The sequence below is a fragment of the Patella vulgata genome, chromosome 7 (genome assembly GCF_932274485.2).
Source record: "Patella vulgata chromosome 7, xgPatVulg1.2, whole genome shotgun sequence".
Taxonomy (NCBI): Eukaryota; Metazoa; Mollusca; class Gastropoda; family Patellidae; genus Patella; species Patella vulgata.
Window position 1 is genome coordinate 47336626 of NC_065885.2, and position 70580 is coordinate 47407205.

Consider the following 70580-nt stretch of genomic DNA (forward strand, 5'->3'; position numbering starts at 1 on the left):
TGCATGTTGTAGAGCATTTCCGACAGTCTATTTTTCAAAATTTTCTTGGCGAGGTACCCAATGGACTCGCTACTTTGGCGATCACAAGGGGAATTCGTCGGATAAACTAGTGATCAGTCGACGAACAGTATCTGGGCAGATCTATTTATCTCGACGATCGGTGCCTGACAGAATACTGTAAGACAGCATTTCTGGCAGTCTATTTTTCAAAATTTTCTGGGGGAGGACTCCCTACTTTGACGCTCGTGGGTGGGCTTCGTCGTGATTCGCAAGTCCGTTCGTTTGACACTTTACCTCATCGATCAGTGCCTGAAATACTGCCAGGCTGCATTTCCAGCAACCTGTTTTTCAAAATTTTCTGGGGGAGCCCCTTACCCCAAGTTGAAGCTCGTGCCTTTGCCCCCTTAACCTTCGACTTTGCCCCAGCTTTGCCCCTCCAATCACCGACGGCTGGCACCGCCACTGAGAAGAGCCCCAATCTTCCAATGACTCCTGAATAATTGAATCCAGGCAATTTGAAAAGTTGAATCCATCTGACTGTTTTAAACTTCTCTGTTTCTTTAAGGTATGTCAGTGTATCAGGGGTGATTCACAGGCAATAATAAAGACACACATTTTACCATTAAATGGTCACTAAACATTTCTTTGTTTGAACTGACATTACATCACAAAAGAAATTAATACACTCACAATGTAGTATGTACCAGATATAAATGGAGACAATTCAATCTATTTCCACTAAAAACCACTGTATATTCAACCACTTATATCAATGTGTGTCAGATCTATATTATTGTTGTGCAATTCCCACTAACCTTTGTACACTATTTGAAATTGTCTCGGCAGTTCTTGTGAAATCAATTGAAATGTGACAGCAAAAGGAAGTTAGGTTGTGGGGTAAATAAAAAGCTAAAATCTAAAGCCTTTAATTCGTGACAATTAACATACATTTTGTACACATTTTTACAGAACACATTTCCTCACAATTTAACGTCGTTTTTTAGTTTTTGTACGCCTTTTCTTATCAGCACTTGTCAATGTCTTTGATTGTAAACGTCCAATATTTGTCCTTTTTTTATTATTAACATGTTCTTCTACTAAACTGTGTAATAAACCTTGTTCGGCTAACATTGATAAAAACAGAGTTATAAACTCATCATAGTTATGTGTTCTTCTACAGTCATCAATCTGTAATTACAAAATATAAATACAGTAATATAATAATTCATTGGCAACTCAACATCAAAACTAATCTGATAAAAATTAATTGTCATCAAGGTTCAACAAAATGAAACAAGGACCATAACTCTAGAAGTAATTAAAGGAAATTGTTGAAATTCAATAGGCTTCTTTGTTTTAGTCATCTTAATAATGCATATAATTTCATAGATATCGCATGATAACTTTTGTTAATTGAGCTTTCACAAGGTTCAACAAAGTGAAACAAAGGCCATAACTCTAGAAGTAATTAACAGAAATTGTTGAAATTCAATAGGATTCTTTGATTTAGTGATTTTAATAATGCATACAGATCGGGTGATAACTTTTGTCGATAGAGCGTTCCCAAGGATAAAAAAAGTGAAACAAGAACCATAACTCTAGAAGTTGTAAACAGCAATTGTTGAAATTCAATAGGCTTCTTCATTTTACTAATTTAAATAATGCATGTAAATTTAATACAGATCAGATGATAACTTTTGTAATTAGTGCATTCTTCATCTCACTGATATAAACAATATATATAAATTTTAAACTGATCAAATAATAAATGTAGTCTGTACTCTGTAGAGTGTTCACATAAAATTGTGGACAACAGATGGATGGACGGACATAGGCAACAGCAATATACGACAACATTTCCATGTGGGCGTATAAAAACATTCCTCCCAGTCAATATGCCTACAGAGTAGAAGTAAAAAATGTATATAGACAATAGGACTGCAAGTTGCCTTCAACCATATCCAATGAGGATGTGTATTAATTATTACCTTGTATTTTTTTCTCTTTTCATTTTCTTCCTTGAGATTTGTTTCACAGGTATTAATCTCCTTTTCCACATTTTTCAACAATGACACTAAATCCTATTGAAACGATATATAAATGTTGGATTACGTGATTATATGATAGAATATGCAAATCTGTACAGTATTGACCTTATTTGTATCCTAATTATATCAGTAGAGGATGTTTAATATATTCACCACAATGACATATAGATGAAGACATCCTTCAATTGTTAATATATGAAGAACAGTGTAAAAGTAATCTCAAATAATTCCTATATCCATGTGGAGACAAGTACTCTGTTTAAATAAAATATACATTCAAGATATGTTGCCTGGCAACTAAACATGCACCCACAGCAGCTAAGACCTCAGAGCAGTAGACAAGGCTTGTTGCATATCTATTCTTTTGTAGTTAAACAAGCAGTTACCATGCAAGAGATGGACAGAGAACAAGCTTAAAAAAAAATGATAGGTTGCCAGGCAACGAAACATACACCCACAACAACTAAGTCGTCCGGGCAGTCAACAAGGGTTGTCACATATTTTTTCTTTGTCAGTAATCAAAACATTTACAACACTATATTTTGTCTCATGACCTTAAAGGAGCTAAATCGCTAATATTTGGGACCTAGAAATTGACACAAATGGATCGCAACAAATATAACAATGTAATATGAATGCATAAACGGATTTACATTTATTTGTTTCCGTTTCAAATCAGTTATGTTTGGCGAAATATGCCAAAAGTCTCAATCAAATGGCAATCTCTAGCGTCTGGTTATTCCAGTCTACACCGACAGTATTTATTGCGCATGCTCTCTAGATATAATACACTATTTGCGTACATGGAGCAGCTATTTTTTCGGACAACTGTGACAACTTTCATCAAATTAAACAATCATTTAGGTGCATAGAACTTATTGACTTAAGCTGCTTTTGATAATATAATGTTGATTTTTCAACCCTGTATATACTTCTGTTAAGGCACAAACTGGCTATGATCTAATTAAACATCTAATTAATCCCATATGTCATTTACAAACAACATATGATCTGTGTTCAAGCTCTTCATGACTTCAAAGGAATACACACTGGTCAGTAAGCATACGATGACGTGATAAAGAGACAATTGCATGTATGTTCATGAGTATTACCTATTGTCGGAGTGTATATCAGCAGGAGTTTATAGACGTCTAGAGAGAGGAGAGACGCAGATACGAGACAACCAGAGACGAGCTGGGAGGAGAAGAGAGGCTTGGACGAGTGCATGGTCTCACCTGAGTTCAGCTGCTGCCTTGGCAGAGGGGCGAAATGGTGGATTTAATATAGTTATGTACCGTCCTGATGTGTTCCTGTGGTAGTCTAGTTCCTGTATTGTTTTGTATGTAGATGTCTTATATTCTGTTCTGATGTAAATAAACCCCATATGTACTAAACTGATCTCTGTTATCACTAAGGTAGTGTTACAGTATCAGTTATAGATGCCGTAACAGTGAACCTGAAGATTAATCGTCACAACAGCGAGATTTTCATACAAATCGGATGATAACATTTGTCGTTCGAGCGTTCACAGAGTTGAATAAAGTAAAACAAGAGCCATAACTCTAGATGTAATTGACGGACATTTCTGAAATTCAATAGACTTCTTCATTTGACTAATCTAAATAATGCATATAAATTTCATATAGATTGGATGTTAACTTTTGTTTTTTGAGTGTTCACAAGGTCCAACAAAGGGAAACAAGGGCCATTACTCTAGAAGTCATTAACAGAAATTGTTGAAATTCAATCGGCTTCTTTATTTCACTAATTTAAATGACGCATATAAATTTCACGGAGACCGGATGATAACCTTCGTAATTCGAGCATTCACAAGGTTCAACGGGGTTAAACAAGGGCCATAACTGTAAAAGTTATAAACAAAAATTACTGAAATTCAATAGGCTTCTTCGTTTTATTATTCTAAATGAAGCATATAAATTTCACACAGATCATATGATAACTTTTGTTGTTAAAGCGTCAGACGTGTCAACCCCCCGGTATGAAAAAAACAGGAGACCAGTAATGAAAAAACAGGAGAATCAAGGAGATTTTTTTCATCAAATACCTTCATTTTCATTCATCACTCGTGGGTTGGATGGCCGAATGGTTAGCATGTGCACGCTGCACTGTATCATACGGTCTATCAATGAGTCAACTGGCAGGATTTTGATTCCCCGGTTGTACATGACAAGGAGTAGGGTTGCATGTCCAACCTCGTGGGTTTTCTCCAGGTCCTCCGCTTTCCTCCCACTGCTAAAGACCCCTACACGCAAGAGAATTATTGAAAAAAAATTTAACCATGTGTTAGTCCCAAAATGACCTATTTTGTGTCGAGTGGACGTTAAACCCCATTTCTCTCTCTCTCTCATGCATCACTCTTTAGCACTATATACTGTGCACTCATTTTTGCTGCATACAACAAATGGAAATTCTTTTTCGGCTTCCGGTCAATATTTTTAATGACAGAAAAAATTTTGGGGAAAGCTTTTGTGAAAATATACATAAAATGCTACCCCAAACACTTTACTACGGCACTCCAGATAAGTGCTTTTCAGTCATAAAATCTGAGTGACGTCATAAGCGGTATAGAATCGCTTGTAGCATGGACCTTAAAATATTATATGGTTCATGCTCGTACCAATTTTAAAACTGCTAAAACTTATAAAAATTGTTAAACCAGCAGCTGCCAGGCAGTATACCCCCACATTTTCGAGAGATGGATAGAGAACAAGCTAACAAGAAAGTGATTTTTCCTACAATCAAGGGCCATAATTTAGGAAATTACAATTCGATATGGGCAAATATCGAAAGGAACTGAGATCTTTGTGTTATAAACTTACATTTCAAGTTTCAACAAAATCGGATAAAAATTGTGACCTCTATAGGGTCCACAACCTTGATATACAATATTTTTACGCTATTTGAGAACGAACGGCAGCCACTTTGTCTGTCAATTTTGGGCCGATTTTCACGAAATTCGAACTTAGTCGTCCTTAGGGTGTAACGGTGATATAATAATAAGTTTTTTTAAATCGGATAAAAATTATGACCTCTATAGGGTCCACAAGCTAAAAACTCGATTTTTCATACAATCAGGGGCCATAATTCAGGAAGTTACGGTCCGATATGCGTGAATATCGAAAGGATCTGAGATCTTTGGGTTATAAACTTACATTTTAAGTTTCACCAAAATCGGATAAAAATTGTGAACTCTATAGGGTCCACAACCTTGATATACCATATTCTTACACTATTTGAGAACGAACGGCGGCCATTTTGTCTGCCAATTTTGGGCCGATTTTCACGAAATTCGAACTCAGTCATCCTTAGGGTGGAACGGTGATATAATAATATGTTTTTTTTAAAACGGATAAAAATTATGACCTCTCTAGGGTCCACAAGCTAAAAACGCGATTTTTTGTACAATCAGGGGCCATAATTCAGAAAGTTACGGTCCGATATGCGCAAATATCGAAAGGAACCGAGATCTTTAGGTTATAAACTTACATTTCAAGTTTCAACAAAATCGGATAAAAATTGTGACCTCTATTGGGTCCACAACCTTGATATACCATATTTTTTACGCTATTTACGCTATTTTGTCTGTCAGTTTTGGGCTGAATTTCACGAAATTCGAACTCAGCCATCCTTAGGGTGTAACGGTAATATAATAATACGATTTTTTAAATCGGATAAAAATTATGACCTATATAGGGTCCACAAGCTAAAAAAGCGATTCTCCGTACAGTAAGGGGCCATAATTCAGGAAGTTACGGTCCGATATGCGTGAATATCGAAAGGAACTGAGATCTTTGGGTTATTAACTTACATTTTAAGTTTCAACAAAATCGGATAGAAATTGTGACCTCTATAGGGTCCACAAGCTAAAAACGTGATTTTTCGTACAATCAGGGGCCATAATCCATGAAGTTTCGATCCGATACATGCCAATATCGAAAGCAGCCAAGATCTTTTGGGGATAAACCTATATTTCAAGTTTCGTCAAAATCGGATAAGAATTGTGACCTGTAGAGAGTCCACAAACAATTGTGGACGGACGGACAGGGGCGACGGCATAATACGTCCACATGAAAATGTGGGCGTATAAAAATTTGAATGATAATATATAAAATATTTATATCAGATAAAGAGCAGGCTACATTTAGTCGAAAGTAGCAAATTTCAGTCTATGGCTGTGATCGAGTGAATGGAAATCCCCAGAAACGTGACGTCAGAGCGGTATTTTCCCACTAGTCTCTCCAGTACATAAATGGTAATTGCGCTCAGATTTCGGTAACTTTTGAGTCAGATTATATGCATATATTGTGATCGATATCAAAGTATTATAATACTGTCGCTAACTTAGTAATATAATGCAATGATAAAATAATCCAAAATCGCAGACTGAAAGTCAGCTAAATTTCAGGCTTCCGATTTCACGCTAGTTGCTAAAGTCACGTGGCATGAAATATTTTCTCTTCGCGGGAGAATTGTCAAAATTGCATAGATGTTTACTAGCCACTGGGAAAAATGACAGTAACAGGAAGAACCTTGTACTAACAGGTCTCTATTTTATCAGCTACACTCGTGTACTCTGCTACCATTATACTTTATTTACTTCAAACAATAATAATCACAAACACACATTGGGCTGTCAACCATACCACAATTAGAAGATTCTAGTCAAATTCAGCCAATCATGAGGTCGATTTATGAAACGGAAGTAAGGGAGTTATCTCCCTTTGTGAAAGAAAAGTAGCATTGGTACATGACCATTTTCCGTGAAATATTTTCTCCTGTGCGAGAAATCGGGAGAAGGGTTGTGAATCTGTGAGTCACACGGAAAAAACCAGGTTAGTTAGATGAGACGTCTGTAAAGCGTTTACAAGGTGCAACAAAGAGAAACAAGGGTCATAACTCTAGAAGTAATTAACAGAATTTGCTGAAATTCAATAGGCTTCTTCGTTGCACAAATCTAAATGATGCACATAAATTTCATACATATCAGATGATAACTTTTGTTGATAAAGCGTTCACAGGGTTCAACAAAGTGAAACAAGGGGCCATAACATTAGACATAATTAACATAATTTGCTGAAATTCAACAGGCTTCTTTGTTTCACTAATTTAAATAATGTTGTTAGAGCGTTCACAGGGTTTGACAAAGTTAAACAAGGGCCATAACTCTAGATGTAATTAACGGAAATTCCTGAAATTCAATAGGGTTATTGTTTCAATAATTTAAAGGGTGCATATAAATTTCATTCAGATTGGATGATAATTTGTGTTGTTATCGTGTACCAAAGCATCAACCAATCAAATTGCTTATCTCTGCTTAGTCTAGACTGACCTAATAAACATCTACACCAAGTTATTGTGTCCCAAAGAGTGTGACAGACAGACAGACAGATGGACGGACAGACAAACAGACAGGCGGGGGACAAAAAATAATTAATAGGCCTTAAATGGAAATAAACAAAATGGCCAATAATAATTTTCTTTTAGAGGAGAATTTTATTGATAGCAGAATTCCGTTTACTGTCGCTTCTTGATACGGCATGCAAAGTAAGGAATGCATATTGAATATTATTATTTAAAATTCTCTTATCATTATAGGTCGAAAAAATGAGACGATTCTCGAGTGGGTAAAACAGTCTGCGATTGTTTAATTCCCAAAGCCAAAGTGCACAAAAGCGACTCATATTTTGATACCGTTACGGTACCTGAAAATAATAATAGACCTATCGTACACGCAAAACCTTATTTTAATTCACGTGTTAAAAGAACATGCTACAAGTGTGGCAGCTTCTTTGATGATTACCCAATCAACAACCTTAATCTCCTGACCACTAGCTGGCACTAAGGTGCTAATTAATTGATGAGATTATGACTGAAGTTAATCTCACCAAAGTTATAATATACAAAACATAGACTACTAATGTATAGATTGTTCTTCAGTATAATACTATCATGTGAATATGCCGCATGTGTTGTGGATGTTTTTCGTTAATGAAAAGAGTGCATTTACTACGATTGGATTGTCGTCTTCAGTACCCTTGAAATCCTAAATGAAAAAAATATTAAACGACAAAATAGCAAATTAATGGCAGAAATTGTTGGATCAAATTTTTACTACAATTTTCGTCTTCAGCAGCCTGAAAATCCCTAGAAAGATATATTCAACGACAAAACAGCAAATAAATGGCCTGGTTGCTATGGGATTTTGTTTTGGAACATACCAAATTTTTCTCAAAACTTACTTTTGGGAGTTGGGTAGCTTCAAATGGACACAGCTCAGTCAATTTTTGCCCGATTCAAACCAACTATACATCAAATTGAAAGTAATGAGTTGGAGAATGTGAAAATGACAATAACTCAATTTTCAAAATTCCTCATTGCGACTCATTATGCTATGACGTATGGTGTATCTAAAAGGTTTGCTACCACTGCTCTAGAGCATCCACAAGAGTTTTCAAATTATTCAAGGGAGATAACTCTGGAAGTAATTGTACACAATCAATAGGATTTTTCCTCTGAATTAAAGGACACAAACGTTACAAGATTCATCCAAGTATATTTCATACCCAAATACTCCTATCTTGTAGAGACTTGTACACTGATAACTATCCACAAATAATGAATGAATAGGAGAAGTTTAAGTAAAATCAGAAACATGACGCAGACTATCAATATTTCAACACCACAGGAGAAAATTTACATTCCTTACATTAAATATGAATTTAAAGCATTCAAAGATGGGTATCACCTTCCTTAAATTAGAAGGTAATCTGTAAAACCAAATAAATTGATTGATTTGAAACTAAATATGAATGGAAGTATGGATATATAACATAGACATGATTTAAATATACATTATGCAAGAGATCTAAATTATTAATTAGACATTAATTAACTTATCCAGACCATAATCAAATCTCGATGCCATCGCTAGCCTGCGATATTTAGAGGATTGGAATACATTTTTTAAAAAACAAGCCAACAGTGAGGCTGATGTTCCCCGCTGAAATCCCAAAATAAATAGATGACACATATTAATTAATCGCACATTTATTTTTTTCAACAGTATCCAGCAATCAAACTATACACTAAGTTTCATCACGCTCTATCGGATAGAATCAAGATTATCTTGTACCAAAGCATCGACCAATGAAAATGATTAGCTCTGTTTAGCTTCAGCTCGAAATGTTAATCACTGAAATCAGTCAAGACATTCACCTAATGAACATTCTACCTCAATTAAAAGCAGAGTTGTTATGTTCCAAAGTCTTGACCAATCAAATTGCTTATCTCTCCTTAGTCTAAACAGAAAATTCTCATCATCGAACTTAGTCAAGGTAATAATATAATGAATCTATATTCGGAGTTTCATCGCTCTCACATCATTACAACAAAGTTTTCGTGCCCCAAAGCATCAACAAATCAAATTGCTGATCTCTGCTTACCCTAAGCAGAAAATTCTCATCTTCGAACTCCATCAAGGCATTGACCTAATAAACACTTACACCAAGTTTGAACATTCTACCTCAATTAGAAGGAGAGTTATTGTGTTCCAAAGTCTCGGCCAATCAAATTGCTAATCACTCTGCTTACCCTGAGCAGAAAATGCTCATTATCGAACTTAGTCAAGGTAATGATGTAAAGCAACTATACACCAAGTTTCATCACTCTCACTTAATTAGAACTAAAGTTATCGTGTCCCAAAACATCAACCAATCAAATGGATTATCTCTGCTTTCCCTAAGTAGAAAATGCTCATCCTCTAACTCCATCAAGGCATTGACCTAATAAACACCTACCCCAAGTTTTAATATTCTAGGTCAATTAGAAAGAGAGTTATTGTGTCCCAAAAAGTGTGACGGACAGACAGACCTTGTTTTTTATCCTACTGACTTTAGTAATGATGATCATGGCTAGCCTGAAATTCAAAAGTTAATATCTTGGTTCAGAGTGGAGCAATTTGACTAAAATTTTCAGCATATTCTATTTACGTTATCTATTATTTTAACTAATATAGCGAGAACTGTCAATTCTTTATCTAATCTCCCAAAAACAATATACAACCAAATTTCCATATAGGTGACAAGGCATGTAACAAATTACCTTTGGTTTGAATCCATTATGATTACTACTTTTATGTTTGTTTTTAAGAGATGCCATTTTCCCATCTCCAACATCCATCTTTTCTTCTGTTTGAGACTGATCAATAGTACAAGCATCTGAATGAAAATACAGTATCATGTAGCTTAGATGGACAGAGAACAATCTAAAAAAAGCGATTTTGTACAATAAGGGGCCATAATGCAGGATATTACAGTCCGACATGCTTCAATATCACCAGCGACTGCCAGGCAAGATACGCCCAAATTTTGCAAGGGATGGATAGAGAACAAGCTGAAACAAAAGCCATATTTTTACACTATTTTGTCTGGCAGTTTTGGTCCGATTTATTCGAACATTTTTATAAATGAGATAAAAATTGTGACCTCGGGAGGGACCACAAGATAAAAAGGTGATTTTTCATACAACCAGAGGCCATAAAACGTTTTTTTAAATCGGATAAAAATTATGAACTCTATTGGGTCCACAAGCTAAAAACGTGATTTTTCGTACAATCAGGGGCCAAGTTTCAACAAAATCGAATAAAAATTGTGACCTCGGGAGGGACCACAAGATAAAAAGGTGATTTTTCATACAACCAGAGGCCATAAAACGTTTTTTTAAATCGGATAAAAATTATGAACTCTATTGGGTCCACAAGCTAAAAACGTGATTTTTCGTACAATCAGGGGCCAAGTTTCAACAAAATCGAATAAAAATTGTGACCTCTATAGGGTCCACAAGCTAAAAACGTGATTTTTCGTACACTAAATGGCCATAATACATGAAGTTTCGATCCGATACATGCCAATATCGAAAGCAGCCAAGATCTTTTGGGGATAAACCTATATTTCAAGTTTCATCAAAATCGGATAAGAATTGTGACCTGTAGAGAGTCCACAAACAATTGTGGACGGACGGACGGACGGATGTCCGGACAGACAGGGGCGACGGCATAATACGTCCACATGAAAATCATTCAACAGAGAAATTTGTTTCCATGAAAACACTAAAATTATTAAATCCGAGAAATTTCTAATTAGTAAAAGGCACAACTACTATCATAGGTTAAAGTTTGTACAAAATTTCATGAAGATATCCTGAATGGTTTCTGAGATATGCTCTGGAAACAGAATTGTACACCAAAAACTAAGACAAATTTGTTTCCATGGAAAAATAAAAGATAGGTTGCCAGGCAATGAAACATACGCCCACAGCAGCTAAATCGTCCGGGCAGTCAACAAGAGTTATCAAATGATTTTACTGGTTACGGTAATGAAACATTAATAATACACTTAAATCTGATTAAGAGTAACAACTCATTAAGTAATTATCAGAAAATCATTAGAATTTGTTTTGTTTTTATAAAGTTCTGCCCCATGCTAACGTTTAGTATCAGAACATTTAATATCATGGATATAGCTGTTCAAGTTATCAAAATTCATTGAAAATCAATATATTTGTTCTTCTCTTAAACTCTGTGTATCAATCTGAAGTCAATCAGATGATAACTTGAGCCTCTGGAGCGTCACAAGATTTTTCAAAGTAATCAAGGGCCACAACTTTGGCAGTAATTATTGGAAATCGTTGAAAATAAATAGGATTCTTCGCCTCATGACCTCAAACACTGCATATAAATTTAAAGTCAATCGGATATTAGCTTTAGCCTCTAGAGAGAGAGAGAAATAGGGTTTACCATCCACTCGACACAAACTAGGTCATTTCGGGACTAACATATGGTTTAATTTTATTTCAATAATTCGCTTGTGCACAGGGGTCTTTAGCAGTGGGAGGAAACTGGAGGACCCTGAGAAAACCCACGAGGTCGGACAGGCGACCCTACTCCTTGTCACGTACAACCAGGGATTCTAAACCACGCCAGTTGACTCAATGACAGGTCGTATGATACAGCGTGCACGTGCTAACCATTCGGCCATCCAACCCTACTTTTAGTCTCTAGAGCATCCACAAGATTTTTTGAAGTGATCAAGGGCCATAACTCTGACAGTAATTATCCGAAATTGCTGAAAATCAATAGCCTTTCTCGTCTTATGACCTTAAACAATGTGTATAAATTTAAAGTCAATCGGATATTAGCTTTAGCCTCAAGAGCACCCACAAAATTTTTTGAAGTGATCAAGGGCCATAACTCTGACAGTAATTATCCAAAATCGCTGAAAATCAATAGCCTTCCTCGTCTTATGACCTTAAACACTGTGTATCAATTTAAAGTCAATCGGATATTAACTTTAGCTTCTAGAGCGTCCACAATTGCTTCAAAAAGTTTCAAAAAGATATCTTGAACAGTTTACGAGATATGATCCGGAAACGGAGTCGGGATGGATGGAGCCCATTTCAATATCCCTCCCTAACATCATTCTGCGTGGGATAAAAATAATTCTGTTAAAAAAACTTTAACCTCTATCTTGTTCATGAGGTTTTTGGTAAAGTAGGTATAACTCCGGAACCAAAGTTCAGATGTAAAACTCATCCAAGATGTTTTGATCCTTAACATATATTTTAAGTTTCATCTAATTTGGACAAAAATAATGGGCTCAAGAGGGTCCATAAATTCTGTCCAGATTTTGCAAAAGTCAAGGGCCATAACCCAAAATCAAACCCATTATAGATCTTTGGGATATAAACATATATTCTAATTTTCATCTAATCGAATATGTATTACATATTTTTGAACAATATTTAAAAATCAATAACAATTGTGACCTCTAGTGGGTCCAGAAGCTATGTATGCAATTTTCATACAATCAGGGGCAATAATCCAGGAAGTTATGGTCCGATAAATGCCCAAGTTCAGACATCTAGAGGAAAGGGGGCAATGCATAATACAGCCACATGAAAATGTGGGCATATAAAAAAACTGTTTATACTGATTCAGTATTACCTGAACTACTTGTTACTTCATTTAAGAACTGGGGACTGCTTTGACAAGATGGAATATGGAAACTTCCAGGAGAACTGAAACCACTGCCTGCTTCTGATGCTGTGTCAGTACTTTCACTACTTGGCCCTGACCCACAAGCAAATTTTGTTTCTATAGTTAATGGTTTGGTAACATCTGTTAAAGAAACAGTTCTTGGTATTGTGTTGGTAATGTTTCCATCGTTTTCATCTGAAACTGATATTTGAATTTTAACATTCTTTTCTTTAACACTTGATTCTGTCGTATCTGTAGATTTTCTGGCAGACACATCTGTCTCCATGGAAACATGTTCTGATACCGACCTAATGGAGATTGCGTCTGTTTGGTCCATCTTGTGATCATCAAGGGTAGATTCAACTTCTGTTTTAATCAGTGGTGTATTTACATTATCATTTAAAAGAGTTTTTTCATTTGATTGAGAAATGTCTATATCTTTTTGTTTGCTATATTCATTTGGTGATCCATTATCTTTGTGGATGGCTGTATTTGATGAACTTGTTACTTTCACCATCTAAGGAAATCAAAAGGAATTTCATTTATATATACTCCAGTGAAATATTTAATCCCCATCATCGGTATCCCCAGTGGTATCGTTACGTTCTACTCCACTCACCCCTGTGTCCATTTATGGAATTTCCACAAATTCAAATTATCTGCCCTTGATGATTTCATTGGCACGTAGGTTGATTCTACGAACCAATCACAAACAGTTTACATACCAGTCTTAGTGTCATTGTTTACGTTCACCACAATACAGCAGCTTGAACACTCAAGAAATTTAATATCAAAGAAGTGACATGCATAAAAAAAAATGTCCTCAAATATTTTGACAGTTTGCAACAACAATTTGAAGATATTAGTTGTAATATAATGCATGCAAGTTACTTCCCTTCACTTTGATTGTTCAATAACAATAACACAATTATCAAAGACGGATAATTTGACTGTGTCTCCCCCATGAATGGACCCAGGGTTTAGTGGCGTAGAAAAAAAACGATACCACTGGGAATACCGAGGATGCTTAATCCCAGCAGTTGCAAGAAAGTGCTCTCACAAGACACAACAAGTAGTTGCCACGCAAGATACGCCCATATTTTGCAAGAGATGGATAGAGAACAAGCTAAACAAAAAAGGGCGATTTTTTTATATAATCATGGACTATAATCCAGAAAGTTATGCTTTGTAATGCATGAATATTGAAAGGGACTGAGATCTTTGGGATATAAAGATATATTTAAAGTTTCATCAAAATCACAACATCGCCGATGCTGCGGCGATGCCCCAGGGGCAAAAATATTTCACAGAAGCTACAGGGAAGCATCCCCGGAGTTTCCATGTGGATCTGGAAAGCTCTGGGGATGCCTCCCCGGCCTGTTTTTCTGACAATACAAGTACTGAAGTTTTCGCAGTTCTCCCTAAGCCTCTCTGTGGTTCCACATGACTCATGATGCCCCAGGAGCTTCCCTGGGACCAGGGCTCATGCTGTCAGTCGCCAAAGTCGCAATTTGCGATAAAAATATGAAACAGACAATTTAACTTTGATAACGTTTTGGGGTATTGTCGATTCTTTTGGGGAAATGGCGGAAAGATTTTTTACAATTGTTATATCCTTGCTTCACCGTTACATATAAAAGTGTCAATCACTTCTTTTCGTTTCGTCTAAAGAAATAAATAACTGTAACTATTCAAAATGGCCGTCAATTCTTTTCCAAGAGACTTAAATATTTTGATAGCTGAACCGTGGATTCAAACGCATGTAAAATATACAAGCATGCCTAGTTGGATATCATTTTTTCACATAATATTATCAAGTGAGAAAACGGACACCATTTGCTTCAAATACATTACTGGCGCCAAAATGCTCTAAAGTGATCGATGAGAATAATTGTAAGCATCTCTTACAAATAATATTGAAATTTATATCATTCTATCAGGGATTCGGATTCAAATACCTTCATGGTACCTGAAAATAACATTGGCAATCCCTGGAGATTTGATGTGAATATACTGAAAATATATTGTGCAATATTGTGTGCAATTAGACTAAAGTTACCAAAAATAAAATCTGATCTTAGTAAATCATCCCAAAACTGAGCTACAGTAAAAGTCAGTACTTAAAAGTACTAAATTCTCCCGGCGTCCAACCTGGGCAGAAATGAAAAATCGCCGGGTTAGTCAATCAATCCACTTTGCACACACTCTAAATTCCGCTTTAAATTTCAACCGCTATTTTTTTAAACCATCGCGAACATCAACATAACAGATCCACCGCAAAATTTACAAAGTCAGACTTTTCACGCACGTACAGTCAATACATCCATATTTGGTGTGATGTAGGTTTATTTATAGTGCGATTGCACCACCGTGGTATCGTTGTCAATTATCAGCTATTATGGCATGCAAGACACAGATTTTACTGGCTTATTATGAAAATATAACTAATTTCAACCATTGGCAGTCTTAGTTTTTCAACAATGAAATAAACAGAATTATGCCTGTACTGATACATTACTTCATTAATACGCTTGACATTTTAAAGACTTGCTTTGATCGACTATTTCAAACTCATTCAAATTACGAAAATTTCAAAATTTGCACCCATAGATGCTGGTCTTACCGTGGGCGTAAGTTTTATCCATTACATAGCTATTCCCATTCTGACAAATAAGTTAAACAATTGTTTTAAATCGTTAAATCACACCTCAAGTAATATATCTTCGGGTTTAAATCACAAATGAATTAAAAGCCTTCGTCTCCTGTTTTTAAGTACACATTCGAATAATACCTTGATGACCTTTTCATTTCAGCATCAAAGTGTCTGAGTTAATGCATACTTTCAATCAAGTTTCAAAATTACGTGAATTTACACGTGCCATCAAAAGGAATCAATAATTGACTAAAATAGAATCCCCTTTAACATGTTGTAGTCTTGTAGACAATACTTTTATTGTAAATTGTCAGTAAGTGATCATTACCCAAACTTAAAGAACAATTACAATTGGTACGTGACCAATCTAGATCTTAACACAAAATAGGTGCCGTTGTCATGGCTAAATTAAGAACGGCCATGATGAAGAGCACATCCCCTCTCCCCTCTACAACACATTATGCATCACCAGTTTGTTACAAGATATTCTATTAATATTTTTACGGTAAAACTCACACTTGAAAAATTGTGAATATAAGTGATTATTCAATTTTTGAATCGGTATAGACTTAAGTTTGGCGCATGCTTAATCATCATATTCTGCCAATAAAATCATGCTTTAAACCGGTGGTGAGAATTTCTTTAATTTGGCACAAAAATCATCCCTTATAACGCCCCTTTAACGAATGCATGCTTTGTTAGGCAATTTTCTATGTACACTTTGATGTGTAGTTTTTCGAGACTAATTGTCGCCTCAGTTACTACATTGTAATAATCTAACTTCCGGATAAGATTCAATTCATAAGATCAGGGTCCGTATTCAAAGGTTTTCTAAAAGTTAAGTAAAAATACTTAATTTTTCACGTAAAGATACATTATGGAAGATTAGATAAAGAGCTGGCAGTTCTTACTATAATAGTTAAAACTACATCTGTTGACATCTGTGGTCCATGCTAAAAATATACATATCAATATCGGGTTTTCACAGACCTTCAAATGGCATTATATGCAAATTTCTATGTATATACCAGTAGAACAAAAACAAGCCTGTCTTCGTTGATAGATCTCAATACCACAAGATGATATTGTATCCACCGCCATGTTTAATGGGATGTATATTGCCGTCGCCCCTGTCTGTGTATGTGTGTGTGTGTGTTTAACTGATCATCTTAAAACTTTACATACTTATTTCTTATACCCTAAGGATGATCAATATTGTTTTTGGTGCATGCCCGACCCCCAGGGCAGAGCCAAGCCCATTTCTGGTATTTGTTTGTCGTCTACAGGCCAAATTTCTTAACATATCATCTTGAAACTTTGTATACTTATTCCTTATACCCCAAGGAACATCCCTATTGTTTGTGGTGCATGCCCAACCCCCAGGGGCAGAGCCACACCCATTTTTTTTATGGGTGTCTGTGTGTCGCCTACAGTCCGAAATTCTTAATCAATTGTCTTGAAAACTTTTCATACTTATTCCTTATGCCCTAAGGATATCTATTCCGTATACCCTAAGGATGACCACTATTCTTTTTTAGTGAATTCCCAACCCCCAGAGACAAAGCCACACCCATTTTTTCTTTGTGTGTCTGTGTTGCCCCCAGGGGCAGAGCCACACCCAATTTTTGTACTTATCGTATACAGGCCGCAATTCTGAATGGATCAGCTTGGAACTTGGTATATGTATTCCTTACAGGCTAAGGGCAAGTTGCTATAATTAACAGGTTCTGTTCAAATTCAGCATATCAATCATTTTAATAACATTGTGGTACCTATTTATACTGTTCCAAATCCAACCCCAGGGGCCGAGCCACGCCCAATTTTAGTATTTATAATCTACAGGCTGTAAATCTGAATGGATCATCTTGGAACTTTGCATATTTATTCCTTATACCGTAAAGATAGCAACTATTTTATTTTGGTGCATGCCCCAACCCCTTGTGACAGTGTCACACTCACTTTTTTGTTAATATTTAGTCTCTAAATTTGTTAAAACAAACCCAAGCCTAGATTTCTTTGTCTCTTGTCATATTACTGTCATGGCAACTATTTCATATTTCATTCACTTCATTTTGAAAAGTACCATATCAATGAAAGCAGCAGCGTTAGCAATGCTCTAGTTGGGAGATAAGATAGAGGTTCTAATGGAGACAAATTAATTAGATTCCTTGACTATAGTTTGAATTATTATTGTTTTTAGATGGATTGAAATTATCTTTAACATAACAGATAAAATAGCTTTGCCTAGTTTCTCATATGAAAATGTAGAAATATGATACTTCTTCCAATCTTTTTCACAACATGTCTAATTTTCACATTTCCCTTCGATCTTCACATTCAGTCACTTGTGTTAGTTTATGTAGTTTTTGTCGGGCAGTGCCGGTTGGATTGTCACAAACTTCATACTCAACCATCATTCAGGTGTACCAGTGATATATATAAACGTTTTTTAAGATTAAGTAAAAATTGTGACCTGTCCACAAGCTAAATTCGCGATTTTTTGGTAGAATCAGTGGCCATAATCCAGGAAGTTACAGATCGATATGCGCAAATATTTAAAGGATCCAAGATCTTTGTGATATAACATAAATTTAAGGTTTCATCAAAATTGTGACCTCTGGAGGTTCCACAACGTTCATATAACATACTTTTACACTATTTGCGTATGAGGAGCGGCCATTTTGTCGGTCAAATTTTCGCGAAATTCGAACTCACTCATCCTTATGGTGTAACAGGGATATATTTGAATGTTTTTTTAAATTAGATAAAAATTGTGACCTCTAGGAGGTCCACAATCTAAAAACGTGATTTTTCATACAATCAGGGGCCACAATTCAGGAAGTTACAGTCTGATATGCGTGAATATTGAAAGGAACCGAGATCTTTAGGTTATGAACATACATTTCAAGTTTCATGTAAATCGGATAAAAATTGTGACCTCAAGAGTGTCAACAAACTAAAAACATGATTCTTTATACAATCAGGGGTCATAATCCATGAGTTTTGATCCAATACGTGCCAATATCGAAAGAAACCAAGATCTTTTGGAGATAAACCTACATTTCAAGTTTCATCAAAATCGGATAAGAATTGTCACATGTAGAGTGTCCACAAACAAGTTGTGGATGGACGGGGGCAATGACAATATAATATGTCCACATGAAAATGTGAGCGTATAAAAAATGTTGAAGTTCAATATGCTTATTCGTTTTACTAATCTCAATAATGCATATATATATATAATATAGATCGGATGATAACTTTTGTCATAAGAGAGTTCACTAGGTTCAAAAAAGTGAAACAAGGGCCTAACTCTAGAAGTTCTTAACGAAAAGTGCTGAATTTTCGGCCTAGCCTCGATCATCATTACTAAAGTCGATACAATAAAAAACATAGTCTTAACTATTCATTTCATGATTAAATCATGAATGAAAGTTAAGCAGCAAATCAGATCCCAATCCAGTAAATTTTGCAGGCTAGCTTGATTATGGTCTGGATAAGTTAATTAATGTCTAATTAATAATTTAGATGACATTTTAGGCCTAAAGAAAGACCTGCAATAGGCAGATTTAGCTCTTGCATAATGTATGTTTAAATAATGCATGTAAATTTAATACAGATCGGATGATAACTTTAGTCGACAGAGTGTTCACAGGGTTCTAAAAAGTGACACAAGGAATTAACTCTAGAAGAAATTATTGGAGATTGTTGAAAATAAATAGGCTTCTTTGTCTCACTAATGTAAACAACATATGGAAATTTCAAAACGATCAGATAATAAATGTAGTTTGTAAAGTGTTCATAAGTAATTGTGGATGACGCAGAGGGCAGACAGAGGCGACTGAAATATATGACCACATTTAAATGTGGTTAAAAGTCATGGGTATCACAAAATCAACTTTTATATCATCTAATGTGTAGTTGTGTTCTCTGAGGAAGAAAGTTGGATGTCTTAAATAGGACTTATTTAACTCAAATACAATATAATGGTTACACCTTTTGAAAATATATTTGCAAAGAACTATAACATAAGAATATAGTCCCAGAGTGTGATTTCATTAACCCATTGGCTGTTGTAGATTTGGCGGGATCCCGAGGCATACTGGTCCCTTGTGATTTATGATGCATGAAAATATTTGATGAGAATTGTTTTAAATGAAGAGTGTAATGTAGTATTATCTTAAAGCTCATCGTATTTAATTTATTTACTTTTTATTAATAAAGCACTATACAACATGATCCAGCCCTAGAAGTTTTACTAAATTACGAAATAATAAAGCTTGTGTTTAATTAAATTTACTCTTTATTACTATGGAACGTGATCCATCCCTAGAATATTTAATAAATTATGAAATTATAAAGTTTGTGTTTAATTATATTTACTCTTGATTGATATGACACATGACTTACCGGTCTTTTGTGATTTATAATACATAGTTGGGTACGAGACCTAAAGTGACCAATTTTCGGGGAAGTTTTGAAGGTGGTTTCTATATGACAAAAACCTGCTGAAACGATTAAGCTTGGGTGCCTCTCTCTAAAATGCTGGCGGAATCCACTAGAGGGCCAAATTCAAAATGGCTGCCAGATTTGGCAGGAAAATATAAAATTATTTAATATAGGCTTCTGAGGTGTCTATTCGTATGTTCTAAGGTTGTCTGAATCGAAATATTGTAATCAAAAATCCATCCAGCCACTAGTTGTGCCAATATGGCCGAACATTCCAAGATGGCCACCATTTTTTACCTGGAAAATAGTTTTGTCAATTATACTCCAAGTTGTATGTTTTCGGTGTCGAGGTATTCAATTATGATGATTTTGTGTCGATATATGACAACCAGTAATAAGAGTGCAACAAATTAAGGTACTCACCGATATTTACAATCTGATATACTCTGTAATCAGTTGATTTTAATTTAATCAACGCTTGATAATGGATCCACGTAATATTTAATCATGCACGATAATCGACATCATCTACTTATCCACTTAAAGTTAAAGTGTTACTCAGTAGAATCACAGTCACCCGATTCCAAAGATAGACCTAGTTCTAATTGTTCAGATTCAGATTGTTCCTCTTAAGTTGAAGTTTCATCAGAATCTTCATCACTTGCGCTATCGCTGCCATGAACAAGTAAATCACTGACACACACTGTCCAGATTGGAGCAGTTTCCAATCATTACCAATGGGAGAGTGTGTGATCTTAGACTTTGAGTAATTAGGAATTAAATATGCCCGAAAAGTAGCTATGGTGAGTTTAAGTTTGTAATAGAGGTGGTAGCCGGCGAAAGTTTTTTCGTATTATGCTTCACCATTTCTTGGATCTCGCTTCTGTCAGTGATATGCTTTGAAGGTGGTTTCTGTATAAAACAAACACTTGTAACCTGAAGCGATTAAGCATAGGTGTCTCTGTCCAAAATGCTTGCGGAATCTGATAGAGTGCTAAATTCAAAATAGAGGCCAAATTTAGTGCTAAAAATATAAAATATCTAATATAGGCTTATGAGGTGACTATCCCTATGTTTTAAGGGTCTCGGAATCGAAATATATCACAAATTCATCCGGTCACTAGTTTGGCCAATATGGCCGAAAAATACAAGATGGCCGCCATTTCTTGCTGGGATATTTTTTTCAACTGTGCTCAAGTTTCGTGTCAAATTGTATGTTTTCAGTGTCGAGGAATTCAATTTTAACTCATTTTCGTTGATTGGAGTGATAGTTACAAATTAAGAGCTACAGTGAGGGTGTTCCCATCAAATGACCGGCAGCTAAAGAACCGGTTTCATAGCTGATCCTAGATGATTAAACTTGCACCATATTGTTTCTATTTGCTTGGAATTCCCCGGGCGTCATTGCATTGACTGGGCTCCAAGCTGAAAGGCCCTGATATAGTCACCAGGCCTCTTTCTTGTTCCAGGGTTGTAGATAATGGCACAAGAATGAGGCTTGGTGAATATATCAGGGCCCTTTAGCGTGAGGCACTGTTGATGCAATGACGCCTGGGGAATTCCAAGCCAATAGAAACAATATGGTGCAAGTTTAATCAGGCTAAGAAGCAATTATGAAACCGTATTCTTTAGCTCTGGGTCACTCGACGGGAACAACCTCATTGTGGCTCTTAATTTGTAACTATCACTCCAATCAAAGAAAATGAGTCAAAATTGAATTCCTCGACACTGAAAACATACAATTTGACATCAAACTTGAGCATAGTTGAAAAGAAAATCCATGCAAGAAATGGCGGCCATCGTGGATTTTTCGGCCATATTGGCCAAACTTGTGACCAGATGAATTTTTGATATATTTCGATTCAAAGACCCTTAAAACATAGGAATAGCCACCTCAGAAGCCTATATTAAATATTTTATATTTTTAGCTCCAAATTTGGCCTCTATTTTAAATATGGCACTTTAGCAGATTCCGCAAGCATTTTAGACAGAGGCACTCAAGCTTAATAGCTTCAGAAGGTTTTTTTAATTCAGAAACCACCTTCAAAGCAGATCACTGACAGAAGCGAGAGCCAGGAAATGGTCAAGCATAAAACGAAAAAACCCTACGCCGGCTACCACCTGATAAGGAGTCTTGCAAAACTTAAACTCACCAGAGCTACTTTTCGGGCATATTTAACGCTTAATTACTCAAAGCCTAAGATCACACACTCTCCCATTGGTAATGATTGGAAACTGCTCGATTCTGGACAGCGCGTGTCAATTAGATATGAGAATAAAGCAGCATTACCAGGATGTTTAAGCGACTTACTTGTTCATGGCAGTGATAATGCAAGTGATGACGATTCCGACCTAACTTCAACTTCGGAGGAATAATCTGAATCAGAACTGGATCGATCTTTTAAATCGGGTGACTGTGATTCTGACGAGTAACACTTTGACTTTAAGTGGATAATTTGACGTTGATTATCATGCGTGATTAAATATTACATGGATCCATTATCAAGCGTTGATTAAATTAAAATCAATTGACTACGTATATCAGGTTGTAAATATCGGTGAGTACCTTCATTTCTTACACTCTTTTTGCTGGTTGTCATATATCGACACAAATTCATCGAAATTGAATAAATCGACCCCGAAAACATACAACTTTGGTATCGTATACATGAAGTTGACAAAACTATTTTCCAGATCAAAAATGGCGGCCATCTTGGATTGTTCGGACATATTGGCAAAACCAGTGGCCTGATGGATTTTTGATTATGATATTTCGTTTCAGAGACCCTTAAAACATACAAATAGAAACCTTTTATATTTTCCCCGAGAAATCTGACCGCCATTTTGAATTTGGCCCTCTAGCGGATTCCACCAGCATTTTAGAGAGAGGCATCCAAGCTTAATCGTTTCAACAGGATTTGTCATATAGAAACCACCTTTAAAACAACTTCCCCGAAAATTGGTCACAGATTTTAGGTCTCGCACCCAACTAACATGAAAATGTTTGATGCGAATTGTTTGTTTAAATGGAGAGTGTAATGTAGTATTAATTTTAAGCTCATCGTCTTTAATTTATCTATTTTAATTAATAAAGCACTATGCAACGTGATCCAGTCCTACAATTTTTACTAAATTATGAAATAAAAAAGTTTGTGTTAAATTATATTTACTCTTTATTACCATGAAAAAAGATGTTTTCTTAGGGAGGCAGGCTATGTTTTTATAGATAATAGCTTGCCTAACATTCATAACACATTGTATTAATTAACTTAATTGGTCAACCTTATAGAGTGAAATGGCTTCCGGCAGATTTGTCAAAATGCGAGAAATGAAGTAATGTGTAAATGCCCATCGTATATAATTTAAAATTTGGTTTTGATAGCAGCCAATGATTAATGGATCTACTTGCCACAATGTGTAAGTTATAGACGAAGATCAAATGATACTTTTAAGAAATTGTAAGTTGTTCATTGTTCGCATACATGTATAGCCCCACCGATATATAATGCTGGTGTACGTTTTCACAAGATTACTTAACAAATCATTGGGTTATTATTCAAACCAGCCTGTACATTATACATGTACACATTTTCACGGCAACATTTACTATATTACAAGGCTTCAAATTTATTGTAGACAATATTAGTTCGACCCCCGCTTCCTCGTCCAAGGTTAACATACCTTGTATTCAACTTCAATAAAGTACATTTTTCTTCAACATGCTAGAATCGGGACGATATCTCCACACAAGCAAATCGCCAAGATCCCCCCCCCCCACGAAACTAGAGTTTTTGCCCCGTGTTCGGCGATTCTAGTCCCAAACTCCAGCACTGTACTGTACGTGTATACAATGATATAGGCCTACATACCTTTGGATCCAATAACTATCAAAGCAGCATAAACATCAAAAAGATATATATGAGAAATTTATCATAATGCTCTTCAATTAGTAATGAAATTGGGAAGTAAACTATTTTATAAGCAAGTACAGGATGAAGGTCAACCCACCACTGCACATAAATAATTTTGACATTACTCTTTTGGTAATGGCTGAAGTCAAAGAAGGGCTGAATTAGGGTGTTAGTTTTCCACAGTTAAAGTAATTATTTTAATACATAAGGTGAGCGAATTGAATAAAGTGAAGGGTTAATACTCCAAATAAAGGTGTTTTAAAATGCTATTTTGATCTTTAATTGGGTTGATAGATAGTATTTATAATATCAACTCATTTTTATGAAAATCTCAATTTCGATCAAAATCAATATTTTCACTTGTTTTGTCTGTAGAATTTGCGCATTCCAACTCATTTTGCCACACAGGTCACATATATTAAAAATTTCATTCAAATAAAGCCAAGTTATCATTGGCTTATTTCTCACATCAATCAGAATGCCTATTATATACCAACTCTTCCAGATCCTAGTGTAAAATGAAATTTTTGAACTATAAAAAACGAAACAAAATAGTATCGGTGTTTTAATCAGATTGCGCTTCTTCATTTTTAAATTAAAACATTAAATGGCCGAAACATTCTAATCTACTTAAAATCTCAAGCATCCGATGGCATCAAGAGTTGATTTTTGTCTTGTCATGTTAATAAATGTCTAATTATTATCAAAATTAATCAGTCAGCTTTAAACTGGACACATGTACAAATTAGATGATTTTGGGTGATTTTAAACAATTTTTACGAATTTTTAAACAAAGATTTGATATTAAACGAATGTGAAAGAAATAAGTGCTAGATACATAAGATTAAACGATACCTGGGTTACAGTGTGAAGTAACGACATAAAAATTATGCCAAATCGATAACAAACCATGACCAAAAATGAGTGTAAAATTAAAAATTGGTCAATGCCTCTCTCTCGCTCATCTCTCACTCTCTAAATATATACCTGTTGAAGGGCCTCTAGAACAATCTGGCGATTAGTTTTCAAAGTTTTTAATTTGTTTTCATATAACTGTCTTTTATCTGGAACCACTGCCATAAGATTATACCTTATATCATTGTTTGGTTCCCTGAAACATAATTATTCCATACATTATGTGCACTCCTTTTTGTGGTCTTTATTTTCTGTTCACAAGCCATATCTTCATTCCATTGTAACTTCTTAGCATTATCAATTTAAAACAAAACATAGTAAAACCCACCTTCCCATTAACCATGCCTAGTCTAGCTTAGAACTTGGATGAATGGTCAGAAGGGCTATTGAACGAAAACATGTCCTGGTTTAAAACAAATCTATCATCAAATCTATCAGTGAAATGAAATTCGATCGCGTGTCTGTTATCGCTCGTTGCTTCAATCAGTTATATAGTAGGATAACTCGTGTTTGTCATGCTTGTCGTCACTTCCTGTTTCTTCACGTGCTTGTTACACATATCCCGTAGCAATGATCTCTGTGTTAAAGTTATATTTGGGATGTATTTAACCAGTTCTATCACATATTTTATAATGACTGACACCAATATTGTCCTTTAAATGAGTTCTCCACTCACACTCCAATTACTGATTGTTGTGTATGCAAAAGGGGACCTAAAGGTATTTAAGTAATGATTTTTGGCCATGTTATAAATTGCAAATGTTGATATATGTAAAGGTTGCTGCATCTGTTAAAATGATCAGCATTTATAAGACCTATATGATTTTAAAACAAATCATGCAATTTCAATTTTTTGTCACATATGAGACATACATGTACTATACATATGTAACTCAATATAACTTAGCCTTGACCATAGCGAACTGTTATAAAGCAAAATGTACAACTTACCCTCCTTTAGCCATACCAAGTCTGTCCGTTATAACACGTAGAAATTTTTCGGTCCACTCCTCTTCTTTCTCCCAAGGACCTAGCCAAATAAATTATCCAAATGTGTGAAATTCTTTAAATATAAAAAGATAGCTAGCCAGTAAATGAAACATACACCCACAACAAGGGGAGTCACATATTTTTTCTTTTGTTGATAATGAAAACATTTAACACATAAAAGTCTGAATACCGTCTGATTACCAGTAACAACCAATTAAGTAATTATCAGAAATAATTAGAATTTGTTTTGCTTCTAGTTCTGCCATATGCTAACGTTTAGTATACAAAGCATTTAATATCATGAATTTAGCTGTTTAAGTAATCAGAAATCGTTGAAAATCAATAGATTTTGTCATCTTGTGACCTTAAAAACTGTGTGTAAATTTCAAGTCAATCGGATATAAACTTTTGCTTCTAGGGCATCCACAAGATATTCCAAAGATAATCTTGGTCTTGAGACCATCCACAACATTTTTAAAAGTCATTAAGAGCTGTAACTCAAGCAATAGTTATCAGAAATTGTTAACCAGCGGCTGCCAGGCAGGATACGCCCACATTTTGCAAGAGATGGATAGAGAACAAGCTAAAAACAATCAGGATTTTTTGTACAATCAGGGGCAATAATCCACAAAGTTATGGTCTGAAATGCGCAAATATCAAAAGGGACTGAGATCTTCGGGATATAAATATATGTTTTAAGTTTCATCAGAATCAGATAAAAAATGTGACCTCTAGAGGGTCCACAACCTTCATATTGCATACTTTTACACAATTTGTGTACAAAGAGCGGCCATTTTGTCGAGCAGTTTCATTTCGATTTTCCTGAAATTCGAATTCAACCTTCATTATGGTGGAATGGTGAAATATTTAAACAGTTTTGAAAATCGGAAAAAAACTTGTGACCTCTAGAGAATCCGCAAGCTAAAAATGCGATTTTTCGTACAATCAGGAGCCATAATCCAGGCAGTTACGTTCAGATATACGCTATTATCAAAAGGAACCAAGATCTTGGTGAGTAATGGTGATATATTCACATGTTTTTTTTAAATCGGATAAAAACTGTGACCTCTACAACAAGCTAAAGTAAAAACATGATATTTCATACAATCAGGGGCCATAATTCAGGAAGCTACCATCCGATATCCCCGAATATCGAAAAGAACCAAGATCTTTGGGTTATAAACATGAATTTCAAGTTTCATTAAAATTAGATCAAAATTGTGACCTCTAGAGAGTCCACAACTTTGATATACCAGATGTTTACACTAATTGTGTATGAGGGGCGGCCATTTTGTCCGGCAGTTTTGGTCCGATTTTCACGAAATTCGAACTCAACCAAAATTACGGTGTAACAGTGATATGTTTGAACAATTTTTTTAAATCGGATAATAATTGTGACATTTAGAGGGACCTCAAGCTAAAACGTGATTTTTCGTACAATCGGGGGGGGGGGGGGGGGAGACATAATTCAGGAAGTTACTATTCGATATGAGCGAATATCGAAATGAACCAAGATCTACAGGTTATAGTTTTCATCAAAATCAGAAGAAAATTGTGACCTCTAGAGGGTCCACAACATTGATATACCATATTTTTACACTATTTGAATACGAGGGCCAGCTACTTTGTTAGTTTTAGTCCGATTTTTACGAAATTCAAACTCAACCATCCTTAGGGTATAACGGTGATATATTCAAACGTATTTTTAAATCAGATAAAAATTTTGACCGCTATAGGGTCCACAAGCTAAAAACGTGACTTTTCAACAATCAAGGCCCATAATTCAGGAAATTAGGGTCCGATATGCGCGAATATCGAAAGGAACCGAGATCTTTGGGTTATAAACTTACATTTCAAGTTTCATCAAAATCAGAAGAAAATTGTGATCTCTAGAGGGTCCACAACCTTGATATACCATATTTTTATGCTATTTGAGAACGATGCGCTGCAATTTTGTCAACCATCCTTAGGGTGTAACTGTGATATACTAAAACGTTTTTTTTAAATCGGATAAAAATTATGACCTCTATAGGTCCACAAGCTAAAACGCGATTTTTCATACAATCAGGGGCCATAATCCATGAAGTTACGATCCCATACATGCCAATATCGAAAGGAACCGAGATCTTAGGGAGATAAACCAATATTTCAAGTTTTGTTGAAATCTGATAAAAATTGTGACCTGTAGAATGTCCACAACGCAGAAAATTCTCATCTTCAAACTCCATCAAGGCATTCACCTAATAAACACCTACGCCAAGTGTGAACATTCTAACTCAATTAGAATGAGAGTTATTGTGTTCTCGACCAATCAAATTGCTTATCTCTGCTTACCGTAAGAAGAAAATGCTCATCTTCGAACTCCATCAAGGCATTGACCTACTTAACACCTACACCAAGTTTGAACATTTTAGCTTAATTAGAGTTATTGTGTCCCAAAAAGTGTGACCATTTGAACAGTCCCCGGCTTTCTTCGAAAGGCGGGGGACAATAAAACACAAATATAGTCTCTCTCTGAAGTTGGCAGCAGTGTTCAAAGTAAGCGGGAATTGTTGTCTTCTTTGCTTCATAGCGTTGAAAATAAAAATATATAGTTGAAGTCTTCGACAATGTAATATTTCTCTATGCAACTGGTATTCAATCCTAAAAAGTTTGGATTCAATTTAGCATTCCAGTGTGTAGCAATATTAGCTGCAATTTTCGTTTTATCATCTATAATACTGAAAGCAAGTCCAAGATGGTGGCGGACATGCTTGATGCTGGCTGGAGTTTTCATATTCTTCATAGAATTATTAGCCGTAAGTTACGTTGGGATAACGTTGGAATAATGTGAATGTGTGAATTTTCACCTAACCTATTACGTAAATTCCTGGAGATCCTTTTGTTAAAACAATTCATTTTTATTGGACAATTAGCGAATATAACACTCCTTTTGATTTGGATGGTCCAATCAGCATTAATTTCCATGCTAATAAGAGAGAGAAAGAAATGGGGTTTAAAGTCCATTTGACATAAACTAGGTCATTTCAGGACTAACACATGGTTCAATTCTATTTCAATAATAAGCTTGTGCGTAGTGGTCTTTAGCAGTGGGAGGAAACCGGTCGACCCAGAGAAAACACACGAGGTTGGACATGCTAATAAGAGGGTGCAAACTGATTCACTACCGGGTACAAGGGGTTACAAGAAATATAATGCCTGGGTTGTGATTTACGACGTATTGTGTAATTTATTTGTCAGTGTGGGAATTACCATTTTTAAATTCGATCAGGAGATGGAGGGTGGAAGCAGACGTCAATAAAGTTATAAAATAAACAAATAATTAGACATCTACATTAATTCCTTTGTGATTTACAGAAGATAAATTACCTGAGATGTGATTTATCGATTTTCAATGTATTGTGTAACTTATTTGTCAATATGGAATTTACTATTTTTAATAGATAATAATACTATGACAATGGTAAGACGAGCATCTATGTGTACACATTTTTTATAATGTTTTTACCTTTTTTATGCCTGCTTCATATTAATATCAACCTGTCCAACAACAACACAGTGCGTAATTAAACATATCGAATAAATGCCTTCCGGGAAATAGATAAACGCCGTAGATAAATAAACGTGATGTTGATTGATATCCCGCATCTCGGGAAAATACATTGTCAACTACATGATAGTAGCAAGTACACAATTTTATACAAACGATAATTTGAAAGTAAACCATATGTATAGTTTCTCACATTAGAAATGCACAAGTAAACGGTACACTGGATCCAGTGAAAGTACTCAGTCAGTTGCAAATGCGTTGAATTGTCATTTTAGCTGCCATTTTAAACAAGATGGCGGATATTGTCGATTTGGCTCCAAATACTAGTTTTTTTTTCATATTATTCAGCATTTCAGAAAACCTATAAAATTACATTAATGGGCACATAAATTGTCTATTATGGTGACCATTTGGTTTGCCATTTTGAAAAACATGGTGGCGTTGTTCATACTTAGCGCCCCTGAAACCCTATAAAATGGCATTAATGGGCACATAAATTGTCTATTTTGTTTGCCATTTTGTTTGCCATTTTGAAAAACAAAATAGCGTATATTGTCAGATCGACCTGACACAACCATTTTTGAGATAAGGAATGTGAAAATAACTCAATAGAAATAGTGGATTATGTTCAAACAAAGTTAATGAAAACATGCAAGCAATAACTGTAACTAAGCAAGGAAAAGAAAAACTATTTTCTATATCTCTTACCATGATCAATAGGGTACGGTTTTAATCCATCTAATTCAAATAGACTGCCATTGATAGGAACATAACTCACAAAATGAAAAGCTTCTCCTGTTTTTACTGTCGACAGTCCAGGTTGTTTCTCTGGTAAATGACGTGGTTCCGGTCTGTAAATAGATTATCAGCTAATTAATAATGAATTTTTTTACATGTTTTCTTAACTTCAGTGTGAAAAACGTTTTTGTTTTCGAAAGTTTTTATCATTACGTGTATCAAACCTTCTGTCAAAAGACGTATATTTTTTTCGATGTGATTTTTTTCTTTATGATTTTTTTCTTTATGATTTTTGTCAAAGTATGCAGCCAAAACTGCACTTTTTCTAGGCCTGATTGGAACTATATATAAAATATAAATTTGGTAATTTTTGATAAACGGAAATAGTTTTACAGAAAGGGAAAAAAAATTGCCCATATCTTGGTTATTTCTGAATGGAGCTTAGTCACTTATCCTCTTTGGATTCTTCAGACAAATCCCATAGAGGCTATGATTGACGTTGTTTTTTTTTAAATTCGGAAATTTCTGTTTTTCCCGAACATTAATATATCTCTCCATTATGAAAATAAGACTAAAAAGAACGTATGGCTGTATTGGCATCAAATCATATACCCACAGCAGCTAAGTCATCCGGGCAGTCAACAAGGGTTGTCACATATGTTTTCTTTTGTCGGTAATGAAACATTTACAATAAAATCTGATTAAGCGCAATAACATATGAAAGGGGTATTAGGTAAGATTAGATAAAAAGATGGTAGTTCTCTCTATAATAGTTAAAAAATAGATAATGAAAACAGAATATGCTGGAAATTTAAGTCAAATTGCTTCACTCTGATCCAAGATATTAGTGATTTAATATTAGGCTTGCCTTGATTATCATTTCTACCATTGGTATGATAATAAACAAAGTCTCGATTGTCCATTTTTACGTCAAATCATCCATCACAAATGCTTTTGTGATACCATTGGTAGGATAATAAACAAAGTCTCGATTGTCCATTTTTACGTCAAATCATCCATCACAAATGGTTTTGTAATACCCATGACTTTGTTTTTAACCACTCCTACTACTGGTGTCACTGTATCAATTTTATCATGACTTGGATCCCATCTAAGTTTATGTTATTCATATGGTTTTGCATTCCACTCTCTTTATATTTATTTGGATTCACATGAAAAATGTGGGCGTTTAAAAATACTGATGTCTACTGATAGGCCACTGATCTGCCAATGGGGTTGTCTGCTCGCGTATCGATTTTCAGGTGGAGCCACTGAATTATGGGTTACTCCAAGACGTCATTGAGTTACTCTTTCATAGCAGACGGCAAAATCATGGCGGAAAATAATTACGGTCGATTTAATGTTGGGAAATTAAAAGAGGAGTTAGCTAAACGAGGTGCAAGGACAACGGGCAGAAAAGAGGCACTTTTTGAGAGGTAAGTGTCATCGAGTAAACATTAGTCTATAGGCTTAATTAAGTCCTGTTCCCATTCCAGCGACTGCCTTATGTTCGTGCGCTTCACAAACCCGCCCCTCTCTCAAGTTTATAAATGAGCGGTTCAGACGTGAAAGTAAGTATTTCTTAAAAATCAAATTGAAATTTTTCATCATTCTATCAGGGATTCATATTTTGATACCGTATATTACTGGAAAATAACAATAGACTTTCAGTCGTGTGGAAAAGTTAACAGAACATGCATACAGCTGTGGCGCCTTCTTTTGAAACTAAACTTGATTACCCAATCAACAATCTCACTGGCACTAAGGTGCTAATTAATTGGTGAGATTAACTGTAGTTATTCTTACTAAAATACAAAACATAGATTACTAATATATGGACCATTCTCATTTGTTCTAGCATATATTACGAAAAGAATGCATTTCGTGAAATACATATTCTAGTTGGCGGGAAAAATATATAAACATTTTTTTATATTAAAAAAATGTTGGATCAAATTTTTACTATGATTTTGCTTGTTTACAAATATTGTAAATGTACCGTCAGGAAGATGAAAAAGAGAAGTCCATGTATATGATAACTTATATATCAACTTACCTTGCATGGCTGTTGTGAGCTCTGGCCAAAGCTGGCATATTTCCTATAGCTAATCCTTTATTCTTAAAAAAAAATGCCAAAAAAACCCCATTAAAAATTAGCTTACAATTAAACCAAAAGTTAATTATAGTGGCTGGTTTATTGTTTTATCAATGAGTCGGTCACATTCAACTCATTAATACTTGAATTTTACATGATAATATACAAATGTGAAGTAAGGGCTCTATTCACTAGCAATTTAACATCTTTCAAACATGTCAGATTAATCTACATTCTGATCAGTTGAGAATACTTTCCAGCATAAATCCCAATATAAATTATCATTAATGAATTCATTATCCACAAGAGCTCCACAAGATATTGGATTCGAAGAAAATTATAGAAATTTGACTTTGAATTTTTAATACCAGCGGCTGACAGGCAGGATACACCCACATTTTGCAAGAGATGGATAGAGAACAAGCTAAACAAAAAGCGATTTTTCGAACAATCAAGGGCCATAATTCACAAAGTTACAATCCGATATGCGCAAATATTGACAGGAACCAAGATCTTTGGGTTATAAAGATATATTTCAAGTTTTATCAAAATCGGATCAAAATTGTGACTTCTAGAGGATCCACAACCTTGATATACCCTATATTTACACTATTTGCATACAAGGGGTGGCCATTTTGTCCGGCAGTTTTGGTCCGATTTTCACAAAATTCAAACTCAACCAAGAATTTGGTGTAACGGTGATATATTCGAACGTTTTTTTTAAATCAGACAATAATTGTGACCTCTAGAGGAACCACAAGCTAAAAACGTGATTTTCAGTACAATCAGGGGCCATAATCCACAACCTTGATATACCATATTTTTACACAATTCGTGTACAAGCGGCGGCCATTTTGTCCGGCAGTTTTGGTCCGATTTTCACGAAATTCGAACACAACCTTCATTACGGTGTAACAGTGATATAATCAAATCGGATAATAATTGTGACCTTCAGAGGGACCACAAGCTAAAAAAGGCAATTTTCCGTAAAATCAGAGGCCATAATTCAGGAAGTTATGATCCGATATGCGCAAATATCGAAAGGAACCAAGATCTTTGGGTTATAAACATGCATTTCAGGTTTCATCAAAATTGGATTAACATTGTGACCTCTACCATATTTTGTCCGTCAGTTTTGGTCAGACTTTCATGAAATTCGAACTCAACCTTCATTACGGTGTAACGGTGATATAATCAAATCGGATAATAATTGTGACCTTCAGAGGGACCACAAGCTAAAAAAAAGGCGATTTGCCGTAAAATCAGGGGCCATAATTCAGGAAGTTATGATCCGATATTCCGATATACGCAAATATCAAAAGGAACCAAGATCTTTGGGTTATAAACATGCATTTCAAGTTTCATCAAAATCGGATTAGAATTGTCACCTCTACCAGGTTCACAACCTTGATATACCATTTTTTTTTACACTATTCGCGTACAAGTGGCGGTCATTTTGTCCGACAGTTTTGGTCCAATTTTCACAAAATTCGAACTCAACCTTCATTACGGTGTAACAGTGATATTATCAAACAGTTTTTAAAATCGGATAATAATTGTGACCTCCAAAGGGACCACAAGCTCAAAAAAGTGATTTTTCATACAATCAGGGGCCATAATTCCGATATGCACAAATATCGAAAGGAACCAAGATCATTGTGTTATAAACATTTCAAATTTCATCAAAATCCGTTCAAAATTGTGACCTCTATAGGGTCCACAAGCTAAAAACATGATTTTTCGTACAATCAGGTGCCATAATCCATGAAGTTTTGATCCGATACACGCCAATATCGAAAGCAACGGAGATCTTTTGGAGATAAACCTATATTTCAAGTTTCATCAAAATCGGATAAGAATTGTGACCTGTAGAGTGTCCACAAAAAATTGTGGACCAACGGACAGGGGCAACGACAATATACGTCCACATGAATACAGTATGTGGGTGTATAAAAAAAGATTAGTCTTGATCACGTTCACAAGTGGTGCATTTGATTACTGGCGCCGCGCTTACTCGCGTTACCGATGACGTCATTTAATCGCCTTACCAGCACCAGGCCAAAATATACCATAATCCAATTATTCAAAATGGCAGCAAATAAATTTTTTGATCGAAGTTATATTTGCAGATTAAGTTTAGGGGACAGAAGAATTATTGTTGACACTTTGCTCCGATTAAAAATACCTTATTTCCATTCCACAGTAGTGTTGTGTTTATTTTAGTGATTCTACATATTGGTACAACAATTCCAGGAGTTAGAAAAGGACACTCGGCATCCTTTAGTTGCCCAAGGGCTATAACTCTAGATGTAATTAACGAAAATTGCTGAAATTCAATAGGTGTCTGCGTTTCACTAATTTAAATGATGCATATAAATTTTATACAGATTGGATGCTAACGTTTGTCATTAGAGTATTCACAAGGTGCAACAAAGTGAAACAAGGGTCATAACTCCAGAAGAAATAAACGGAAATTATTGAAATTTAATAGGCTTCTTCATCTCACTAATTTTCAAAAACATATATCAATTTCAAAACAATCAGATGATAAATTTAGTCTGCAGAATGTTCACCGACTGCAATGTATGACCACATTTCCATGTGGCCGTATAAAAAGTAGGAAAAGAATTTTAGTTCATATTTTTTTCTAATTACGAACAATGTACAAGATTATTCTAAGAAGAAAAGGTACTAAATATAAATAGGTGTAGGTACGAAGAAAACAAAGACCATCGGTTTTATGGGTTAACAGTCCAGTTGACGAACCCAATGAACAATAATTGCAAATTTGTTAAAGAAACCTATCAGGAACTTAAATTATAGAGAATTTGGGATGAATGGTATACTGGGGTGACAACAATCAACATCCATACTGACAAATAAAAAGGACAAGGGCAATAATTCTGGCAGTAAAATTTAGGCTATAAGCTTCTTAGTCTAACAATGGCTATAAATTTCAAGTAGATATTTACTTTTAAATCGGACATATATATATACAAAAACATCAAAGACAATAACTCTGGAAGTCATTATCAGAAATCGGTTAGATTTTTAAGTTTTAGACAAAATTTATTTAAACTATATTACCTCCGGACTCATTTTATCTGAGAACTGTTTTAAAAGATTTAAATTTTCACCAAGTGAAACTTTATTACTGTTCAGCAGAACACTAAGCAGTGCATGAGTAGCACAAGAGTTGGGTATAATCTGAAAAAAAAATAAACAATATATGATTGTGGACAACATGATAAATGTGAACAAGTTTGAGTATAATGCAAGACAAAAACAAGATACATCACTATTAGAGAACAAATAAATCCTGTCTTAGTGTATTTACACACACAGGGTACGAGAAAAAAAAGAAAAGATATTCCATACAATCAGGGGCCATAATCCAGGAAGTTAGGGTGAGATATGCACAAGTAGCAAAAGAAACTCAGAGCTTTGGGATATAAACATTATATTTTAAGTTTCCATAAAGCCAGATAAAAATTGTGATCTCTAGAGAGGCCACAACCTTGGTATTACATACATTTACACTATTTGTGAATGGGGTGTGGCCAATTCGTCAAGCAGTTTCGGTCATATATTTAAACATGTTTTTAAATCTGAAAATATTTTGACCTCTAGATGGACCACAAGCCAGCCAACAGTTGCCAGGCGGGATACACCCACATTTTTCACGAGGGGCCATAATCTAGAAAGTTATGGTTTGAAATGTGCAAATATCGAAAGGGACTGAGATCTTTGGGATATAAAGATACATTTCAAGTTTCATCAAAATTGGATAAAAATTGTGACCCTAGAGGTTCCACAACCTTCGTATTACATACTTTTACACAATATGTGTACAAAGAGTGTCCATTTTGTTGGGCAGTTTCATTTCGATTTTCCCGAAATACGAATTCAACCTTCATTATGGCAGAATGGTGATGTATTTAAAGGGTTTTTAAAATCAGAAAAAAATTGTGACCTCAAGAGAATCTGCAAGCTAAAAATGCGATTTTTTTAACAATCAGGGGCCATAATCCAGGAAGTTAAGTTTGGGTATCCACGATTATCAAAAGGAACCAATATCTTAGTGTGTAATGGTGATATATTCCAACAATTTTTTAAATAGGATAAAAATTGTGACTTCTATGGAGTCCACAAGCTAAAAACATGATTTTCGGTACAATCAGGGGCCATAATTCAGGAAGTTATGGTCCGATATGCGCAAATATCGAAAGTAACCGAGATCTGTGGGTTATAATCAGATGAGAATTGTGACCTCCAGAGGGTCCACAACCCTGATACACAATATTTTGACACTATTTGCGAACGAGGGGCGTCCATTTTGTCAGTTTCGGTCCGATTTTTACGAAATTCGAACTCAACCATCCTTAGGGTGTAATAGTGATATATTGTAACGCTTTTTTAAATCGGATAAAATTGTGACCTCTATGTGGTCCACAAGCTAAAAACGCGATTTTCGTACAATCAGGGGCCATAATTCAGGAAGTTATGGTCCGATATGCCCAAATATCTAAAGGAACCGAGATCTGTGGGTTATAAACATGCATTTCAAGTTTCATCAAAATCAGATGAAAATTGTGACCTCCAGAGGGCCCACAACCCCGATACACAATATATCATATGTACCTATATATATGATATGATTGTACACACTAGAGGTCACAATTTTTAGCCCATTTTGATGAAACTGAACATGTGTGTTTATAACCCAAAGATCTCGATTCTTTGCATTATCGGGGCATATCGGACCTTCACTTAACTGTTCAAATATATCACCGTTACACCATAATGACAGTTGAGTTCGAATTTCGTGAATTGGTTTGTGCCTTTGATCCCGAGTCCTGTAACTTATATCAGAGTATATATTAAATTTCAAATCAAAATTTGGACAGCTAGTACCCTGCATATTAACCACAGTACTAAGAATATTATCAATATTTAAATCATTTTCGTGAGCACCTTTCCATCACAACTTTGACGCTTATTATCCCCTATATCAAGAACATCACAATTTTTAGGGCTATTATCTTCCATATCAAGTACATTACCAATTGTAATCAGTATCCAAATGCTTACCACATATTCTCATTATTAATATTTGTTTTCGACTGTGTTATAAACATATCGTCTCCATGTCAAATATTTTGGACTGTCTGTGTATACTTGCATTGTATGATTGGGGTGTTTTGTCATATGCATTCATGAGCATATGCATGTTGTTTTAAGAATATATCCATTATTTTGTGGCTTGTTCTTTTAGAAAACTATCCATTATTTGTTATTCTATGGTGCAATGTTTTAAGTTTGATAATAGTCTCAGACTGTCCATTATGTAAATGCCCCTCAGTTGTTCATGCTATTTACATAATGAAAGAGTGCCTGTTTTGCAGGCTAAATAAGTTAAAGTGGTTTGATTTTAATTGATATCTGAAGTTAAAATCTGGAGCTCTGTCCGTCCACAATTGCTTACAGGAAACAATGATTATCAAAGAACCGTAAGTGCAGCTAATGTTTTATCATTTTGCAGAGCCTTGTAATAACCACATGTTCAGGGCTCACACTGGCTTTCGATTTTTTTCCGCCAAAATGGGTGATAATTTTTATATAAAATAAAATGTTCATATTTTTTTACGCCAACTGGAATAGTTTATCTGCCATAAATGTGTGATAAAACAGACAACACCTAACAATTTTATGTTTTAGTTAGGCTTATTATAAAACAATTACCGATATATACAATACAATATACAACTTTAAAAATCTGTCTTTACATAATAGATTAGCAAAGTTTGGAGTTAATAAGATCAGATTTTGTTTTTGGTGACTTTAGTCTATTTGAACACTGTACTGCACAATATATTTTCAGTATTTACACGTCAAATCTCATCCAAGGATTGCCAATTTTCTATAAATTTATGTGTTGCGTGCACAATGGGCCTATTGTTATTTTCAGGTACCGTAAATTTATCAGAATCTGAATCCCTGATAGAATGGTAAAAATTTCAATTATATTTGTTAAGAGATGCTTACAATATACCCATTGTTCACTTTTAGAGCATTTTGGCGACGGTAATATGATACAAAGGACGAACTGTTTTCTCGCTCAAGAATCGTCATTATTCAACTCGTTCTTACATCTTCGACCAGTGGTGATACTATATTTTGAAAGGCATGCTTGTATTTTTCACATGACGTATATGAAGCATTGTAAGCGAATTCAGCAATCAAAATATTTAATTCTCTTCGCAAGGAACTGTCAGCCATTTTGATTATATGTATTATCATTTTTTTAAAATTGAAGCGAAACGTCAAATAATCACCGCTTGGATTAATCATTAGCAGTAAATTGTGACTTGACATAGGCTTTTATATATATATATATATATATATATATATATATCGCAAATTGCGACTTTGGCGACCGACGGTGTGAGCCCTGCATGTGTTTCATTACAGAAAATAAGTTAAAGGTGTTTATGCCACTTTTGCGCTTGGTAGAGGACAGAGAAGTTTATAAGAATAGAAGCATTTTGAAAATAATAATGATTTGGGGTTCATGTAGAAAAGTCTCTTCGATCGAAATACAATTATTTTTTTCTAAAATAAAACAAGTGCCTTGGATTTTTGAGTGGATTGATAACGGTTACAATTAATTAATATTCTCTTACCACAAGATACCCGTGTTGCGATCATTTCATTTTTACAGTAAGTACAAGCTTATGTTTGACTTGAAAGTGCTTTCGCATCCCGTTGCAAGTTCTAGTTATATCCTTGTCCTATTTGTAAGACCGATAACCAAAAATGATTTATAGTTTGCAATTTTAAAGTGTATCTTGTGTCATAATTCGAGAGCAATTCTTAACCATACAAAACATTTTGAACACAGCATGAATATCTAAACTGTGTATTCCGTCTTCATTAGCCCAGTCGGAGCAGAACAGTAGGATGTTAAACCCTGTTTCTAAACTGTGTAATATTGTGTCATATGATAGCGACTGCTACACCAAGTTATTTATCGTGGCATTATTGTGCCAATTTTCAATAAAAAATGACCCGATAATCGTGTTCCATCAAACCACCGCGATGTCCGTATTGTATGACAAATGGTCAATTGTCAATCAGCCATCACCATGGTTTCTGTTGATGGCCTTCCAGGACTCAGGTCATCGTCAAGGCTCTTTCTGCCAAGCTTAAATTCCGAAGCCAATTATTTACTCTGGAAAAGGAAAGGGCATCATCCCCTAAAGTGAAGACCATGTCGGCATGTATCTGTGTTGAGGCTAGTCCTTTCAGTTGCAGGTAATTGATAATTGCCCTATAGCCAGTTTTGTCCGTTTCTAGTGATTTCAATGGGTAGGTTTACAAGACGGTCTGGTATGAAGACAATAATAACGCTACAGTTGCAGTTCTTATGTCTATGATTCATTCGATGATTGTACACATACTTGTCAATGGCAAAAGTTTGTTTCAAGCCAACTGATCTATCCTTTTCAGGCTTACAACTTTTCAGCCAGCCATCGTACATTTTTCAAACCTCGTCCTCACCTTTGCCATCTTTTGGAGATATCTACATATATATAACTAACAATTTTAGCCATTTAAAATTGCGAGTTACTTATATTGATGAAATTTATTTAATACATATCTGATAAGAAATATTAACTCAAAATCTTACATTTTTAAAGACTGAAAGTTTCAAAATATAAATAATTGCATTAAGATATTGAAGATTTTTATCCTTTATTGTAATTACCTGTTGAGCAAAAAATATACTATTAACAGTGTCTTCTTCTCTAACGAAACATTCAACTTCAGTGCTTGTTTTTCTTCTACATCTTCGTTCTTCTATCCACCGAAACAGAAAAATGAACCCATAAACTGGTCTAAAAATACACAAAATAATAGACACAAAAAATATAATTTATAGAACTATACCTTCAAGGTTTGGAAATATTAACCTGGTTTTAAGCAAGGGGTTGCCATGCAAGGTACGCCCACATTTTGCAAGAGATAGACAGAGAACAAGCTAAAAAAAAAGGATACAATAACGGGCTATAATCCAGAATGTTACGGTCCGACATGCATCAATATAAAAAGGAACCAATATTTGGGATATAAACATACATTTTAAGTTTCATCAAAATGCGATAAAAATTGTGACTCGATTTTTCGTACAATCAGGGGCCATAATCCATGAAGTTATGGTCCGATAGATGCTGATATCAAAACTGACCAAGTTCTTTGGGAAATAAACCTATATTTCAAAAACTGTGATCTCTAGAGTGTCCACAAGTTTAAAACGTGATTTTTCGTACGGTCCGATACATGTCAATATCTAAAGGAACAGAGATCATTGGAATATATTTTAGGTTTCATAAAAATCGGATAAAATTGTGACCTCTAGGGGATCCACAAACTTGGTATTACATACTTTCACTGAAGATCGGGTACCGTTTACTTGTGTGTTTTTAACCCGAGAAACTATACATATGGTTTATTTTTAAATTATCATTTGATAGTAGTTAAACATTGTTTATAAAATCCAACCAGCGGTTGCCATGCCAGATACAACCACATTTTGCAAGAGATGGATAGAGAATAAGCTATACAAAAATAAAGCAATCTTTTGAACAATCCAGGAAGTTATAGTCTGAAATGTGCAATATTGAAAGGAACTGAGATCTTTGGAAAATATTTTAAGTTTCATCAAAATAGATCCACAACCATCGTATTACATACTTTTACACTACAGTAGAATCTGTATGAGCAGCCACTCCTATTCAGCGACATCTCCTTGTAAGCGGTCACAATAAATTCCCCCCCATAAAAAATCTGTTGTTTCATCTCTTTATTCAACGGTCACTCTTCTAAGGCGGCCAGCGGTCACTATTTTACTAATAAATTCAACAAAACATCGCCCATTCAACGGCCATTGTTGAATGATACCATCTTGTCGTTCTTTGTAACCCCCTCTCTAATTCCGTGAGTAGTAGTTAATTAATTGGACCCCAACTGATCATCAGGTAAAAAGAAATATAAAAAACAATCAAACCGGGATTATCTGTTAATTAATCTTTTGTTTTATTAAACGACTAGTCTGATCATTGTTTTCACGCGTAACGACACATTATTTGACACTGATTAAATAAAATTAAAGTACCGAGTTTTGTCACCATTATCTAGTATCTCTTTTCATTGCCACTTTGTTGTTAAACAGACGTTTTAGCGCCTCCTATAATATTACATACAGAGTTACACCCCCTGTAAATAGGTGATAAAATCAGCGATTGTTTTTGTGCTTTTTTGATAAAATAAAATTAATTTATCGATTTTCTTCACAAAAATGGATAAATATTATCGAATGCATCACAATGGTAGACAGTAGTATCAAAGGTTGGTACAAAATGACAAGTTTACAGAAGTTATGTCCGAGATAGTTTTGAGTAAAGAATTTTCGTTCGGCGCAAGATTCAGCGACAGTCAAATTTACCGATGCAAGTATTGATGTTCGCTTCCAATGCATCCAAGCGTAATATTTAATTTATGTCAGCACAAAAAGCAAAATTCCCTTGGGTGGCTGCTTAATGCAGATTCTACTGTATTTGAGTTCAAGGAACGTCCATTTTGTTCGGCAGTTTCGTTTCCATTTTCCTGAAATTCGAACTCATCCTTCAGTAAGGTGTTCTGGTGATATATTTAAACAATTTTTAAAATTGGATAAACATTGTGATCTCTAGAGGGTCCACAAGCTAAAATATGAGATTTTTCGTCCAATCAGGGGCCATAATCCAGAGAGAGAGAGAAATGGGGTTTAATGTCCACTCGACACAACTAGGTCATTTCGGGACTAACATATGGTTTAATTTTATTTCAATAATTTGCTTGCGCATAGGGGTCTTTAGCAGTGGGAGGAAATCGGAGGACCCGGAGAAAACCCACGAGGTTGGACAGGCGACCCTACACCTTGTCACATACAACCTGGGATTCGAAACCACGCCAGTCGACTCAATGACAGACTTTATGATACAGCGCGCGCACGCTAACCATTCAGCCATCCACCCCCCCCCCCATAATCCAGGAAGTTATGGTATATGTGCGAATATCTAGATCTTTGGGATATAAACATACATTTTAATTTTCATCAAAATCGGATAAAAATTGTGACCTCTAGAGGGTTCACAAGCTAAAATTGCGATTTTTTAATACAATCAGGGGCCATAATCCAGGACGTTACTGTCCGATCTTTGGGACATAAACACATGTTTTAAGTTTCATCATGATTGGATCAAAATTGTGACCTCTAGAGGGTTTTCAACCTTGATATTACATACTTCAACATTATTGGCAAACAGGAAGCGGCCATTTTGTCTGGAAGTTTCGGCCCCATTTTCACGAAATTCGAACTCAACCATTATTATGGTGTAATGGTGATGTACTCTAAGGTTCTATAAATCAGATAAAATTTGTGACCTTTAGAGGAACCACAGGCTAAAAATGCAATTTTTCGTACAATCAGGGGCCATAAGTCATAAAGTTATGATCCAATACATGCCAATATCGAAAGGAACCGAGATCTTTGGGATATAAACCTATATTTCAAGCTTCCTCAAAATCGGATTATAATTGTGACCTATAGAGTGTCCACATACAAATTGTAGACGGACAGACAGGGTCGACGACAGTATACATGTGGGTGTATAAAGATTGTGTACTTGCTACCCTACCCCTTGTCACGTACAACCAGGGAATTGAAACCATGCCAGTTGAGTCAATGACAGACCTTATGATACAACGTGCGCACACACTAACCATTTGGCCATCCCCCCCCCCCCCCCACACACACACACACAATACGATAGAATGAAAGTGTACCGCCACTAAAATGACAATATTTTTCAATATTCAGGTACCCCTGATCCTGAAGTGGAAAATAAGAGTGATAGAATATTGAATCTGTCTGATCAAAAGACACAGATTTGTTTCGAAGTTACAATGTAGTAGAACCATACCCATCAATTTTCTTCTGTAAATCATAGATCTCTTCTACTTGAACACCATTTACACCTGGGTACAATTAAAAAGCTCAAATATCATTTTTAAATACATTATAAAATATGTAACAAATGGAATATTAATAATGAATACATAATTTATCAAATAACCGCCTATTGTCCATACTTTCCAAAGAATTCAACTTAGGGATAAGTGAATTCAACTTTTCATCTAAATTGTAGAATAACTATGTGTTTGACTTGTACATGTACAACAGGGTTTGTGTTTCTAGACAAGTTAAACAACTATATTTACATGTACGTTACTATATGTGGACTATCATATATACATGTATGTTCATGTAACTTGTACTTACCAAAATCTTCTAATAACAATGTGAATAAACCTGAAATTAAAAAGTAGGTTATTCATATATATTTTTACACTATTTGCGTAGGAGGGGCGGCCATTTTGTCTGGCAGTTTTGGTCCAATTTTCTCGAAATTTGAACTCAAGCGTTATTGCGGTGTTACGGTGAATATTCAAACGTTTTTTTTTAAATCGGACAATAATTGTGACCTCTAGAGGGACAATAATTCAGGAAGTTACGATCCAATATAAGCCAATATCGAAAGGAACCAAGATCTTTTGGTTTCATCAAAATCAGATGAAAATTGTGTCCACAAGCTAAAAACGTGCTTTTTCGTACAATCAGGGGGCATAATCCATGAAGTTATGGTACGATACATGCCAATATCTTTCTGAGATAGACCTACATGTACATGTATATTTCAAGTTTCGTTAAAATCAGATAAAAATTGTGACCTGTAGAGTGTCCACAAATGAAATGGAGTTTAACATCATACCGCTCTGCTCCGAACTGGACTAATGAAGACGGGCATACACCATACAGTGTGCTACAATATAAGGGAAATTTTGCCCGGACAGCGGCACTGCGGCTTACCCTTATATCGAATTCTAACTGTCAAGGGATCTTTTATGTGCACGGCAATGAATACACGGGACCTTGGTTTTTCCTCCCATCAGAATAACTAGACAGCTGTCCTTGTCAGGCCCCCCCGTCCTGCATCACTGACAACTAGTACCAAGGGGGAATCACGTCGGAAAATCTGGATGTCCCTACCATTAAACGTGTACGGGTCAGTTCATCCCACAACCATTTCATCTTGGGCTGTTTCATCCCTACTTTTTTTTTAATGGGGCTTTTGAGTGTTTGGATGTTAGATGTTACCGTCTATTTTTTACCGTGATTCTTCTTTGTTCGATAAAAGGAATCATTTCTCGACACACCTGACACAAATTTATAATAATTCAACACTATTTTCAATTAAAAATTTCGATTCAAAAACACTAACAAATACACAATATTCAACATCTGGTAATGAAATGTTACCGTAAACAAAAATTCTTGCTGTACTTCAATTAACGGACTAAATTGTCAATTTTGATGCCACTAATAAGTGTTTGTGTTCAATATACATGTACATAAACAAATATTACATAAAATCGATTAATACATAATTGAAGTATAAGGTTTCCAAAATAGCCTTAGAACCGAGGTGGTCTAGACTAAAGCGTTATTTTCATATTACTTCACTTGTGTATACGGACAGGCAGACAATGAAGTAACTATCAGAATATCAAAGTGTAACATCAAACACAATGAAAATCATGTGGGTATGATGATAAAGCACCACTCAGTACACTAAATTATACTGACTATGAATAATATTTTCACTCCTTCACATTAAAGGTGCGCTTTCTCTATTGTGCCTCCGGACGTACCTTGACTTAACTTCGGGGGAGTCATTAAATACGCTCGCAAATTAGCTAAATCGCTCTCCTAAATATTGAGATTCATGAACTACCCTACTTTCAGTTTTTGGTTTTTTTTACTACTGCATATGTTTCAGTATAGTGACCTCCTCCAAGCAATGAGCGTTTCCATGGTAAAACTAGGGCTGCCATAATATTCACCAAACATATTCACTGCTAATGTAAGGCTCATTTTGATTGGATAAAATCAGCCAATAGAATACGATGTTACTTGACAGCCTAATATGTCGCCGGATGTTGATGGAGAATATCCACGGGAATGATAGAATGACACGTCATGACGCTGTTTTCCCATTGGCATTGTGTTGATTATCGCTATCAATACATCTGGAGAAGGTCAGAACTGTCAAGTATGCACATTTTTTAAATTGAAATTACTGGAGGGTAAATAATTTTTAAATTGGTGGGAGTTTTTTTTAACGGCTCCCGCAACATTTCGTTAACGTGCAAGGACTGTATTTTCCTACTGTTCTGCTTCTAAACTGGGCTAATGAAGACAGGCATACACCATACAGTGTGCTATGAGGGAAATTTCGCCCGGGCAGCGGCGCTACGGCCTACTCTTGTATCGAATTCCAACTGCCAAGGGATCTTTTACGTGCATGAAAATGTGTACACAGGACCTCGATTTTCCGTCCCATCCGAACGACTAGACAGCTGTCCTTGTCAAACTCCCTGTCCTGCATCCACTAGGGACCGGGTATCATTCAGATTTGATGAAAAAAGGAAAGAAACTGAGCTTACCATCTATAATCTAATACACATATTCAGTTAATAGATTGCCATGCAGAAAGTATTAAATACCATCAAGATTCATCAAAAACCGACCAGTTTGTGCTACCGTTTAGTTTGACATTGGTTGTCTAGTTTATGAAACTAAATGGTCATAAACTGGATGACCAATATCAAAACTAAACTAAATGGTCATAAACTAGATGACTGATGTCAAAACTAAATGGTGTTTCTTAAACTAAACGGAAGCACAAACTGGGCATTAGTGATTACTGACAAAGAGAAACCACGCCGGAAAATCTGGATGTTCCTAACATTAAACGGGTGCGGGTCAGTTCATCCCACAACCGTTTCATCTTGGGCTGTTTCATCCCTACCTATTTTTTTATAAACTGGATGACCAATATCAAAACTAAACTAAATGGTCATAAACTAGATGACTGATGTCAAAACTAAATGGTGTTTCTTAAACTAAACGGAAGCACAAACTGGGCATTAGTGATTACTGACAAAGAGAAACCACGCCGGAAAATCTGGATGTTCCTAACATTAAACGGGTGCGGGTCAGTTCATCCCACAACCGTTTCATCTTGGGCTGTTTCATCCCTACCTATTTTTTTATCGGACTGTTTCATCCCCCTTGTTATTATAATAGCAGTCAATTAACTGAGCTGTACTTATTGTTAAATAAACTGTTAAAAGCTTGCTACACGTATTGTTAAATAAACAATAACATATGGAATAAATAAGTTTTACTCTTTGATTTCTGTTGATTACCAATCATGACCGAGATTAGTTCACCGCTGTACATTCTTATTCTTTGTTAATTCAAATTGGCATTATGATTTCAGATTTTAGGTCAGTTCACCAATGTCTTTGTAGTAAAGTATATTTGTATTGTTAGTTAATTGCCATTATAATTTTAGATGAGTTCACCTAAATTGAATTGGCTACGATGATTTAGTAACAAATACTACAGTCTGCTAAAATATTAAGAAGAAAAACAAAACGTGCCACGATGCATTTCATGCAGTTGAGTTTCAATAACAGAATTACCTTATGATATAACCGTATACGGTCCATGATATAAGAGATCAATGAAAGTGTACGCCCATCTTCACATGTAGGCACCTTTTTGAGAATTTAGTGTGGTATAACATGTCATCCCGTAGGATTTGTATGCTATTAGCTAAAATTGATTTTTTTTGTTGTTTTGGGTTGGTCTTAGACCAAGCTATCCAAAAGTGTTGGGGTTCAAATTTTCCGACCCCTTGACCCCCCTGGGAGAGGCATTTTTGAAATCAGGACCCCTATGAATGAGGACATGGCTATCTCCGCCAATAATTGTTGGATTTTCATAATCTGAAGTTCATTCTTGTGTTTTTTCATCATGCCGACCCCATCTATGATACACTTAAAGCGATTGGAAGTAGTTTTTATTGACTTCCGGTGGGGAATACCAATTTCCGGTGTCAAATTCGGATTGATTTCAACCAATAACTTGCAGATTTTCATGATCTGAAGTTTATTCTGTGTTTTTTTTTCATCAGACCGACCCTATCTATGATACACTTAAAGCGAATGGAAGTAGTTTCCATTGACTTCCGGTGGGAAATGCCAATTTCCAGTGCCAAACTCGGATTGATTTCAGCCGATAATCTTTGGATTTTCATGATCTGAAGTTCATTCTGGGGTTTGTTCATCATGTTGACCCCATTCTAGGGTTCCAATTTTTTGACCCTTGACCCCTCAGGGAGGGTCCTTTTTGAAATCCGGACCCCCTCTGACCGAGTCCATGGCAATTTCTGCCAACTGTTATGTATCATATCTATTGTTTGACCTACTTATGTGCTATGTACAATATTTTATTAAATAATATTATTAAAAGGTATTATTTTAATATACAATTTACTATTCCATTTTTTATAGGATTTATTTTTAGGTATTTTGTGAGTTTAGGCGTAATTTGTTGTTTTGACCTATATAATTACCTTCCTTTCTTTTACCATACTTTTCCTGGAATTGATAGGAATGTATCAACTTCGCGCCAGTAGAGATAATCCCTTTGTTCTGTAAAGACTTATTACATGTTGTTTTCTTTATACCCATTATTTTAGGGTTTATACATATTATGTTATTATTACTCTTATTTTGTATATACATGTATTAGAAGAGTTTGTATATATTTGGAACCTTGTTGGGTAATAATTTAAGACCGATAAATCGATTATTCTGTTCTTGTCTGTTCGTTTGACTTTCCACACGTTGAGCACGTAACAGAATTGGTGGCTTGTATCCGGGATTGAACATAACATAGCTAACTAGTTCAATTCTTAATTTAATATTTACTTTTACTTAAATCACATTTATTTTTCAAAATGGTATTTAATGTTGAGGATTTCATTCAAAATCCAATTGTAGGATGACTTGTTAAAACTAGATCAGCACTTTATTTTAGACATAAGTGGCGATATGCGAAAACCTGAGATAAAGTCTGCCGTTCAACAGCATCTTATAAAGTAAGGTTATCTTCAGGTGGTGGAAGATACGTTAACTTTAGATACTGGTACAGATCTTTTAGAATTGAAAGAATTAGAACACCAACATAAAATTAGAGAAATGGAAAGAAAATTTGAAATGGAATTAAGGCTTAAAGAATTACATGTAGATATTCAGACGAAGACAAAAGAAATAGAATTAAGACAATTCTAACAAAGAAATAAACAAGATTCAAATAAATTCGATATGGCTAAATATGTTAGATTTGTTCCACCTTTTGATGAAAGAGAAGTGGATAAGTATTTCTTACACTTTGAAAAAATTGCCAAAGTTTAGATTGGCCAGTAGATTCATGGACCATATTATTACAAAGCCAGAGAGAGATATAGTTCATTATCAATTGAGCAAAGTTTGAAATATGAAGAAGTTAAAGGATCAATTCTAAATGTCTACGAGTTAGTTCCTGAGGCTTACAGGCAAAAATTTTGAAGTTGCAAAAAGTTGCTAAAGCGTATGCAATGGAAGAAGTTGGACACTTTTCATGTTCAAATTGTATTGATGTGATATAATAAAATGTTCGGAAAATAAGATAAAGCGTATGCAAAGATTAAAAATTCATGTACATGTAATACCTGTTTTTTAAATTTGTACGATGAAACGAATTGACCAATGTAAATTTGGGATGAAACGGCCCGAAATGAACTAGTCGTGGGATGAAACAGCTTGCTCCCACGTAAAACAATGGCGTGTGGACGACTCAACCAACATATTTCTATATCTCGAAATTAAACTAGGTACGCCAGTGAAGCGGAGAACCGCTGGCGTCATTTCGTTGTCGCGAGTCACGCTTCAGATACGACAGTGCAATTTGCATATCGGCTTTTCATCCTCGTCGTATTGTTGATTGGTATGAAACTGCAGCTTCAAATGAGGTTATTTTTGTAAATAAAAGGCTAGCTTTTCGCCTCGTTTTCGAATTTTTAATCTAGCTGCTTCATGTGCAGAGAAATCTAAACGTGAAAATGAAAGTAGAAAACAACACGATTTGTGGGACGGATACCTGAATAACATGGGGTTAATAATATATAGATTTGAAAATACATATATATTAAACTTTAATTCTGCGAGTTTTCAATGATATCGGTAGGTGCGGAGCCAAAATATGTAGTGTGGAAAATTTTTGATCCAGTTTCGCCATGACCGCCATGTAAGAAAGTTAGTGAAATTTTACCGCTAGCGACTGCACGCGATGGCCTCACTTTTCCTTCTTTGTTCTTCCGACAAAAAGGGCGTTAATTAGCGACAATCAATTTGGCATAACTCCATAATTATAGGGCCTCTCAAGCTCATTTTGGTGTCATTGTAAAGCTGCTGGACAGCCCTATCCAGAAATAACAGAATTAAAGCCATTCGGGATAGTTGAATTTTTTGTTGTCAATGTCATATGTGGTGTGGACAAGTCAACCAATGCCTTGTGGACAACTCAACCAAAGAGTTTTGATATTTGTGGACGACTTAACTAGACTTTTCGTGTATACGAGTTTGCTCGTGTTAGTACCTGGTTAACCTAGTACTAGTAGTGGTAGTCTGGTAGGCGTAGTAGGGTACGGCAGTACGGAACAAAAACTAATATAGCGCGGTGCTTGAGCAAAGCTCTTTTCCGGTAACACAGGAGCGTAATTGAAAATGTCACCCACAGACTGTTGATTAAAAAAAAATTCAGCCAGAACCGGATACACTGGGCAAAACAGGCAATGCGCATGTCAACTTACCAATTAAATCTCGCCCAAGCGATATCACGTAACTAACAAAAATAATTATATCCACCAAATCTCGCCCAAGCGAGATTACGCGCCTCATAGAACTATTTCTATGACGCGTCTAATCAATGACGTCACATATTTTTTACGTCAATGAAAATAATTCTCACACTTTTTTGTTCTTTTTTAAAAAACAAAATTAATGTATAAAATTTAGATCTCAATAAAAACTAAATTATTTAATATTTATTGTATCACTTGAGAAAATTAATTATGAATAAAGGTTTTATATTTAACAATAATCAGCTTCGCTCTACTCAGTGAGGCAATGCCTGTTACATATTAGAGTTACAGTATTGTCATTACATTGTTTTTTTTACAATGACTCAGACAAAGCACAAATCGCCTTGCAAAATGCTTGTTATTAGGATTACCTGGATCACTTTCCAACTCCAACCAGCCCTTACTCATGTTCATTTTAAGGTGGTAAATTTCACAATTTCACAATAGCTTAAATATATAACTTTGTTTTTAACACTTCCACTGAGAAAGCGGAAGAGACCATCTTTTGCGTTTCCAATTGTGGAGAGCAATCCGGGGATGTAACTCTTAATGTTTTTCAGGAATCAGACTGGTAATAATTTCATAAGGTTCTCGAAATGAAATGAAATGAAATGAAATGGGGTTTAACGTCCTACTGTTCTGCTCCTAACCTGGGCTAATGAAGACGGGCATACGCCATACAGTGTGCTATGAGGGAAATTTTGCCCGGGCAGCGGCACTATCGCCTACTCTTATATCGAATTCCAACTGCCAAGGGATCTTTTACGTGCATTCCAATGTATACACGGGACCTCGGTTTTTCGTCTCATCCGAAGGACTAGACAGCTGTCCTTGTCAGGCCCTCCGTCCTGCATCACTGACAAGGGGGAACCACGCCGGAAAATCTGGATGAACTTTCTCGGCCAATGCAGGGATCGAACACCCGACCTCCCATAAGGTTCTCGAACCATGGACCTTATAATAATGTATTATAAGGTCCATGGTCGAACTTGAACAATTTTTTATTTATTTTTGAAACACCCATAAGATTGTAGTCTTTTATATCCTCAAAGAGACCTGTATTCCATAATTATCTCTTTAAAATCTTTGGACACAGCTCACAAAAAGGGCCGGTGCTATTTTTAGTCGTTCTCTCCCTTTCCCCCTTTTGCATGGCGTTCTTTGTTGACGCTTTGGCGTAGAATTGAAGAAGAGGGTTTGTATATGCATTTTCTGCCAGGTTTTGTTGAATATTCATGATTTTGAGGCGGAAGGATATAAGAGTTAAGAGGGTGGTTAGGTTGAAATGTAGGGCGGAAAATTGCACGTTTAATTTTCTCTACTTCCAGTTTGCAGTGTATCTCAATTTTTCCATGGTGAACCTCATACTTGCTTTTGAGCAAGAGGCTGTCACATATGTTGCCCCATCTCAGATGATCTGTGGTAGAAAACGTACTCTACCCAACGAAAATTTGGGAAATTAAGTTTAAATTTAGAGTCGATCTAAGAGACGAGAGTTGACATTATAGTCAATGGGGAAATCATTGGTGATCTGTACCTATTTGAAGAAACGGAAGTGACGCAAAAAATGGAAAACAAGAGTTATTCTTCTATTATAGGCACAGATCACCAATTATTGCCCACTTGACTTCACCGTTATTTCACGCTCATGTCACAAGCTGTAGCCCTTTCTACAATATTCGTTGAGCTAGTTTAATTCCTTCACACGAGTAAACAATAAAACCTGGCAATCATCTTCTCCAAAGCATTATGAGGTTCACAATTGAAATCTCAAATCGGGAAAAGTTAAAGTAGACTGGGGTCAATTAATTATTTACTTCCGGTTGAATGTGAGACGTCTTTCAAGCCCCTTTACCCATGTTATTCTCCCGCACAAATATCCTCTTTTTCCACCAAAACTTGCTAAATAGTCAAAATTCAAAACCTTCCCAACAATTCCACATCTGAAAAAAAAACCTGAAAAGGGAGAGAAAAAATAAGAAGGGAAAACTATAAGGCTATTTTTAAATCAGGGGAACGTAGGAATTTATTGGTGACCTGTGTCCATATGGAGGCAGACCACCATTATACAATTCACCATAAATTTATTATTTTATTGGTGAACTGTGTCCATATTGAGGCAGACCACCATCTCGGTACCCACAAATTGTAGTTCGTCTGTTTATAGCAGTTAACTCTCTCTTTTTTCCCCGTTCACATGCCCATTTTTTGGTCAAGAATGGACGAATAGAGTTTGAATTAACATTTTGTGCCAGGTTTTGGTAAATATTCATGATTTAGAGGCGGAAAGATAACAAAGTTATGTACGGCTAATAGTTACATATAGAAAAAAAAACGCAAAGATCCCACAAACGCGCACAAGCAGCCATAAAAGCTTGCTAAAAGTCTGAAAGAAGAAAAACAGATCTCTGAAGCTCTGTATTACAAGCTCAGACTAAACCACCCTCGACCAACTTATACCAGGGCTACTATAAAAATCCACAAAAACCCATGATAGCCCGACTGTTATATAATGTGAGATTCAGTCTTCTACAACACCGCCAAATACTTATCAAACCTACTTTCCTCAGTTGGCACAGCAGCACTGTCCTTCATTAAATATCCAAACCCCGGGAAATGGTCTCATATGATGTTGAAGATTTGTTTTAAAATGTACCTAGTGATAAGGCTCTGAAGATTCTACGCAAGCGCAATGACAGCTTAGACAGTCCACTGGAGACCTCGGGAAAATGGTCTCATATATGTTGCAGATTTGTTTTAAAAATGTACCTTGGGAAGAGGCTCTAAAGATTCTACCCTTAATTTCAGAAGTATTTGTATCTGATTTGCAAGAGAGGGTGCTCCAGACATCCACTGTGATATATTTGTTATTATCAAACAACAAGATGTTCCAGAAATGCTGTTGCAACACAATAACAGCCAACACCCACGGATAAATTCACCATGGAAACCGAAAAAAAATAATCAAATACCTTTACTAGATGTCTGTGTATCCAAAACCAACAATTTAACCCGTACCGGTGTCTACAGAAAACGAACCCATACTGATCAATATATGCCCTTCAAATCCAATCACCCCCCATAGTGTTAAATCAGCCAAAATTTCAACTCTGGTTAATCATGCAAAAAAGACACGGGATCCCGAGAATCTGTCTAAGGAAATTGATCACCTCAAAGATGTCTGTCACAAACACTATCAATCTCCCTTTCTTTCAACAGCAAAATCTCCTACTAAATCAAAGGCTACTAATGAAACAGTTGGAAATATATGTAACTTTCACAAAAAGCAACAGCATCAAAGATATATTAAGAGCTAATGGTAACTAAATCCAACACAACCACTACAGCCAACAGAGTGCAATTGTGGGAATTCGTACATCGGGGGGGACCAAACGCACATTAAATAAAAGGATAGATAACAACAAGTCGAAAGCAGCAACCAACAACTCGGTTTAGCAGAGGCTGGGTCCTTTGCGAGCCAGATTGTCTTCAGGCTCATTTTCTACTATGCCGACATGATATGGTATCCTTGCAAATTCTACGGTTCTATTTTTGTTTTGGAGGGAATCAACATTTGTACGAATGTTGTGAACAATTCCTAGTCTTGTCATGTGTTATTGACTCTATACTGCTAAGGGAGTCTGACACGATGACTGCTTTTTGAACGGTGGATGACACAAGACACTCAAGAGCTATCGATAGTGCCTTTAATTCTGCTGTATAGGTGGAACGTCCATCTGGTAACCTGTTTGATATATTAACATTGAATCCGAGAATGCCGACACCTAACGCATTTTTGTTTTATATTTGGGTCGTGAGATCCATCTGTGTATTATTATATTCACAATATGCGATGACCATTTTTCGTTCAAGAGCTCCCTTGAGAGCGTTTAAGCTCGTTGCGGATGTTCTTTTTATCTACCAACATTATTTAGGTTTGTATGATAGTTTGGATTGAGTAAAGTCCAGGGAGCTTAGTGGTCTAATAGTGGTCTAATCCTAGATCTTTTAATAAATCGTTTGCTCTGTGACCGAACGGTTGAGTCTCGGATTTCACATTTCTTTTAAATTTCATCGTTGTTGATTGTGTGCACTTAAATATTGGACAGCTGTCTCCTAGATACTGTAACTTGGCCCAGTGACAATTCAGAAGCTGAAGGCATTCAACTTGTTTTTCCCGCCACTTGTGAAACTTAGCTAACATATTTTGAGTTATTCTCCAGCAACGAAATTGAACATCTTCATCTGCTTCCTCCGGTCATAATACTGATCGCGTACATCAGTCCTAGGTCAGGAGTATTTCTATCAATATATAAAAATGTCGTTGTGAGACCTCTCATCAAAAAACCTTACCTAGACCGTGGTGAGCTCAAGAATTACAAACCCGTCTCGAGCCTGTCATTTTTCTCTAAAATCAACAAAAAGGCCACAGACAAACGATTACAGTCCTTCGTTGTCTCTCATAATCAGTTTTTATCTACTTACAGGCCTAATCACAACACCGAGACAACAATCATCCGTGTGTTTAATGATCTGTTGTGCTCCGTCGATGATGGCAACTTGTATCCATGACCATGTTGGACTTTCCCGCCGCTTTCGACACGATGGATAACCATATTTTGCTTTGAAGTCTCTACCAGTGTTTTCACATATTCGACAGAAGATCATTGTCAACACAGCCGAATCGAAATATTTAAAGCTTGACTGTCTGGGACCCCGGTAGGGGCGGATTGGGCCATCGGGCCATCGCCGAAGGGCCGGTCGGACAAAAAATGAAAAAAATAATTTTGTCCAATTCGTCAAAATAACCTATTTCTGCTGAACATTATATGGGGTTGGGTGGTGGAGGGGGTATTGGACCGGCCATGGAGCTATGATGATCATGTTGTATGTGGCCGGTGGCTTTAACGGGCCGCCACGCCATCACTGGAGTCTGGAATGGGCTGGTATAATAGACTTTCTGGGCCGGGTGTGCTGGGTGTGGGCCGGAATTCGGAATTCTGCATTTTTAAATCTCTAACTGGTTAATCAAATGGTCAAAATTTTCTCAACTAGTCCCATTTTTTAACCAGTTAAATACTCTTGACTCTTGACGATACAATGATGAAACGTTACTTAATAACATGTCGATATGATTATTTCACAGGTTGATGGTTGTAAATTACTTGAAGGTCGGGGTTTGGGCCTAAATTAATCGATTTATAAGATATATTATTTGACAGAGATTATAATCAGATATGCCACCAAATCGCATATTTGAGGTTCATTTTTCAAAAGGGGGCCGCTCCGAAACGGGAGCCCGGGCCGGTTCCCGGCCCCAATCCGCCCCTGGACCCCGGGGATCCGTTATGGGATCAGCATTGCTCGTACTGTATACAAGATGGCTGGGGGATTTTATAGACCAGTTTGATATCAAGCACTAGTCGCATGCGGATGATACACAATTAATCGATGAGTTTGAATAAGATAGCATTTATGAATCTCTTGAGAAAACCGTTCGTTGCTCCGTGGGTGTTAAATCATGGATGAATAAAAAGTAAACGAAAAAAAAACCAGCAGCAATACTTGTTGCAACACCACAGCGTCTTGTGTCAACTCCCTATTCTCGTCTTGTTATTTGTGACCCCAGTATTGAGTTTGCATCATGGGTAAAAACAAATCTTGGCGTTATGATGGATTCATTGTAGTATTACTGGACTTCTTTGTTGTGTTATTCCTTGTATTATTAAAGCCGCTTGGCACCAACGTTTCTTGTATATTTTTGTTTTCCGTGTAGTGCGGTCCTTCTGCACTTACTATTAATAAAGTGTATATAGCTTTTGATGGCTGCTCTGGCAGACTGGGTGAGCTCTAATGAATTTCAGGGGGGTTGGATGGCTGAATGGTTAGCGTGCGCGCGCTGTATCATAAAGTCTGTCATTGAGTCGACTGGCGAGGTTTCGAATCCCCGGTTGTACGTGGCAAGGAGTAGGGTCGCCTGTCCAACCTCGTGGGTTTTCTCCGGGTCCTCCGGTTTCCTCCCACTGCTAAAGACCCCTACGCGCAAGCGAATTATGTAAATAAAATTAAACCATATGTTAGTCCCGAAATGACCTAGTTTGTGTCGTGTGGACGTTAAACCCCATTTCTCTCTCTCTCTCTCTCTCTCTCTAATGAATTTCGCTCAATAACCTTGTATAAGCCCTAATTGCTTTACGTCATATACTGACCTTGGTGTTAAATTTCTTCCCAAATATGGAATAAACATCCCCCATACCCCGAATACCGAGAGGAGAACATTACCTTATAGAATTTGATGTTTATTTTGACAATGCAATGGACATAACCAGTGATTTTACCAAACTATCACTGTTTTATATATAAACCGATCACTTATTCAATTTGAGTGGCTGAGATATGACTTCTCTACAATATTTATGTCGTGTCTGCAACTTCCATCTCCGTAGTATAGAAGCCACCCGTTATCTTTTCACTGCTAATGCCTACCATAGGTGGATCTCTAGTCTATTATATCGCCTGCAAATATTAATTCAGATTAACTCCGCCAGAGCCATTACAAGAACATCCAAACGTCGCCCCTAAATCTTTACATTGGCTACCAATAGAGACCTGGATCGAATATAGTGTTAGTCAGTATTTTGTTGACATTTCTTTCATTGTGGGGGTGGGATTGTGGATGCCCCCCCCCCCATTCACAGCTTCTAGATCCGCTACTGGTTATAAAGCTTTCCGTGTATACGGTCCGTGATTGTGGGATGACTTATCAAGTATTCAGAATCGATTCCTCAGTTTAGTTCTAGACTTGAAGATGCAATATGTAAGAGCTAAATCTGCCTATTGCGGGGTTTTTTTTTGTTGTTGTTGTTTTTTTTTGGGGGGGGGGGGCTTTAAATGATATATTAATTATTATTTAGACATGTATTAACATGACATGCCTATAATCAACTCTCTAAGTCATCGGATTTCCCAGATGTAAACAGATTAAAATACGATCGCTATTTAATGATTTAATTTAAAAATGGAGAAAAGATTAACATGTGACGTTGCTGCGATAATAATCAATCAGTGATAACGTCGGCCAAAATAATACATCCTTAATGGTTATTTAAAAATTAATTTTGTATAAAATGAATTCCTTTTATTATCTTGTTCACTCTTATATTACACCTTAGACCCTGGGTGATACGAATTTCAATTGATAATCAGTGTGGGTTTGATGTATCAGACAATGCGCGTACTGTCCTTGAATGCCTGTACCCAAACGCGAATATTATTTTCTCCTAAAATCCCAATGCACGATACACGTTGATACAGAAGTGCAATTTTCTGGGGGTTTACGGGGGTTTTGTTTCTAGAATGCATCAATAATATTGTTATAGACGACGTGTATTGATTTTTGTTTTCAGTTTCAGAAATACCACATTTTCTAGTCCAGGTAAACATATGAGAGGCTGAAGCTGTTGAGAGCCAATGAAGAGGTTAAACAATTTGTGTTATCTGGCAGACACTGTTATAAACTACAATACCTCAAACACCATGTCCTTTGTTATGTGCTAAAATACGCTATGAATAATTGATTTTAACAGATTCGCCTGACCTGACCTATAAAAATGCGTTCCTTTCAGAAATTCTTTCATATCTCTGCTTACTTAAACTTTTAATTTTATTTAACTAAATGTAGTGTCATCAATAAATCTTACCGATTTAAATAACAAAGAGCTATTGCAGACACGGTGCCCGTAAGTAAATTCAAGTTCACTTTTTAACAAACTCTGTTTCGGAAAAGCATTTTAATTAAAGAAAATCACAAGAGATATATAATGTCTGCAAGTAGCACGTGCTACAAACAAGAATTATAATAATGTATATCTAAAACCTTCGTATATTTGCATGTGCCTGGAATGCGGTGTATAAACTTAAAGAACAATTTCAGTCCACACGAATTATATACAACGGATTTTGATATATACAAGGTCCTCGATGTTCACAAGCTCGGAAAAAAATCTCTTAAACACCGTAGCCTATCTATCTATCGCGTTCACAATCTCCCTCAAACAAGGCTGAAGGAAGTGAGATTCTTGCGACATTGGAATAGGTATCTTGATATTAAAACATTTAGGTAGGGATTCGAATTAAAATTTGGATAGATAAGTTAGTTTAAGTATTTTAGTCCAAAAATAAGACTGTAGACTTTAACGTGTCCAAGAGGTTTTCCGAAAGGGGGGGGGGGTAACTCTGGAACGGAAGGTTGCGGATATGGTGTTCGTCCTTTCATGATGTTAATGCTTCACATTAACATTGAAAAAAAAATCCGTTCAAAATTGTAGCCTCTATCGCGTTCACAAGCCAATTTTTGGCGGACGCGATGTTCAATAGGGTGGTGACATTATTATACGCTCACACTAGAATGTAGAGGTATAAAAATTCCTTTAACAACCACATCCATCCCACGCCAACTAAACATAAAACGAAAGAATTTTTGTTGAATTTTATACACCAAAATTTTATTTCTGTTGGGTTTTGGCTTTGTTGTAGTTAAATTATTAGTAACGTACATTTTTAGTATATTTTCTGAATTTACAAACATTTGACAACCTTCCTCGTAAACTTTCATCTATACAAATGAATATGTTCAAGTTCTAATCGGGTTTGCTTGTTTGTTTTTTAAATTATATCTGTGCATGATTACATATACATACAGTGGCAGTGAGCCAAGATTTCGACAACTTTAAAGAAATGAAAAAACAAACTTCATAAATCCAGGTATTTGCCGGTTTCCGTCCTTTTAATCACTATGAATTCTGTAACATGTACATGCTAGGCGGTTTACAACGTGGTGGGCTACAGATTTTCACCTTTTTAAAAAAATCTATCTCATAGACAAACAATCAATATACTACACCAGTTTGTATTTAGCCTTGTCAAAAGACAATATTTATTTAAACGGTTGTCTACCAAATTCTGTGTTTGTTTCTTTGCTGAGCGAGAAATTTTCTGGCTGCTTGCCAAAGTATGGCTGAACCAACCGATATCAAGGACGGTTTTATACAAGAAAGTAATTACCATATATTACAAGACGTTTTCACACTGGGGAATAAATCAGACTAATAAGACATTGCTCAGTAATAGTTACAGTAAATGAAACATACGATGAATACCCGTCTGTTAACTTCTTGGTTAGTTCTCTTGATGGTTTGTATTGTCTACGTCAAATCAGAATGGAAGGATCCGGGAACACCTTTAAAATCACCATTTGCTCCACCAGAAGGAAAAAGAGTTCAAGTGGCCAAGAACTCCGGCAATCTCCACAGATCTGATACACGAAAGCATGGCCATTCCAAGGATAAACATATTCACCATGATCCACGTGGTGATAAAATACTATCTACAAGGAGAAAGGTTTCAGGTGAGTGGAACACTGTCTGTACATTGAATTTTAAATCACTCACTTCCATTGACACATATTTGTTCCCAAAGGGCGCACTTAGCGAACATCTAGCGTAAAGCGACAAAAAACATGTAATGGTAGCCCCCCCCCCCCCGACCCGGATCATTCGAAAGGCGGGTCCAACAATTACCCGGCATATCCTTGATATTAATGATGAACAATATGATCGCATATGGATGACTTTGTAGCAGATCGAGAAAAAGCTCCCCTCATTAGATAGATGTACGAGGAAGATGAAAATGATTATCTTTCGACTCAATTGGCAATACTTGCGTATGTGTATTATAAGAGTTGTCTTTCTTTATCTTATGAACATTGTTCGGTTCAAAATCTCACCTATATTTAATACCACATAAATTGTTATTGTTTGTCTAGTCGCAGTTCAGAAGTCTACATTACCTTGGTGGTTTTTTGACAGCAGTGAAATGTACATGAAACAATGGGAAAATTAATTTCTGGTAATTAATCAAGTAAGATGAGGGAGAAATTCATCTGTGGGATATTTCAAATTGTAATAGTATTTGCTCTAATTTTATTGTTACATTCAAAGCAATCCATTACTTTAATCATAAAATTCTAAATTGGGTAAAATTTAATTATGAGTATCGGTCTGTGGTCGCATGACTCACGATATGTTTCACAAAATTGTAGCAAATACTAGATATTTTCTTGCAGTGGTAATTATGCATGCGGCTGATTTCACAAAACCTATAAACCTAATGTTATGACAATTAGTGTCCTATACGTGGATAATCTGTAATGTTGGTTATAAGAACCACACAAAAAAACAAAAAACGCATTCTACTTAAAACTACACTGTATCATATTTTTATTTTTATTTTGATTTACGATTCTTTATGCCACATTGTCATATCCTACATGCTAAGTTAATGGATGTTAGTATGCAAATTCGTTCCTTGATATTTGTTAGTTTGTTTGGGGGGAATCTTTAATTACTGTAAAGTGGTAGGAAGGGCAAGTTCAACCCATGAATTCATGAGTAAATCTAACCAAAAGTGTAACACAACCGTGTGTTCATAGGCGTACGAGCCGTAGGGGGGGGGGGGCTACCCCCCTAACTTTCGGGCAATCTGACTTTTCGGGCAGACGGGTAAAGTGAAAAAAAAAGATTATTTCATCTAGTATTCTACTTGGCAAAATAAAGTGCCCGAAATCTAATAAAATACTAATTTTAATTGTCTTTTAATTGAATACTACGAATTTGTACTGAATTGACTATGGATTAAAACATTTTGTCTGGGGCCACTCTATTTTGTGCGACCTTTTTCGGGCATCGACTATTATTTGTGAATGCAGCTGCAACAGTGTGATTGGATGGTTGGTATTCAGGTCGGAATAGACTGGGATTTCGGTTGCAAATCCAGTAGAGAACTTTAGAGCTTCCTAACTCACGGGCTAGAGAAGCAGAAAAACGCATTTGCGGTATTTAAATTATCAAAATTTTCTCCGAGACGATTGATTGGTTGTTGGGGATTTAGGTCAGCCACCAAAGATAGGCTATATTGAACCACATTGAAGTTGCTGTATTCACAGACTGAAATAGCAGAAAACGCGTTTGCAGCAGTTAAATTTTCAAAATTCCCCCCCGACGGTCGCGTCTCTGTGGACTGTAAACGACTGATTGGTGATTGGAATTCGAGTCAGCCATCTTTATTAGGCTATATTAGACCACTTTGAAGTTAACACAGTTAACAATTTTATGGATACACAATTACTGAGTTTAATAAATGCCAATAAGTTGCTGTATTCAGAGGCTGGAATAGCAGGAAAACACGTTTGCGGCCGTCAAATTTTCCTAAATTTTCTTGACCGCCGCCGTCTTGATCCCGAAATGTTTTCGAGCATTTCGGATTCTGCCCCCCCCCCCCCCCCAACTGTCATCGTGTCATCGAGCCAGTACGCCTATGCGTGTGTTACAATATCTGCAAAACGACACGAAAAGAAATAGCAATTCCTTTGTCACAGGCGATTCTTCGCTTCACGCTCTGTTTTGAAATAGACTTCTTTATGTCTTCGCTAAGGAATATGACTCTGGGAAACACTTTCTTCTAAATGCGTTTCTATACGCCCACTTTTCATGTGGACGTATTATGTCGTCGCCCCTGTCCGTGCGTACGTCTGGACATCCGTCCGTTCACATTTTGTTTGTGGAAACCCAATCTGATTAAAACACAGATCCTATTTCGTTTTTTATAGTTCAAAATTTCGTTTTACTTGCCCTTACTACACAAGGATCTGAAAGAGTTGTTATATTACCGGCGTTCTGGTTGAAGTGAGGGATTAGCCAATGAAACTGTCTGTTACGGCGAGTTCTTGGCGTGCGTCGCACGGAACTGGGGGTAAACCACTAGAAACGTTGATTAATTAAACTATGTCTGACTTGATAGGGTCAAAAGCCGCTCGTACGACCCTTGACACGACCCTCCAGTACTACCCGTCCGATCTTCATGCAGTGTAGGCCATCGAAAGTATATAAAAAACGAAACGAAATATAGATCTGTATTTTAATTATCTAGTGAGAGTCAATTTTGTTTATGAATTGTCAGATATCCTTTCACAGTCCCATGCAACAACTTTTGGTCTTCGAAGGATTTATTAGTGAGCAGAAATTCGCCCATGTATCTGTTATCACCCGTCACTTCATTCAGTTATTCAAGGGATGACTCGTGTTTTACTTTTGCGTTCGTCACTTCCTATTGTTGAAACATTGGTTACTCATCTATCGTAGCAATGATCTCTGTGATAAAATAATATTTGGAACGTGTTTAACGAGTTCTATCACATATGTGATAATGACTGGCACCAATATTGTCCTTTAACAAATATCCTGCAATCCCACCCCACAGCGAATGTCAACAAAATAGATATAAGAGTAGGCCGTAGTGCCGCTGTCCGGGCAAAATTTCCCTCATAGCACACTGTATGGCGTATGCCCGTCTTCATTAGCCCAGGTTAGGAGCAGAACAGTAGGACGTTAAACTCCATTTCATTTCGTCAACAAAATACTGAATATAGCACTGAGCGCCTCGGTAGAACATAGATCGTATTACCTATATAGTTGTTCGCTGATTGTTATCTCGTCGGAAAGCAGTTTTATTCAAGTTGACATAAAGTCCATGTCAAATAATTGTTATTGATTTTGTTACCGTATTATACTTTTGTTAAGCCTTCTTAAAACCATTATGGTATATAGAGTTGTTTCCCTTCTTAATAAAAGGCCTTAGTCCCAGAAGATTCTGGGATTGGGTTAACTTCAAGATGGGTGCTTGTTTTGATGGACTTATAAATAGAACCAATCCAGGACAATCCTAGGATAAAACACCCCAACACAACCTGGCGGAGATCCCATAGGTCTCTCACTAGCTCAGAGTCTCCATTTAAAATAAAAACAGATTATGAAGTTTTAGTCCAAATTCTAAAAAGACCTGTCTGGAATTTTTCTGTCTACGGATTATGTTTTATGTGAAATTATGTTGATCTTTAACATTGTGTAGTCTGCACAGAAGGATGGGCTATCAGTCCACAAATTAAACTTCATTTGAAAACAATTTCCAACTTCAGTGTGTGAAAGTGAATAAATAAATATAAATAGGTAATGATTAGTTAAGCGTATCTTTTGCCCTCATAATTATGAAATATTTTTCGCACAAAAGTAAAGTGTTTTTGATATTACTTTAGCTTTCTATCGGGTCAAGCTTCCAAATAATTGGGAGCCGCGGTGGCTCGGTGAGTAAGTCAGGAGGACCCGGTTTGGCTCCCGATGTTGAAAGAGAGGGTCCTTCGGGTTTCTCCGGCGTGGTTTCCCTTTGTTAGTAATGCAGGACGGCAAGGAACAGTGTCTAGTCGTTCTAATGGAACGAAAAACAATGACGTGCACGAAAAAGAACCCATGGCAGTTGGAATTTGAAATAAAGAGTATGCCGTAGCGCTGCTGCCCGTGCAAAATCCCCTCACACTGAGCGCGGGGGTGGGGAGAATGGTTAGCACGTGTGCACTGTATCATAAGGTCTGTCATTTAGTCAACTGATATGGTTTCGATTCCCCGGTTATACGTGACAAGGAGTAGAGTCACCTGTCCAAACTCGTGGGTTTTCTCCGGGTCCTCCGGTTTCCTCCCACTGCTAAAGAACCCTACACGCAAACGGATTATTAAAATGACATGGTTTGTGTCGGGTGGACGTTACACCCCAATACCATTTGAAGTCATATGGAGCTTGTACACAGATCATGTGTAGTTTGTAAATGACACATGGGATTAATAATAATAATAATGATAATAATAATGATAATAATAATATCACTTTCACTAAATGCCTTTCAAAGACACGACACATGGGATTAATTACAAGTTTAATTAGATTATAGCCAGTTCGTGCCTTAACAGAATGAAGACGGGCATACGCCATACAGTGTGCTATGAGGGAAATTTTGCCCGGGCAGCGGCGCTACGGCCTAATGAAGACGGGCAGACGCCATACAGTGTGCTATGAGGGAAATTTTGCCCGGGCAGCGGCGCTACGGTCTACTCTTATATCGAATTCCAACTGCCAAGGGATCGTTTACGTGTACGCCAATGCGTACACAGGACCTCGGTTTTTCGTCCCATCCGAACGACTAGACAGCTGTCCTTGTCAGGCCCCCCATCCTGCATCACTGACAAGGGGAAACCACGCCGGAAAATCTGGGTGAACTTTCTCGGCCAATGCAGGGATCGAACACCCTACCTCCAGACTAGCGAGCCAGCGTCTTACCCACTTAGCCACGTGATCCCCCGAAAACAAACAACTATAATTTTCATTCTTTTAGAAACAATATGACTCACCTTCTAAAGCAAAAATAACACACAATTTCTGTTCCCCGTTGTTCCGCCGCCATCGATCTGAAATTCTTTTGCAGATTTTTCTTTTCATTTTTATCATTTTCATCCTTGAATTATGAGTTTCCATACTGTGTATCTCCAATCATTGGCCCATGATCATCGCGAAGGACTTCTTGCTGTGGTGACGATTAATTTCCAGGTTCAGTGTCACGGTATGCATAACTGATTCTGTAGGTATATTCATTGTTCTATAATAGAAACTGCGCCTGCCACCCGCGGTTTCACAGATAAACGTTTCAGTGCTACATTTTGTTTTGTTTTTTCACCAACTCAGCGGATGTCTAGCGGTGAAAACTCTTTTGTCTGCCACGCGGGATTTTCTTCATTATCACGGGAAAACACCCAGGGGTATCGTCGGTCGATGGCACCATAACAGAACCTGTACTGATTTCCCATGGAAACCGCCGGTCAATGCACCATAACAGACCACTGTAATAGTTTTAGTACATACAGGGTTTATTTACATCAGAACAGAATCTACATACAAAACAATACGGGAACTTAACCTATACAGGAACCTATCAGGACTTTACATAACTATATTAAATCTAAATAACTTCAATGATATCAAAAATGCTTTACTTGTGTGCGTAAAATATTTCATAATTTTGAGGGGAATAGATACGCTAAAATAAGCATTATTTATATTTATATTTATTTATTCACTTTCATGCATGACGTAATGAGTTCTTGCTATATATTATTGTTCTTTTAGAAAACAAATAGGCCAATCGATATGGCAGTGTTGAGGAAAATGCGCGACAAAATTGCTTATCTATTTGTCAAAAAAAAAAATATCTACAATAGTTTGCTTTTGTACGTAAAATATTTTATTATTTTTGACAGAACCAGCGGCTGCCAGGCTAGATACGCCCACATTTTTCAAGAGATGGATAGAGAACAAGCTAAAAACAAAAGCGATTTTTCGTAAAATCAGGGGCCATAATCCAGAAAGTTATGGTCTGAAATGCGCAAATATCTACAGGGACTACGATCTTTGGGATATAAAGATATATTTTAAGTTTCATCAAAATCGGAGAGTCCACAACTTTGCGTACAAAGAGCGACCATTTTGTTTGGCAGTTCGTTTCGATTTGATATGCATAAATATCAAAAGGAACTCCGATCTTTGGATTATAAATATACATTTTAAGTTTCATCAAAATCGGATACAAACTGTGACTTCTAGAGTGTCTATAATCTCGGTAATACATACTTTTACACGATTCGCGTACAAGAGCCATTTTGTCAAGCAGTTTCGTTCAGATTTTTACGAAATTGAACTCAATGTTCATTGATGTGTAACGGTGATTTACTTAAACGATTTTTAAAATTTAATACAAATTGTGACTTCTACTGGGTCCACTAGCTAAAAATGCGTTTTTCGAACAATCAGGAGCCATAATCCAGGAAGTTACGTTCGGATATGCACGGTTAACAAAAGGAACCAAGATCTTTGTGATATAAACATAAATTTAAAGTTTCATCAAAAATCGGATAAAGATTGTGGCCTCTAGAGGGTCCACAACCTTGATATACCATATTTTTACATTATTTGCGAACCGGCCGTTTTGGTCCGATTTCCACGGCGAGTGTAATCGTGATATATTTTTTTAAATGGGATAACAATTTTTACCTCTAGAGAGACCACAAGCTAAAAAGCGATTTTTCGTAGTCAAGGGCCATAATTCAGGAAGTTACGATCCCATCGAACGGACCAAGATCTTTGGGTTATAAACATGTATTTCAAGTTTCATCAAAACCGGCTCAAAATTATGACTTCAAGAGGATCCACAACCTTGATATACCATATTTGTTTTACACTATTTGCGTATAAGGGGCGGTCGTTTTGTCCATCTGTTTTGGTCCGACTTTCACGAAGTCGAACTCGAGCGTCATTACGGTAAAACGGTAATATTTGAACGTTTTTGTTAAATCGGATAATTGTGACCTCTAGAGCGACCACAAGCTAAACTAAAAACGCGATTTTTCGTACAATCAGGGGCCATAATCCAGAAAGTTAAAATCCGATATGCGCAAATATCGACAGGAATCAAGATCGTTGGGTTATAAATATGCAGTTCAAGTTTCATCAAAATCAGATGACAATTATTGTGTCGTCCAGAGTGTCCACAAGCTAAACAAGTAATGTTTCATACAATCAAGGGCCATAATCCACGAAGTTTCGATCCGATACATGCCAATATCGAAAGAAACCGATAAGAATTGTGACCAGTAGAGTTTCCATAAACAAATTGTTGACGGACATACGGACGGACAGAGGCGACGACAATATACATAAAAATAATCAAAGGCCATAACCCTTAAAGCAGATATCAGTGAAATGTGACAGGCGTAAATAAGCAATACCAACTTTAAAGATGCATTTCCACGAAAGTATTTACAAGGAGTTTTTTCCAATAAAAGTATATGGCGCATTTGGTATGAGAAGTGAAGACATCCAATATTACTAGAAAAATACTAGATTCCCTGAAAAACTCTCTTGGGGCGCCCACAAGACAAAAATGTAGGATGTCACTAAAAGCTTGTCTACTCGAGCGACGTAACGGCTGATCTAATGGCTTAAAGGTTATGTGAACATTAAAGCCCAATGGATGCTGCGATTAAACGGCAGAAAAAGAAGTTGACATCGGATAAGCCAAGAATTTACGTAGCCTTTGATATTATGGTAATTAATAGCGGCTAACGACAAATACAATCTGGAAAAACATTCTCACTCAATCAAGTCACTTGACGAACATGGCTACTTAAAATATACTATTTTGCAATTAAAATAGTTTTCTTGCGATTAAAATATTTTTAGAGGGATTTGAAGTAAATCTTTGGCATAAATTAGTGTAAATATGTTTTTAATCCGAATCTATCATCAAACCACACAGAATCGTTAATAAAAGATTCGATAGTAACCTAAATGGCAGTACTGTACAATCACATTTCGTAGAAGGATCCAACGATTTTGATAATATTTTTTACTCTTTTATATTTTTTAATATGTTTCAGGCCAGTGCGCTGGTAGGTCATACGTACCTCGAACCCATATATGTTGTAATGGAAAAATTATTCGCCGACAAGGTATGAGACCAGCTTGCTGTGGTGATGTAGTTTACGACTTTGTGTTTGATCTTTGTTGTGAAAAAAATGAAGTTAGACCAAGAACTGTTGGAAGACCATTTTGTTAAACACTGTTTTTAATACTTAAATCTCTATGAAACACATTCACTAACATTTAGAGAAACTCATTGTTCCAAACTACATTCCTTTTGACAATTTCCATGTTATCTATTTTAAAAATCAAGGAATTACACCATATTGTGTTTTATTGCTTTACGTGTCTTACATTTTGTAGTTATAGATAACAAATAAATTTTTATTCACATTTGTTTTGTTTACATTCCAGTAGTGGAGAATGCGCATAATAATATTCCATTTATCTTACATTTAACTAAACCGTTTAAATATGTGGCGAATGAATAATGTAGTTTATTGATATAAAACGAACATAATATATCACTGGTCCACTGATATTAGTCAGTTTCATAGGCGGCGAACGCCTCGGATATCCATTTCAGGGGGCATCCTATCAAAGAGCAAATTAATTTTAGGTTGTTTTTTTTAATTTGACATTATCACCGTATTGAAAATGTCTTCCTTGCTTACATTTTTGAGTACTAAGGTCTACGGTTGCTCACATTTATGAGTACTAAGGTCTACACATCTGTCTTGGGGGCTTACAATCAAGAATAAAAGACAAATATGGTGTTCAAGACTCAATCCAAATAACATGGCTTTATCTGAGATTCAAACAAAATGTTGTTTTCTATACTGCTTTCAAGAATACCATATAGAAAACTATATAGCACTGCACAACTGATTTGAGGATACAAGTTAATAATTCTCCAAAAAACTATAATATTTAACACAAACTTTATAGCCAGCACCATCAAATCTATTGGGAAAAAAATTATGTCCCAGCCCCTTATGAATTTGTGGATTGTGTACTAATGCAGTGCATATTAGCAATTAATAACAACTCTCGGTAATAATTATGAATTTAATCGGTAAAAAGAATTCGCAAATCAACGGTCATCGCAATTGTTGGTTACATATACATTGTCCATGAACTAATGGGGGTGTTTTGGACAGAAACAAGATGACGCTTTTAGGCTGGAGCCACAGAGTACATTAAAAATGTCACATTGTGTATCTACATGCCATCCTTCTCCTAATGCTACGCTAGCACATGTCGGATTAGCTTGCATGGGGTCCTTGACCGAAAGTGTCACTGAGGCCCTTGCTTCGACAGTGAAAAGTGGGCATGGCATATTCTGTTCATAATTTGTCCGTTGCACTCACACAAATACAGTTTGCATTTCAGTATGGTAGAAAGATAGATTTATTTGGCCCAATACAACATAGGTACAAACTTTTTTTAGAATTAAAAATTCCGTCCCTGCGTGTAGGCTTCCCGTGTCTGGGCAGCTTCTAGTCTGCGGCTTATCCTTTCTGTAAGCCTAGACGTCGGATCTAAACAAGGGAAAAGATTGCCACTCCCTTTATATAATGATGCTTTCAGTCATGGCAAATTCGTCTCAGCATTGTTTTGAGGTAGCCCAGAGCAGGAAAGATGAGGTCTGGCGCTGTCCATATGGTGAGATCGTGACAGTTTGTAGTTTTTGATCATCGGTAATTTTACATTCTTTAAAATATCGCAACGTGAGTAGTCTCCTGTATTTAACCAATATAACATCTACAGCCATATTTCATGATCAGCCGCTGGAATAGGTATATTCCCGCGCATACTAGAAAATTAATCTAGGATACAGCAATTTCCAAGAATTTGACTTAACCGATAACAGGATATGACGTTTACACTTTTAATAACCAAAATATAACAAAATTAACATATTTATATTTATAACCGTGTGTCAGTATCATTAACAGCCCAAAAGAAATACCCAAATAAGTCGATTCAAATGCAAACGAACCTTCACTGTCATCTGCACCTGGCAATATTATGCTATGTAATTTTCGTGTTTTAGGTGGGAATATGTCAACAATCAGGGGCGGATTGGGCAATCGGGCGATCGCCCGATGGGCCGGTCGGACAAAAAATGAAAAAAATAATTTTGTCCAATTCTGAACATTATATGGGGGGGGGGGGGGGGTATTGGACCGGCCATGGAGCGATGATGATCATGTTGTATGTGGCCGGTGGCTTTAACGGGCCGCCATGCCATCACTGGAGTCTGGAATTGGCTGGTATAATAGACTTTCTGGCCAGGGTGTGCTGAGTGTGAGCCGGAATTCGAAGTCCTGCTATGGGGATTCCGAATTTCATCCGAAAATTTCATCGGATTCATCCCGGAGGGAGCCTCCCGGACCCCCTGTCCGGGCTCCGCGGTCAGTGAAAGGGGCCGCTCCGACACGGGAGCCCGGACCGGTTCCCTGCCCCAATCCACCCCTGTCAACAATACAAAACTTTTGGAACATAAATCGAAAGTGGTCGATGATCATAAAATGATAGCTAGATATATAAGTTTCCCCTTACAATCTTGTCAGATTCACAAGGCTACATAGTATTTTTTCAAAGCACAGATTTTTTTATTCAGAGGCACATTCGTGCCTAGGCACGTCAAAATGGGCCCTGATTATCTCTGCGCTTTGGATAAATTTAAAGTGTTCCTATTATTAATTAGAACAGGTTTCGCTTTAGTTTTTATATTTTACGCTGACATTTATTGCTTTAAATCTTCCTAGTGCTAAAACGGAAAATATGACCTTTCGACCTCCGGGGTCACGAAGAACAAAGGTGAATTTAGCAAGTTTACATTTTTATTGGATGGGTAATTACTTTTGATCATTTTCAGCTTATTTTCATGATACAAGAATGG

At 36.2% G+C, this 70580-nt stretch overlaps 1 protein-coding gene and 1 long non-coding RNA gene across 3 annotated transcripts; one reads left to right on the plus strand and one right to left on the minus strand.

Moving 5' to 3' along the window:
• Window positions 1–910: 910 nt before the first annotated feature.
• On the minus strand, window positions 911–50839 carry LOC126828363 (ubiquitin carboxyl-terminal hydrolase calypso). Of its 2 annotated transcripts, XM_050558114.1 has the most exons (14): window positions 50692–50839; window positions 43786–43815; window positions 43427–43481; window positions 40171–40300; window positions 35490–35609; window positions 32364–32425; window positions 30278–30420; window positions 25981–26059; window positions 25102–25225; window positions 24073–24087; window positions 13069–13618; window positions 10170–10285; window positions 1989–2081; window positions 911–1188 (listed from the first exon to the last, which is right to left on the minus strand). In XM_050558114.1, exons 1-14 carry the CDS (start codon window positions 50732–50734, stop codon window positions 988–990), a joined length of 1761 nt encoding a protein of 586 aa, XP_050414071.1. In that variant the 5' UTR covers window positions 50735–50839; the 3' UTR covers window positions 911–987. The 2 variants fall into 2 exon arrangements, with proteins under 2 accessions (XP_050414071.1, XP_050414072.1); XM_050558115.1 differs by lacking the exon at window positions 24073–24087.
• An 8367-nt stretch (window positions 50840–59206) lies between these two features.
• Window positions 59207–68065, plus strand: LOC126828406 (uncharacterized). The gene is made up of 2 exons (XR_007683017.2): window positions 59207–59726; window positions 67690–68065. It is a non-coding gene; the product is annotated as an uncharacterized LOC126828406 (long non-coding RNA).
• Window positions 68066–70580: the final 2515 nt, after the last annotated feature.

Coding starts and splice junctions, on each gene's coding strand:
- LOC126828363 (XM_050558114.1), bottom strand. CDS start 50,734: ATGAACATGAGTAAGGGCTGGTTGGAGTTGGAAAGTGATCCAG. Junction 30,421..32,363: donor GCTCACAACAGCCATGCAAG/GTAAGTTGATAT, acceptor ATCTATTTACAG/ACCGGAACCACGTCATTTAC. Junction 26,060..30,277: donor ACCGTACCCTATTGATCATG/GTAAGAGATATA, acceptor TTATTTGGCTAG/GTCCTTGGGAGAAAGAAGAG.